Raw genomic sequence first — 72,089 nt, 5'->3', positions numbered from 1 at the left:
TTGTTTGTTTATTGCCTAGATCACCGTATTGAGAAGTCATATGGTTATAGGGGGTGATATTGCAAGGTAATTTAAGCACCTGCGCACCTTGCATGGTGGTAGTGGAGAGAGAGGGGAGCGATGTATTTTTGTTGACCGCATTATACGCATATTCTATACGCATAGTTTGTTATTTTTCTGGTTTTGATCGCTTATGGATTATTTTTGTACGTCGCCAAGTTTGATTGTTCTATTCAATAAATGCTCTAAAACGTACTTTTCATCTCAGCGGATTGTTTGCCGCATCAAGGACCCCAATTGAAATAAGCCAGTGGCTTTCTTGGGTTTTTATCCTGTTAGTTGACCTTGTATGTAATATGTACTTTCATGTACCTACTTCTGCAAATCTTCTAATAAAGTTTTCAATCAATCAATCAATCATACAATTACCAGCCAGACCCTGGTTGCGTCTCTCAGCGACTTTTTACTTTTGGCTCTATCTATCTATCTCGCTACAGGTGTCATATAACCCTAACCCATATCCAGCCATATAAAAGCACCTTATTGAATCTCCAGGTAATGTATTTCTGACATCCATCACTTTTGCTGTCGTTAAGATACTTTATTTTTCTGTTTTGGTAGTCTGTCCAATGTGACACTTGCCCTCCTCCACCGGCCCTAGTTTTGGATCTAGCTTGCTGTTCATTATTTTCATGATAAAACGTCATAACATCTTCATATACATATACATATACACCATACACTGTGTCAAAGACACTGAACAGTAGACATAAGACATGTTCATAAATGTTTATCTTATATGTGTATATGTTTGTGAATATGTGAATATGTTTTCTGTTTTTTTGCACCTTCGGAAGAGCCACTACAATTTCATTGTATAGGCAACTGTACAACGACAATAAAGTATATTCTATTCTATTCTATTCTATTCTATACAGGATAAATACTGATTAACAGTAGGCTACTTTGGCAAATGCCCATTGAACAGATTTATTTATTATCCTATCTTAAGAAAACTAATGTAACACTCCCATCTGGAAAAAAAAAATGTGAAAAAAAAATGTAGTGAAAAAATTTTTTGAGGCCCTTTTTGTTTGGTGGCCCCAAGCAATTGCCTTGGTTGCCTCTATGGACGGGGCGCCTCTGCCAGTAATGAAACAGCATAGGACGCCTCCAGTGCTTTGCTTGACACACTTACCTGCCGCTTCCTTCAGTGTAGCCTGACTTGACTTGAACTCTGACAGTTTTCGCTTGAAAAAGTCGTCAGTTTTACCAACAGTTGCTAGGTGTTTGGTGCTCTGGTGTCGCTGTAAATGGGATGGCTTCATTGAATTATTAGCCAGGACTTCGCCGCAGAAAAAGCACTGTGGCTGTGATGGATCAGCCGGTGTACATGTAAATCCCCACAAAACATATGTTTCCAGATAATAGCGGGGTCCTTTTTTCTTTTTTGCCTCAGTTTTCTTGACCGTGACTGTAGCTGGTCGTTTTAACCATCTGTCCATCTTTGCGGTATACTGACAGGCCGAGCTGACTTGTGCGCGAAAATTATCGTGAACATGATTTACATGTGACGTGACTACCACTTGTGTTACAGTCCTCACCTGTCGGGGAGGAACTTAAGTTGCAGCGTACCATTTTAACAACAGGTTTATGAAACGACTTAATAAAAAGAATTGGTTGAAAGAAGTTTGCCTGTTTGACCATCGTTACATATATTTATTTATTTTTTTGGAAGGGGAAATAAATTATAATTCCAAATCTTTCCACGTACCCCCTGCAATCCCCTCACGTACCCCCGGTTAGGAACCACTGGGTTAGAGTACAGTTCCACGCAATTTCAGCCCTAAAAGATGAACGGAAATGTTGTGATCATTTTTTCATTTCCCAGTGCAGATAATAACATGCCTCAGCTACTAGCCTATAAGAGGCTTAGTCATGCTGTGAGAGATAGACGTCTGATGAGAGAGCAGATTAAACACCACAATGCAGAGAAAGTCCAATCTGAACTGCAGCCCTGGGAGAATATCACCATGTAATAATTTCCTTCGACCATCAGAGCGATAAAACAAGGACAGACTTAGGGCTTAAATTTGCATGTGAAAAGAAAGTGCTCCAAAAAAAGTGAGAAAAGTCAGCCATGTTAACCGTAATGTATCTAACAGATCCAATGAGGCATCATCCAATGGGACTTTTGAATACTCTAACTAGCATTTTCTCAAAAGATGAGGTACAATAAAAAGTTGTTAGCCTAAGTATTTTTGGTTCTGCTCAGCACTATTTGCTCTAACAAATTGCCACTGGGCCCCAGAGTGTGTATGTGATTGAATAGATATATGCCTACAGTTCAACTAAGAGGTACATTTACTGTAAGCATGTACGGTTTCATGAGGCTTCACACTAGGGTCTAATAAAATACCTATGAGACCAGTGTTACTTTCTTCTCAGGGATGAGTTTACTTTGATCAGCATCCCCATAGAATTCTCACTGAATAATGTATCACCAGCCTACATGGCACTGCAGTTAAAAGTATTTAATTTCATTTAGGCTTAAATCTCTGCAGCATATGGTGCCCTGCGTAAGTAATGGGACAATGACAGCTTTTTCTTCTTTGTTTGGCTCTACACATGAACAGTTTGGATTTTAAATCAAATTACTATGAAGTTAAAGTGGGGATTCTCAGGCTGTATTTAATGGTACTTGTGTACATATTGGTTTCACCATTCAGAAACACATTTTAGGGGTACCCAAAAGCAATGGAACAATTGGCTTGACATGGTGGTATGCTGTAGCCCAAATGAAACATGGCGCAGGGGGCGTTTTAGTTTGAGCATGTATATCCTAGCTGTCACTAGAACTTGCCAACTTGTCATAATTCATGATTGTAACTGCTGAGGCAGCAGCCGAATGTATGAAGCGTTCGGAAACATTGTGTCTACTCAAGTGCAAGCAAATGCCAATTGGATTGTGCTTCATCATGCACTAAGACAATGATCCAAAACATACTGCCATAGCTACTAGGGAGGTTTTTTCAGGGCCAAAAAGTCGAAAGTTATTGACTGGCCAAGTAAATGTTCAAATTTAAATCCAATTTCCATTTAATTTCCTGATTATAAGATTAGGAAGGAGGTAGCCAGCGGCCTGGAGAACATCGACAGAACCCTGCTTCCTGGCAAGCTGAAGCTCTGGTGCATGCAATATGGACTACTTCCACGTCTCCTGTGGCCACTAACCCTCTATGAAGTTCCTCTCTCAAAGGTGGAAAAGCTGGAGAGACTGGTCAACTCATATGCAAGGAAGTGGCTTGGCCTTCCCAGGTGCCTCAGCAGCATTGGGCTCTACGGCAAAGGGATGTTACACCTGCCCATTTCCAGTCTGACAGAGGAGTACAAGTGTGCCAAAGTCAGACTGGAGATGATGCTTCTGGATTCGAATGTGGACCCCATTGGCTGCAACTGAGCAGGCAAAGGCAGCACTCAGACACAGGGACATTGTGGGCCGAGTGCAGGAGGGGAGGAGTGGTCTTGGCCTCGGGATTAGTACACCGGCCTGGAGCAAGGCCAATCCATCTCAGAGACGCAAGCTGGTGGTCCAGGAGGTACGTCGGGAAGAGGAAGCAGGAAGGCGCGCACAAGCTGTGGCGCAGGCAAAGCAAGGGCAGTGGATGGCATGGGAAGGAGTGGAAAAGAGGAAGATCTCCTGGAAAGATCTGTGGGAGATGGAGGCATTCAGAGCGAGCTTCACCATCAGGGCTGCCTACGATGTCCTGCCTTCTCCTGCAAACCTAAGCCAGTGGTATGGCGAAGACCCCACGTGCCCTCTATGTCAAAGTCCAGCAACACTGAAGCACATCTTAGTGGGATGCAAGACCAGCCTCACCCAAGGCCGTTACACCTGGCGGCACGACCAGGTGCTAAGGTGTCTTGCAGCAGTGCTGGAAAGTCAACGGACAAGTGTGAACGCCCTTCCTCCCCCATCATCCCGGTGGCAGCCAGCACCATTTGTTCGGGAGGGCGAGGGTCAAGCCAGCCTCACCACCATAAGACCAGACACTGGGCAGCTGGGCAGAGCACGGGACTGGAAGCTGCTGGCAGACTTGGACAAGAAACTCTGCTTCCCAGCTGAGATCGCAGCCACCAACCTGCGACCAGACCTTGTGCTGTGGTCAGCCTCGCTCAAGCTCGTTTACATCATCGAGCTCACTGTGCCCTGGGAGGGTGCAGTGGAGGAGGCCTACGAGCGGAAGAGGCTGAGGTACACTGAACTCGCAGCAGATGCCCAACAACAAGGCTGGACAGCGAAGGTACGCCCAGTGGAAGTAGGCTGCAGAGGGTTCGTAGCCACCTCAACATCCAGGCTACTCAGGGAGATGGGAGTGCGAGGGAAGACCCACCGGCAGGCAATCAAGGACCTCTCCAGGGCTGCTGAAAAGGGGAGCCAGTGGCTGTGGATGAAGAGAAAGGACTCGACCCGGGCGCTCAAATGAGCTGATCGCATCTAGGGAGTGAACCTGGGACGCTGGGATTCACTGCTGAACCCTCTGGAGGTGTCGTGGGCTTATCAGCGAAACATTCATGAAGGAGGGCGCCCACTTGACAACCCAAAGGATGCCATCGCTCATTTGAACACCACAGAGTCTCATCGGTGCCTTATGTATGTATCGAGGGATATCAACATCTAGTCCTACATAACAGATCTGATCATCTGGTGAACCAGTGACTGCTGTGAAAGTGCAGCTGGCAACAAGGGAAAGACCTTGCGACAGCATGGAAAGACAGCTGACAGGAGGGAATAGACCCCAACGGGGCCGCCATGGGCTAGCTACCCGTGGCGGCGGGATCCAGCACGAACAGTGTATGGGTCCCACCCAAACTTGGCTACGAAAAATTCTAAGAAGAAAATACCCCCTGAGCCTGCGAGAGCGGGGGCGGAAGATGGCTCATCGGCAGACAACCCGGTAACGAACACAGGAACGGAACAGACTACGAGATTGATGATCAGCATACCTGAGGCTCCGACAGCTACAGCAGGACACACACTCCAGAACTGCGTATGTGGTTGGACAAAGGTTACTTCCACCCATGGCCTGAAGATACACCAGGGAAAGAAAGGGTGCCTAAAGAAGGGTCAACAGGGAAGTCGCATCGACAGCTACTTTTTGAGAAGCAGGCCGAGTCAGTCGACTGAAGTTCAGCAGCAGGACACACACCACAGTCTGCAGGACATCAACACCCCTGTCCCAGAGGAGGAAGAACAAGGCACAGGAGAGCAACCTGAATCCAACACATCACGACCACCAGCAGAGAAGAAGATCCAGGGGCGAAGGCCATTAGTCAAGTGGCCAAAGTCCTGCAACAAGACGCTGTGGAAGGAGGTCAACACTGATCTCTGCAACATCCTAGAAGGGATCAGAGGCACCACCATGAAGAAGTTGGAGAGAATGGGCAACCTCATCTATGCCTATGGAGTGGAACAGTTCGGAGTGGTCGAAGGCAAACGATCTACTCAGTCAATTCCCACCAAGTCCAGAAGGCAGACAGAAATAGACCGACTAGTCAAGGAGAGGAGGCAGCTGAAGAAGCAATGGAGGAAGGCCACAGAGGAGGAGAAGGAGGGAATAAACCTGCTGCAGGAAGAGATTAAGAGCAGGCTTGCAACACTGAGGAGAGCTGAAAACCTCCTGAAGAGGCGCAGAAGGAAGGAGCAAACAAGATCACGCTTCTACAAAGATCCTTTCAAATTTGTGAAGACTCTCTTCACAAAGGAGAAGAGCGGAAGTCTCTCTGTGGCAAAGGCCCACCTGGAAGAACATCTGAAAAAGGGCTGCACAGATGACCGACACCAGGAAGAGGTCACGCTCCCACCTGACATGCCACCAGTCAATCCACCAGAGCACGAACTAGATATCAGTCCACCCAGGTGGAGTGAAGTAGACAACACTGTGCGTAGAGCAAGGGCCGCGTCAGCTCCAGGTCCCAACGGAGTTCCATACAGGCTCTACAAAAACGCACCAGATGTCCTGAGATTCCTCTGGAAGCTGATGAAAGTTGTGTGGCAAAAGAAGGCGATACCAACGTCCTGGCGGAGAGCCGGAGGGATCCTTATCCCCAAGGAAAAGGACTCAACAGAAATCGGACAGTTCCGGCAGATCAGCCTTCTAAATGTCGAGGGAAAAATCTTCTTCAGCGTGGTCGCTCATAGGCTGGCAGGATACCTGCAAAGAAACAACCTGATTGACACTTCAATCCAGAAAGCAGGCATCTCAGGCTTCTCAGGGTGTGTCGAACATGCTAGTGTCATCTGGCATCAGATCCAGGTCGCCAAGAAGGAGGGAACGGACCTCCACGTGGTGTTCCTGGATCTCGCGAATGCCTTTGGCTCAGTCCCTCACAACCTCCTGTGGACAGCCTTCGACTACTTCAGGATCCCACCAGCTCTCACAACCCTTGTCAAGGCCTACTTCAAGGACGTCCAGCTCTGCGTGACCACAGCAGAGTACACCACAGCATGGCAACATCTGGAAGTGGGAATCATGGCCGGCTGCACCATCTCCCCGCTGGCCTTCACCATGGCCATGGAGGTCATTATTCGGGCCTCTCGATGGGTGGTTGGCGGACAGCGAATAAAACCTGGGCAGAGGCTGCCGCCGATCAGAGCCTACATGGATGACCTCACAACACTCACCACGACCAAGGCTTGCACAGTACGGCTACTAAGAAAGCTCCAGGAAAACATTGAGTTGGCTCGCATGAAGATCAAGCCGAGCAAGTCCAGAAGCATCTCCATTGTCAAGGGGAAGCTGTCAGACCACCGCTTCCACATTGGCAAAGAACCCATTCCAACGGTCTCCGAGAAGCCTGTGAAGAGCCTAGTTCGTTGGTATGATGCCTCCCTCAAAGATAAAGAGCAAGTAGAGCAGCTCAGGAAGGAGGTAGCCAGCGGCCTGGAGAACATCGACAGAACCCTGCTTCCTGGCAAGCTGAAGCTCTGGTGCATGCAATATGGACTACTTCCACGTCTCCTGTGGCCACTAACCCTCTATGAAGTTCCTCTCTCAAAGGTGGAAAAGCTGGAGAGACTGGTCAACTCATATGCAAGGAAGTGGCTTGGCCTTCCCAGGTGCCTCAGCAGCATTGGGCTCTACGGCAAAGGGATGTTACACCTGCCCATTTCCAGTCTGACAGAGGAGTACAAGTGTGCCAAAGTCAGACTGGAGATGATGCTTCTGGATTCGAATGATCCATTTGTAGCCCAAGCTGCCCCCATCCTGGCCACTGGGAGGAAGTGGACCCCATTGGCTGCAACTGAGCAGGCAAAGGCAGCACTCAGACACAGGGACATTGTGGGCCGAGTGCAGGAGGGGAGGAGTGGTCTTGGCCTCGGGATTAGTACACCGGCCTGGAGCAAGGCCAATCCATCTCAGAGACGCAAGCTGGTGGTCCAGGAGGTACGTCGGGAAGAGGAAGCAGGAAGGCGCGCACAAGCTGTGGCGCAGGCAAAGCAAGGGCAGTCACCATCAGGGCTGCCTACGATGTCCTGCCTTCTCCTGCAAACCTAAGCCAGTGGTATGGCGAAGACCCCACGTGCCCTCAATGTCAAAGTCCAGCAACACTGAAGCACATCTTAGTGGGATGCAAGACCAGCCTCACCCAAGGCCGTTACACCTGGCGGCACGACCAGGTGCTAAGGTGTCTTGCAGCAGTGCTGGAAAGTCAACGGACAAGTATGAACGCCCTTCCTCCCCCATCATCCCGGTGGCAGCCAGCACCATTTGTTCGGGAGGGCGAGGGTCAAGCCAGCCTCACCACCATAAGACCAGACACTGGGCAGCTGGGCAGAGCACGGGACTGGAAGCTGCTGGCAGACTTGGACAAGAAACTCTGCTTCCCAGCTGAGATCGCAGCCACCAACCTGCGACCAGACCTTGTGCTGTGGTCAGCCTCGCTCAAGCTCGTTTACATCATCGAGCTCACTGTGCCCTGGGAGGGTGCAGTGGAGGAGGCCTACGAGCGGAAGAGGCTGAGGTACACTGAACTCGCAGCAGATGCCCAACAACAAGGCTGGACAGCGAAGGTACGCCCAGTGGAAGTAGGCTGCAGAGGGTTCGTAGCCACCTCAACATCCAGGCTACTCAGGGAGATGGGAGTGCGAGGGAAGACCCACCGGCAGGCAATCAAGGACCTCTCCAGGGCTGCTGAAAAGGGGAGCCAGTGGCTGTGGATGAAGAGAAAGGACTCGACCCGGGCGTTCAAATGAGCTGATCGCATCTAGGGAGTGAACCTGGGACGCTGGGATTCACTGCTGAACCCTCTGGAGGTGTCGTGGGCTTATCAGCGAAACATTCATGAAGGAGGGCGCCCACTTGACAACCCAAAGGATGCCATCGCTCATTTGAACACCACAGAGTCTCATCGGTGCCTTATGTATGTATCGAGGGATATCAACATCTAGTCCTACATAACATATCTAGGCAAAAAGACCTCAAAACAAACAACGACTGAAGACAGCCGAGGTACAGGCCTGGCAGAGCATCAGAAGATACATAGCGTCTGGTGGGATCAATGTTTAGCAGACTTCAGGCAGTTATTGCATGCAAGGTATTGCTGACCAAATACTAAACATGACTGCTTAATTTGGACATTTGATAAATGTCCCATTACTTTTGGCAACCCTGAAATAGGGGGAATATGCATAAAAAGTGCTAGAATTTCGGAATTTTCCGAAACCAATATGTACACCATAAAATACAAGCTGTCCCATTACTTACACAGGGCACGACACCACCAATTCCAAGATACATTGGAGAGCCAGTCTTTGCACTAACTTACATTGATAACATGGTATAGCCTATTCACATGTTGTTTTATTGATGGAAAGGGCAGACTGAGATATACAGTATATAGGTCAGACCAGCCCTGTCACAACACCATAAATCATGTAGCAGCTGTCTCAGACACATTTGATTTGTTGTCTCCCTAAGCAGATTTTCCTTTCCCATTGGCAGCATGGCATCACTTTCAGCATTGGTTCTGAGCCCTGGCCTGTGCAGTTAACCAGGACAAAACCTTCACCGCATGGCTGTGCCTGAAACAACAGGAAGGGCCGCTGCTCAGCGGCTGACATGCACACAATCTCTGTTGGTCTCTTGTAGAAGAAATCTTCCCATGGCTCACAATGGCTGGATTATTTTATTACGGACTGTTGTTGGTGATCATTGCTTTTTCAGCTCCTGTGGGTGTACGGAGCGAAGTGACCCTGTCATACGAAGTGACACCACCGTACGAACGAGGAAAGCAGCGAGCTGACTGACCGAGCAGTACACCCTAAACCTTGCCCTGAACTAGATTCCTGACGCAAGTCAAAAGCCCCTTTCACACATAGTTCCCTGTAAATTGCATGGTATCCCGACCCGTGTCAGCCAGGCATTTTCACTGTTCACACATGACCGAATTAGCCAGAAATTACGGTACCTGGTTGCTCCCTTTCACACATGGTTACGACCCGGGTCTTGAATCATGCATTCAACTGGATTCAGAACTGGAACGAGACAGGCGCATGAGACCGCCATATACCATACCTCCGTTTTATATAAAAAAATATGATGAATACTTGTATTTATATGTATATAAAACGGAGGTATGATATATATGGCACATCAGGGTTCGACAGTAACACTTGCCCGCTTGCCCGGAGCAAGTAAAAACTTTGCCGGGTTTGTTTGCGCGAGCCCGACAACGCAGCTGGATCCTGGATATTTTTACCTGTGTGCAGGAAGAACAACAGACCACGCAGGCGCCAGACCAGACTAGATGATCGTCGTCGGGCTTGCGCAAACAAACTCGGCTAATTTTTTACTTGCTCCGGGCAAGCGTTACTGTCGAACCCTGCACATAGTATAAGGCAGTCTCACGCGCCTGTCACGTCTCCAGTACATTCGAACTTTGCATCCTTTGAAACATATGGTGGGATGTAAGGATCTTGTAACTTAACAACAATAGCAGCATTGAAATAGTTTACTTTATGTTCAACTGGAAAAGGTAGTGAGGGCAGAGTTTTGACTTTGTGTGAAGTAGTGTCCAGTTGTGGAATTATATTTAGTCGAAGCGATATTCGGAGTCTGGGGCAGTTCTTATGCGCTCTGCCCTGCTGACTGCGCGATGCAGGACAGCTGTGAAAGGAGACGGACCAGGCAATGTTCAGGCTTCTGTTCACACCTAAGCCTTCCCTGTATAATTCCATGGAATTTACATGGTCGGATTTCCCTGGTTAGTCGCGTGAACACATAAGCCGTCCCTGGAAATTCCATGGAATCTGGAATCTATGTGTGAAAGGGGTGTAAGAGAGCCATCACCCCCTTTGTACCGAGGAGCATACACCGCCTCAATAAAAACAGACTGATCAATGGACAGCCACACACACTTTATGCAGTAGCACAATGCAGTTCATGTAGTCATCAGTTTTTGATGATGATGGTCTACTATGGGATACATGTTTGTTTAATGTTGTGCTCTTGTGTGCAACTTTGGGGCAATAAAGGTTTCATTCATTCATTCAAAACAACAATGCCAAAAGCAATATTGCTGTGGCTAAAATTAACCTGGAGAGCACTGGCAAGAAAAACATCACTTCATGAACAGGAATAGTGAAGACAAGCTGGACCTAGCTAGGATGTGAAACAGTGGAGGGGGATTGGAATCATTTGGACTTCATCAGGGAGTGTATTCATTTTCAGTCAAATGTAATTGAACACTAATCCTTACCAGGAAAACATCAGTTGCATATGGATGCATTGCCTTGGGGAAATGGGCTTTTAAGATGATCAGGCTGCCACGTGAGCCCAACAAATGCCCACCATCACCATGTGTTTTCAGAAAAGAACACCGATCAGCATCCCCTATGTGGACCACTTAACCTTTGCCTTTCAGAGTATCCTCTGTCCCAACATTTTTGAAGTAATACTCGTTTACATAATAGTGTAATAATATTGCTGATTTAGCCAGCACTGGACAGGCAAGACCATACTAAACAAAAATGCTAAAATAAAGAATAATCTTACGGTGTGAGGCTACATGACATGAACTACAGCTTGCTACTCTCACTATCAGGGAGCCTGTGGTAGTCTGTGATCCAGTAACAGACATGTGTAAGTGTAGGCTAACCCTAACTAGGGATGGGAATTGATAAGATTTTATTGATACCGATTTCATTATCAATTCTGCTTATCGGTTTGCTTCTTTATCGATTCCTGATACATTTTCTGTGTGGAAAAAAAGTAGGCCTACACAGGTTCAGTGTCAACGCAGATTTTATTATCTTAAGTCTCTGAACACAGTGTATAATATCTGAACATAACATTTGAACATAAACAATATAATATAACTAGGCTATAACTTATAAGTAACTTACAACTTATAAGGATACTAGGAAAACAAATGTGTAAACAAATACCTATAAAACTGAAAAATGAGCATGTCTGCTTTCTCTGGGAGGGTCCTAGATCAGCGATTCCCAACCTATGGGCTGCGAGGGTACTGCAAGTGGGCCGCCAAATCATGGCAGAAAAATGTTTTATTGAAGTGTTTTACTGTACTCTATGGTACTGTATTTTTTTCTTTAAAACCTTCAAAAATGCATCATTAGTGTGATACCGATAGATAGGAACTTATGGTAGGAGCTACATCCGTTGATCGCCCCAGCGGGAACGTGCCAACCGGAACGTTTATTCATTTTCAGTTGAACTTGAGGCTAATCAAAATGGATAGTTGGCTAGCATCTGGCACACTAAAAAGAAAAATAGATGGTACAGCTGTCCCGTCCACAAGTGATGTCCCGCCTGTCAAGCAAAAAATAAGAGTTCATAGAAAGTACAGTGCTGAATATTTAGCCGTGGGATTTTTTTTGGACAGGCACAGAAGACCAACCGTTACCGCTGTGCGTGGTGTGCTCTGAGGTGTTATCGAATGAAGCTCTAAAGCCAAGTAAACTACGTCGTCACCTTGAGACAAAACATCAACAGTATATGTCCAAAGCACTAGATTTTTTCAACAACAAACTCAAGGATTATCAGGCCAAGAAGAAAGTCATTGAAACATTGTGTATGGGCACTGAGAACGCAAACGCAGTGGAAGCATCTTGTCGGGTTGCGCGACTGATAGCCAAAGCTGGTAAACCACACACAATCGGTGAGAATTAAATTCTCCCCGCCACAAAAGAGATAGTGGAGGTGATGTTGGGAGAGAAGGCACGTAAGTCAATCGACCTCATCTCATTGTCTGATAACTCAGTCGCCCGCAGGATTTACGACATGGCCGAGAATGTGTCGGAACAGCTGATAACGGGCATACGAGAAAGTCTTTTTTATGCCAACTGGATGAATCGACAGATATCGCAAATATGTCACAACTGCTTGCCTATGTAAGGTATGAAAACAATGGAGAAATAAAAGAAGAGTTCCTGTTTTGCAAACCTTCGCCAATGCGTTCTACTGCTGAGGCCATTTTTGACATTCTGACCGCGTTCATAGTTTCAAACGCGATTGATTGGTCCAAATGTGTGGGAGTGAGCACTGATGGGGCCCGTGCGATGCTAGGCCGACACAGTGGAGTCAAGCAGTGGCTTCACTCGTAGCATCTGTCCACTGCAGCATACACAGAGAAGCGCTGGCTACGAAGAAAAAAATGCCTGCAGATCTCAAGACTGTTCTAGACGAGGCAGTCAGAGCAGTCAACTTTATCAAAAGCCGCCCACTGCAATCACGTTTATTTTCAGTTTTATGTGACGAGATGGGCAGTGACCATAACCAGCTTCTGTTACATACTGAAGTCCGGTGGCTCTCAAGAGGGAAGGTACTGACGCGACTTTTTGAATTGCGTGATGAGGTCAGGGTGTTTTTCCTCTACACAAAGTTTGAACTCGCACATAGTTTCAGGGATTTTGAATGGTTGGCTAAATTGGGATATCTGGCCGATATTTTCAACCACTTAAATGGACTCAACCTCAGGCTCCAAGGAAAAGCAGTGACCATTTTCAATGTTCAGAATAAAATAGAAGCGACTATAAAAATGTTTTAGGTGTGGGCCAGACAAGTTGAGCAGTCAAACTTAGACTCTTTTGAGAATCTGTCTGATATTTTGACAAAGGAAGAAATGCAGGTTCCCGTCACCATGATCAATCACATGAAAGAACACCTGCATGGTTTGAGGACCAAGCTGCGCGAATACTTCCCCATCCCAGACGTGCAGTGCAACTGGATTGAAAACCCCTTCGCCAGCCACAGTGACGAGGCCCTCGCAGGCCTGAGCGCAAAAGAGCAGGACAATCTTATTGATCTCTCCTGCGACAGCGCGTTGAAACTGACTTTCTCACAAAAGCACCTGACAAACTTCTGGCTTCACGTTGCCTCGGAGTATCCTGAGCTGTCCAACAGAGCTGTGCGCTTTCTGATGCCTTTCCCGACGACATATCTCTGTGAGACTGGCTTTTCGGCGCTTGTGGCATTAAAGACAAAATACAGGAATGAACTGAATGTTGAGCCAGATCTTCGACTGAGGCTGTCATCCCTTAAGCCAGACATCAAGCATTTGGTGTCTGCCATGCAACACCAGCCTTCTCATTAGGTGAGTCAACATTAATGTGCGCCTATTGTTGGTTTTATTTTTACTACTAGGCCTACTGCACTGTATGTATGATGATTGTATGATGATGAAATGAATTGAAATGCCAAACTCTCAAAAATGCCAAAAGCTCAGCAAGGTTTTGGCTGTTAATGTTCACACTAAGGCTGCCACGATTAGTCGACTAGTCACGACGACGTCGACTACCAAAATCGTCGCCGACATATTTGGTAATCGCCGTAGTCGCATGTTTTTTTGGAGCTGAAATAAGCGTTTTTTGTTTTTGTTTTTGTTTTTTTTGCCTAGCACCAGGGGAGCCCCCCTCCCAAATTTCGTTGTTTGGTACCTGTACTATATCAATGACAATAAAGACCATTCATTTCATTCGATAAGCATTCGTTTTTCTTCCCTGAAGCTGCCACTGGCTAGCATCTCCCAGTGTCTTTGATGTACATGCGCAGTGTCGGTCATCCGGGGCACACGTGACTTCCCCGGAAAAACAAACAGAGAAATGTCTTCCTGTCCTCGTACCTCTAAAGTGTGGGAGCATTTCAACCACAACGTTGAAAAAAAGAATGTAAAATGTAAAATTTGCAAAGCTGAACTCGCTTATCATGGCAGCACGTCTATGATGCGCGAGCATCTAAAAAGGAAGCACGTTGTGGCAGATGACGAGGAAGACGATGGCTCGTCTCGGTAAGCTAGTTAGCTTGTTATTGGCTAACGATATCGTTACGTTAAAAGCCTTCTTACATTATTTTACGTTGTCATCAAAGCGATACTTATCAAATAGCTAAAAATGTTGTCTTAACGTTACAGTGCTAAGAAGGCGCGTTCTACAATGAGATGAGTGAAGCAAAGCAAAACTTTTGTACTCTGTACAAGTATTTATTTTGGTTTTTGTATTATTTTGGTTGCCTAGTGCCTAGCCTACCTCATTTTACTCAGCAGTTTGCACCCTCTACTACTCTTTACATTACATTACATGCAAGTGATGCCAGAAATAAATCTGCAAAGTTCATTAAAATATCTATTTTTGATTGAACAATCATTTTAATTGTCTTTATTTTTAGTTAGCACATGCCTACAACAACAACTAACAACTTCAAGCTAAATTTAGAAGCTGATTTAGAAGATGATAGCTAAATAAGAGCGATTGAGTAATTGTGCGATAAGCTGTAATTTATGATCCGATTAGTCGACTAATCCTTAAAATAATCGGTGACTAGTCGACTATGAAAATAATCGTTTGTGGCAGCCCTAGTTCACACCAATACCGAAGAAACGTTCAGTGTCAGCTAGTGAAAGAGGAGGCGGCCATATTATCTCTGAGATCTCCTGCTCACAGCCATTATCACTGAGATCAGGTCCTCCTCTCGATCAATACAGCTGTCTGGGCCATGTTGTAGCACAAACAGTTTGTTGTTGTGCACCACATGATGGCTTTCTTTTATCCATGTGACCTGCTGTCATAGAGGGAACAGAAATCAGAGGTAAAACATAGAATTCCCAATCAAGAGACCAGATCATGCATATTGATAGGTCAACAAGAGAGTGTGGTAAACAGCGGGATGATGAGCATAGGGACAATTAGCTAAAAAATGGCTACAAACTACAGCTAGTCCCAAAATCTACTAAGCAATTTATATCTGAAGACTGACTAGATACTAGAGACAGTGAGATGCATTTTCACAGGAAGCCAAATTAGGCTAAAATCTTTATGATGTTAGGCTATATTCAATGTGGTCATTTCATTATGAATGCATTGCCCCTGGTAAGAAGTGCATAGGATAAAGTGCCAAGAAAAATTATCCTTAATTCTTTACCACTCAATAACCATCCTACAATAATAATGTGCTCAAGCCAAATGGAGATATGCACAGAGATCAGGGGATTCTGAATGTGTGCATGGATGTGTGACCAGGGCATTCAGGGCCATATGAACAGGCAGCAGCACACGTTGGCCTGAAATTGGAAGTGGATGATGTGACGTGACATGAATAAGGTGTAATGGTTAGCTCAGAAGAGGTATTTTCTGTCATTCGCATGTTTGCCATTGCATTTATTCATTGACACTAACCTAAAGGAGTCATATAGCCTAACTCTCATTAGAAATGTTGGAAACGTTGTAGCCTAACAAGAGTTAGCTAGTCACATTAAACCCTACATTTAAAATTAGACCAAAGTACTGACTATTTGCCTATGCTGTGACTATTAGCCCCAGTGACTAAATCTGTGGTCCTCACAACTTCTCATCTTGGGGTGGCAACAGTAGCAGAGAGAAACATTGTTTCAGTAGTAGAGCCCAGTAGTGTGTGGTCTCACCAGTCTGGCAACCCTCACCAGATCATTTATCAAAGTGCTGTCTAATTAACACAAAGGCTAGCCTCCTGGGAAAAGATTAATAGAGAAACATAAAGGGAGTACAATCCTGCGCAGCCCAGGGTTTCCGTTAACCGGTAATTACCGGTCTTTGTCCGGTAAAATGTGTTGAAGTCCGACAAATTGAAATCTCTTCGGTCATAATGTCCGGTGAAAATAATTCCCTCTAAGCACAATTTGAATACAATTCGCTAAAGTTCACATTCTGATTCCTTCTATATTTAAAAAAGACGAATATATAGGGTATATTTTTTTTTTATTATGATATGATTTGACGCCGGCATGATGATGACTGCTAATGTGTAGGCTAGGCTAGCCTATGAGAAACAGCGGCGGCAGGGTTGCCAGATGGGATTGACAATACAGCCTAACTAACCAGTCTATTACCGCTAAACCCAGTAGCCCATTCGGCGATAACCCGGCCCATCTGGCAACCCTGCGCAGCGGGCCACCATAATAATAACTTGTATTTGTATAGGCTAGTGCTTTTAACCTGCAAACGTTGCAGCTCAAAGTGCACCATAGCGAGCGAGAGGTACACATGGCAAGACAAAGTAAGCTTAACAATTACTTCATGAAACCAAGCTACAATGAGTCTGAGGAGAAGTCTGACTGTAAAGAGATGGAGGCGGCTCGACGGTTCCGAGTTAAATGGAAAGAAAATTTCCCCTGGCTGCGTTTAGATGGGGAAGGAAAATGTTCTACTCACCGTGCAAAAAATCGGGGAGGAATAACGGATTCACGAGAGGAGCAACGAATATGAGAATGTCGGCTCTCACTGATCACAGGCGGTGCAGTGAGTGACCACATATCGGCGGTCAGGCCACTGTGAGCAGGCTAATGAAACGGCTAACAATAAGCTGCACTCTCAGCTACAAGTTGCATTTCACATGGCAAAAAATGGCATCGCATGTCATCAGTATGTGGGACTGACTGAGCTACTGAAAGCAGTTAAGGCTCCAGATTGTGTCTTGAGTGAGGGCACCGCCACAGCGACTCCGTTGACATTGTGGCGCGCGTTCAGCGCTGGACATGGCATAGCGCGCATGCGAATCATGAAATATATTATATTTATTATATAGCTCGCATCTAATCGTATCGGATGAGAAATAGACATTAAACGGCATATATAGGCTACACAACAGCTAATCACCGCGACAAACAGCGATATTATATTTGAATATGATGACCGGAATATCTCACGTTTGTCCGGTAAATTGAAATCTTCCCGGACACGTTGACCGGCACGAATTTTTTCTAACGGAAACCCTGGCGCAGCCGTATAAATCAAATGCTGAGAGATCTCCATTCATCATCCAGCTAACCAATGACATTATGGATAGGCTGACAATCATAAACGTGCACAAACTTACTCCTGTGGAAGATAGTTAAACAGGGAGTGGACACCTGCATGTTGAAGGGCTTGATCAAAACAAAACCAACTAAATGACCAACATATGTGGATGTCGCCATTGATTGTAAATCCCCAATCAGATGGCAGAGGGTAGAGAAGATGATCAAAAGAATCCCTCCAGGAAATGCAGCATTATCGTGAAATGGCATAGGGTAAACGTCCCTATTAAGCCCACGTACCATAAAAGCCCACTTGTAACTTCAAATTTTTAAAAAAACTGCATGATCATTTTGTGCTGTGTAATGTTTCTTCAAATGAAGCTGATTCTTACCTACATGCCAGTTTTTTTGTAAGTCAATCAGATTTTCTGATCTTGAGTTAGGGTGAGTTATGTGTGACATGTGCCAGGTGAGTTGAGAAGAAGTTTAAAAAAAACGTTGGTCCTTTGGGTACCCTCAGAAGAACACTTTTTAAACATATTTCTACTCCTGTTTTTGATAAGTACTCATTTGTAACAGGTTTTGGTGGGCTTAATAGGGACGTTTACCCTACATACAGCTTCCCTCATAACCAGTATAAAAGTATACGTCCCTATCATAGGACCCCCTCGAAAACAAGATAGCTTCAAGGGGTTATTCCTAATAAAGCAATTTCTTATCTATAGGCCTACTTGAATTGGTTGTCAATCCTTTTGAGTTTTGTTTTTCCTTTTGACTTTGCCAACAGCTAAATGGGTAGAGAAGCAATCAATAATAGACTCTCCTGGTGGCACATGAATCAATCACTATACCGTACAGAGCAACTCTATTATTTTAGGCTAAACATACTGTCGTTGTGAAGTTGTGAGTAGCAAGTTAAAGTGAAGGCTATGGCTTGTTTTGAATATGAAATACAAAAGCATCTAAAAATCCATCAAGGAATACTTTGCACCATGAAAATAGAGGGTATTTCATTGTTAATTTCCATCATGACAATAGCTCAGCGTTGTGATAAGGCTAAGCAGAGAATCAGGCTAAAAGGAAGGAACAGGGCTATTGCTGTGAGAGTCTTCTGTCAGTCAGTCAATCACTCACCACCACCACCACCCCCCCTCGATTGTCATTCATCGGTCAGAGAGTAAACCGCAGTGCTCATTGATCAGCCCTGAGAAAAATCCAATAAAACAGCCTACGCCTTATTAGCCTACATCTTATTAGGTTTACAATTTCTAGCGCATTCATAATCCAACAGAGCCAGAGTGTGACTATAAGGCTGAACATGGAGTAAAACATCATGTTCTTGTTTTGTTCACTATTCCTTTTAGGGGTAGGCCTAAAACAAATCCCTCACTCTGGTTGGTTGGCAATCTTCAAAACCCAAAAGTAAAATATATTGGTGTAACTTGCTGTGAGGAAATTTGCAAGGCCAGTGAGTCCACCATAATTAGAGTCTCCCTTGGACGATAGTAGATAGTCCTGGAATTTTGGAGAAAAGGGTCTTCTCAGTCCTAGCCCTAGCCCTATGCCCCTGTGGAGAGCTGAGATGCCCCTGTGGAGAGCTGAGATGCCCCTGTGGAGAGCCCTATGCCCCTGTGGAGAGCTGAGATGCCCCTGTGGAGAGACCTATGCCCCTGTGGAGAGCCCCATGCCCCTGTGGAGAGCTGAGATGCCTTGATAGGTGTGTTGATTAGCTCCATCTTGCCCTCTACATCGAGGCTTGGTGGAACTTTCACCATTGCTTGTACACCTAACCAATCCTCCCTGATCCACCATAACTCAAAGTCATAGGGATGTAGGGGCTCTGTCTGGGCCAATTACCATTAGACAAACCTGACACCTGTGCATTGAGAGAATTCAAGAGAGTCAGTGGGACAGTGGATGCTTTGGGAGAGTAGCAGCAATGCATCCACTGTCAAATGATCAGCAATGTCTTGTCTAGAGACTTCTCATGGGCTCGTGTTGTCACTTCTATGTCTGATAACTCCTAGAAATACTAAAACAGCATGATGCATAGCTGCAGCTCATTCTGATCAAGGGGGGGGAAACATATATAGCTATCTGTCAACCGATTATAGTTACTATGACATTACGTGCGCTTAGAATTATAAGGTTCTATCTCCATTTTTGTCAAAATTTAGTTTTTTACATAATCTGATCCATTAGGTGTTTATTAATGCCTGTGTGGTGTTATTTTTAAAATATTGAAATTTTTGAGTTAGTAATTCATAAAATACAAAGGTTCCATCACACAAAACATAATGGAATGTAAAAACGTTGACGCTCAATATCTCTGAACTACCCTAAACGGAGATAGAACCTTATAATTCTAACGTCACGATTAGCTACCGAAATATACATCATAGATTATGCATGACAGTTTTGCTAGTGCACATTATCATTCCAGCTGCCATCTAAGCTGGTCCCACTTACACAGTTCCTTCGAGAAAACCTCTAGGACAGACACTGTCTATATAGCCTGATCCTTTGGCTGTGTCATTTTGTATAATTATGTCCACGAAAACAATGTGGCAAGTACGGAAGAGTATTAGGGCCACCAACACGAGTTATTTATTTTTTTTCCGAGAGAGGGGGGGGTTATATTCTGAGTTTAAAGTCAGAATTTCTGAGATTAAAGTCAGAATTTCTGAGAAAAAAGTCAGAATTTCTGAGATAAAAAGTCCGAATTTCTGAGATAAAAAGTCAGAATTTCTGAGATTAAAGTCAGAATTTCTGAGATAAAAAGTCAGAATTTCTGAGATAAAAAGTCAGAATTTCTGAGATTAAAGTCAGAATTTCTGAGAAAAAAGTCAGAATTTCTGAGATAAAAAGTCAGAATTTCTGAGATTAAAGTCAGAATTTAGCGTGATGAACACGGTAGACAGTAGACAGTCAGCACTCAGCAAAATGATGGCAGCAGGTAGGTTCATTACAGTCAGCAATTAAGCACATAATGAGTTAGTTTGCAGACTCACAACTGTAGACGTAGAGTAGCCTAACATTTAGCCAAGTCAACATAACTACATGCTGCTGCCTTTGTGCAAGGTTCTAAATCAGGGGTGCCCAATACGTCGATCGCGATCGACCGGTCGATCGCAAAGGTAGTATGGGTAGATCGCATGGCATTGAACAAAAACAAAAAAAAAGTTCAAAAAAATAATAATAAAAAAAGTTCAAAAAAATAAAAAAAAGGTTCAAAAAAAAATCCATCCTAACTATGGCTTTTGCCACTTGATTGACGTACAGGTAAGCCAGTCTGCGATCTGATCTTATCACCTAACACACGGTTCACCACGCATGCACAGTCAACAGCGCCAACTACAAAATACAAAATACCGGCGAGGCTAATTAACTAGTTAGCCTTCCAATTTCTACTATTTACTACTAAAGAAAGGGTATACAAATGAGTGGGGAAGCTGGACCAAGTAAGAAACCAATAAATTATAACTTCCATCCAGAATGGGAGGAGGACTTTTACACGATGTGATATTGGAAGTGCGTCTGTCTGATCTGCAGATCTACGATGGCTGTTAGAAGGGAAATGTGGCAAAAGAGCGAAAACGTACAGCTGTAACGATAGCTTCTTATCGCGTCAGTCACGTTCTTGTTAAACACAAGAAGTCATTCAAATGGCGAAATTGTGAAAAAAGCGTTTCTCGAGGCTGCAGATTGCCTTTTCGATGACAGATCCACAGTGGCTGATGACACCTTGCAGCCTGCCTACACCTTGCAACCAGCTCCTACAGCCCTGACTACTAGAAACTAGCTGCCTCCTCCCAGTGCCAGGTCTCCCACTAAGGTAGAGAAATGCATTTATTTCCTCCTTTCAAACTAGGGAATTACCTGTTTTGTATCTGGTTTACTTTTCTGTTTGTTGGATCAGTAGTTGGCTATGGTACTGCAGACTGGCTGTCAGTGTGTGAGTGAGAGAAAGTGTGTGTGTGTGTGTGTGTGTGTGTGTGTGTGTGTGTGTGTGTGTGTGTGTGTGTGTGTGTGTGTGTGTGTGTGTGTGTGTGTAAGAGAGTGAGAGAGAGAGAGGGAGAGAGAGGGGGAGAGAGAGGGAGGGTTTGTGCTATGGCTCCCTATGCAGACTGGCAAATGTGTGTGTGTGTGTGTGTGTGTGTGTGTGTGTGTGTGTGTGTGTGTGTGTGTGTGTGTGTGTGTGTGTGTGTGTGTGTGTGTGTGAATGTGTGTGAGCGAGAATAGCAAAGAGGGAGGGTTTGTGATGGTCTTCTCCTGTGGCTGTGTGACAGAGAGAGGGAAAGTGTATTGTGAGTTTACTATGCAGGCTGGGAACTGTGTGTGTGTGTGTGTGTGTGTGTGTGTGTGTGTTTGTAGTACGTGCATGTACGTTTGCGATGTTGAAACTAGACTGGTAGATCTTGGCAGACTGGCTACTTGAAAAGTAGATCTTGGTTCCAAAAAGTGTGAGCACCCCTGTTCTAAATAGTGTATGTAGCTAGCTGGCTACAACGTTACAGCTAAATGAGCCAGTTGGATTAGCTATCAACATGGGTTCATTAGTGTTTGCTAGACTGGTGTTGTGTAGTACTCAGTGTTTACCACAATGAGGCCACGCAAGTGTGCTAACGAAGGTTAATAGCTAGTTAGTTATCTAATTGCAGCCAATTTTGTATCAGCAACCTAACGAAATTGATGAGAGGATCCTGTTTTACTGCTCTTTACAGCATCACACATTGATGTGGCAAGTTTTCTTCGTGACCGTGGCGTCACTGAAGAATCCATCTCTCGCCTGGAGGAGGAAAAGGTATGGTATTTCTTCAGGATTTTAACCATAATCATGAAAGATGAAACGTTTAAACAAAAATATGCAATGTACAGTATGTGCAGAGGTAGTATTGTAAACATCAGTGGTAATTAGTTATAAGTGGTATTGTAAACAGTAGTATGCAGTTAGGCTATATCTAGTTATAAGATATACAGTTAGGTAGCTTGTGCAATGTGGTAGTTTATGTACCGTATCTAATGTGCAGGGTATAAGGAAGCTGTATTAAGTGACATGTGCAATATACAGTATGTGTAATATAAAGTATGTGCAATATACAGTATGTGCAATATACAGTATGTGCAAGGTAGTATTGTAAACAATAGTAATGCAGAGGTGATCAGGGATGAGGCCTATAAATAGAGTTCATGTAACAACAACCTGCGTTATCATGACATCACCAGTGCTAGAATGGGCAATGTATGTGTTACGGTCCTGACGGTCCCGGGAAATGCCGACATAAACCGTTTTCCCACATGTGCCGTAACATACGTACCGTATATCGCCCACGGCCTCCTGTCTTGTGTGTATGTATAGACATGGCACCTTATATTTGCTACTACTGGTCTGAAATTGCCACCGAACAGTCACCTAACCAAGCTAATCTGTAAAATAGATTATAGAAAAAAGAAGATACATCATGAAGCATTTATGATATAGAATTGTTAGATTACCTTTAGGCTATGAAGAAATTCACTGAACTTATGTTGTGCTCACTCCACAGATAGACAGAGATGTTATATTGCTCATGGAGGATGGAGACCTGGCCAACTACATTCCCTCGTATGGTGGCAGACTAGCACTGTTCAACTTCTGCAAGAACCAGCAGCCTATATCTAAAAGGAAATTGGGACTTTTTGAGAGGTTGCGTGAGAGGCTTAAATTGAGAAAGGGGGCAAACCAGGATGAAGGTGATCTCAATCCCCCCATTGGTCCCAACAGTGCATCTCCTACCAGAATCCAGAGATCAAGAGCAACTTCTACCAGAAGCCAGAGATCAAGAGCAACTCCTACCAGAAGCCAGAGATCAAGAGCAAGTACTCGAAAAATAGAAATCGGTTGGCTACACATAGAAAATGATGAAATGAAGCAAATTCGAACAAAGCAAGGTGGGGGCACAAGGAGTGTAGTAATGGATGTAAACAGTGGGATGGATGATATCCTACAAAAAGGAAAGAGTCTGTTCTTCCCACAAGGCATGTCAACCAAAGGACCTGATATAGACTTTGACTTTGAAGTTTGTGATCACAAACTAAATCCAGTTGTTGACGTCACCATTGGTTTTATCTACAATACCCTCTGCATGACTAGACTACGGTTTTATCTTTCCTCTCGTCCCAAGCAAGAGTTACACGGCAACTGTGAAGATGATCACGAGGAGGATGATGATACTGATGAGCATGAGGCTGACAGTGCTCAAGAGGATCACAACACTCTGGAAATGTATGATGATATGAGTTCTCTAGATGGCCCATCTGCCATTTCTGACGCTAATGCCATCACAGATGGACACTTCATAACTTATCAATACCACTCTGTAGCAGAATTACTTCAGAGGGGTTTTGTTGTTGAAGGTGCAGCACAGACCATTGAGGTTGATTTGTCTGACTCAGAGGTTACATTTGGTCCAAGGAAGGAGAAAACCCGTAGCAGTGACTTTAATGACACACTGCCGTATAACCCCACTCTAACCCTAACCCAGGAGCAGACACCTCCAGTCACACTGCCATTAAACCCCACTCCTGGGTCCCAGGAGCAGACACCTCCAATCACAGAAACAAAATGTATAACCATACACCATGGAAATTGCCTGAAAGACATGATCAAAGCTTTCACAGATCCAGACATTCTCACTAAACCACTCATGATAAGCAGGCTACTCCCAGATAATTCAGTGGAACTAGGCTGTGGATCAGGAGTTGAGAGAGATGTGTATAGTTGCTTTTGGGAAGAGTTTTATGACCGCTGTACTCTGGGAACGACAATAAAAGTCCCTTTTATCCGGCATGACTTCAGCGGAGACACTTGGAAGGCCATTGGCAGAATTCTCCTCAAAGGTTATCAAGACTGTCAGTACTTCCCTATCAAGCTTGCTTGCCCTTTCATGGAGGAGATGCTGTAAGGCGTAGTGCAGACTCACCTGACAGAATCATTTCTGCAGTTTATGAGTGGCCACGAAGGTGAGATTAGGGTTACACAATCAATTGCTTCATCTTGAATTCTGTTCACAAATGCTCACTCATAGACTATTATGTTCACAGGGAAACTATGAATGATTATTTCTTCTTTATTATTATTATTATTATTATTATTTTTGCATGGTTGTAATATGAAATCATGGATGACCCGCAATTGCTGAGAAAAAGGCATGATTATTATATTAGTGGGGTTACATGTGAAATTGTCAGACATTTATAGCTGTATACTATGAGGCGATTCTTTGATCTGACCACTTTTTGTGCTGTGTCTTTATAATGTTTTATAACCACAGGTGAGGTCATCCGACGAGCCCTTGGCGATTTCACCTCCATTGACTCAGAAGATCTTGGGGAAGTCCTTGACAACTACGACTGTAGAAGGAGAGTCACCGCAGATAATCTCCCAGAGATCCTAATGGAGATTGCCCACAAGGAGCTTGTGCAAAAGCCCAAGTATGTGATAGACTGTTGGAAAGATGTTACTCAGAGCCAGTTTGTCTTGAACCATGAGGAACTTTTGGAGATGTATGCAAACCTCAAACCAGCACCTAAAAAAGTACTGGCACTACTGCATCTCCCAGCAGATATGAGTACCAAACAACAGGAAGTAGGGCATCATCTGAAACGTTACATCAGAGAGATGGACGAGGAGAAACTAGGCAGGTTTCTTAGGTTCACCACAGGATCAAATCTGATCACGTGACAGTATAGCCGTGATGTTTTCACAGATGTCTGAATTTACAAGACGGCCAATAGGACGCACATGTGGTAGGGTTTTAGAATTAGCTGAATGCTATGAAAATTTCCCAGACTTCCGAGCTGAATTCAATGGAGTCCTTGACAGCAACATTTGGGTCATGGACATTGTATAGGACATTGTGGACCTTAGGTATTTTTCATTTAGCACTTTATCTCTGTGACAGTCTCAGCGAAAGGGTTGTACCTTGTTTTTTGTAGTATGCCTAATTCCTGGAAGTATAACAGCTGAAGCCATTGATCTTTGAGTAATGTTGTTTATTATAATTGTGTATTAGGTAGACTATTGAAGTGAAACCAATGGTAAGATAGAATGTTTGTATTGAAGCAGTTGATACTAGGTCACATTTAGTACATCTGGAAAGTATTCAGACCCCTTACTTTTTTTCACATTTACTCAATTTAATTTCATGGAAATTGATTCAACAATGCACAACAATTGCCAACAATCCACACACAATACCCCAGAATGACAATGTGAAACCACTTTTTGGAATCTCAGTAAATGTATTAAAATTGAAATACAGAAATACTTAATGTACATAAGTATTCAGACCCCTTGCAATGACACTATTAAAAATAGCTAAAATGCCAAAATGTTGCATTGTTCAAGGGCTTGCCAATTTGAGGTGCTGATATTCAACGTTCTCAGAATAATTGTTGTTATTGTTTGCATAAGAAAGTTAATACTCTACTTTTTACTGTACATCTTGTGGCACATCTTTGGATGGCACAGATTGATGTAAACGTTCCATCAGTGGTTGTATAATATATATATATATATATATATATATATAATATATAATATAATAATACACTATGTACAAAAGTATTGGGACACCCGAACATCACACCCATATGTGCTTGCTGAACATCTCATTCCAAAACCATGGGCATTCATATGGAGTTGGTGCCCTCTTTGCTACTATAACAGCTTCCCAGAAGAATGGAGGCTGTTATAGTAGCAAAGAGGGCACCAACTCCCTATTAATGGCCATGGTTTTGGAATGAGATGTTCAGCAAGCACATCTGGGTGTGATGTTCCAGTGTCCCAATACTTTTGTCCATATTGTGTATATATAATATAATATAATATAATATATACATATAATATGATATACATACATATACATATTATGATAAGTTTACAATCCATATTGATGTGTTACCTGTACTGTATGTAGCAGGGTGTTACTGAATGTTCAACATATGGGATGTTATTTGTACTTTAAAAACAATATAACTGTAATGTAAATATTCAAAATGAAACCTGCATTTTACTAGGACATTTTGGAGACCTTGTTATCTTACAGTTTTTATTGCTGTAGTTGTTGCTACAATTAAACTTTATTACGTGTGCATATTGTTCTACCCATTTACTTTTACATGTGTCTTATTTCAATTTCTGAGGACATTGGCCCTCCGTCCTGCCAGAGGATTGGATCCCTTATAATATGGCTGGTTTTACAGACAAAGTTGAATGCATAACTCTGAAGACTAGAACAGAGAGACGAACTAGAACAGTTACAGCGTTACCAGTGGATTAATAAAGGGTGGGTATAATTATCTAAATGTTTGGTTCATTGAATAAAGAAATAAATAGGCTACTTGAAAGTGGTACTCCACTCTCCTTAACCCTTATGTTGTGTTCGGGTCTGCCGTGGCCCGTTTCAAGTTACAATTATATAATAACTACCATCTACCGGTAGTTTTTTTTTTTATTGGAACAAGGTTCATGATATCCTCCACAACAGCTATATAAACACTACAAAACTGATTTTGACAATTTTAGCCAATTCTGCCAATATCATTTGATGTTCGGGTCTGGGAAGACCCAGCAGTGCATTGAAATATTGTGGGGCCATACAATAAAATGACAACAGGATTGGTTATGAATGCATAATAAGTTAGTTATGATGTAGTAATAACAATATTGGATGATAGTCATTGTTTTTGAGTGTTTTGGACTGAGTTATATCATAGGTCAAAATTGACCCATGAACACACAGGACAGAAACAGCTTTCGAACACAACACAAGGGTTAAAAAAAAGTGGGGACAAGTGAACTCCATCTCTAAAGGTTTAGCAGTATCTCTGTTCTTAGCAATGTGTACAGTTCAGCAGCATCATATGCATCTTTTGGAGAGTCCCATCCATTTTCCTGCATCAGTAAAAGAGATAGCTCAAACACAGTTTCATCACAAGGCAATTGACCCTTGGGTGTACACTCCTCCTTACAGAGATCCACCTCTTCTTGGTCAATCGATTTCAGTCTGTCCTCTGCACCAAACATCTGTGGGACTGTATACAACAAGACTGGACGACCTCCTGGCACATTCCGGGCTGGCATTGGTCTGATCTTGTGTGAATTCCATGTCCTCACAACTTCATCAAGTTCTTGCTGCAGGATCATGAAGAAAATAATCTCATTACCAACATAAATCAATACATTCCACAATAGTAAACATCTGATCATAATTTGCATATAATTATGATAATCATAATATCTTATCTTCCTAGAGAGATGGCTGACTAAAATGTATGATTACAGTTTTTCCCAATTGCTAAAACACAAAAGCCAATTCTCTAAACCAAATGACCAGTTCTCTAAACACATTTAATAAAACTAGCTCCCAATTGCCAGAACCATAAACACATTTCACATGAAGACACAATTCACAAAACACAATCCTCCTTTTCTCATAAGTCTAAACACATTTTGTCTTGCTAAAACACAAGTTGCAAAAAACTCAAATTCTCAAATTAAAGCTCATGTGATGCAAAATGCTTGCCACAGTCAGCAAAATGTGAACACAATGAACACACCTAGCTTCATTCATTAAACAACGACTCAACATTTAAGACACTTGTTGCAAATTATTGTGGTGTGTGTGTGTGTGTGTGTGTGTGTGTGTGTGTGTGTGTGGTATAGTTCCATAAATAAATAAATAAAACATCACACCCTGAACATTGTTTTCAGTGAGTATTGTTGTGTGTAATGGATCCTCTGTAGTGTTTGCATTGAGTTGTGATACAGTAGTGTACATGTTACGGTACATGTGGGAATACAGTACATGTGGGAAAACTAGGGTTAGGGTTAGGTGCTAGGGTGCTAGGGTTAAGGTTAGGGCAGGATTAGGGGTAGAGTTAGGGTTAGGGTTAGGGTTAAGGTTAGGGTTAGACATGCCAGCATGTACCAAGTCACCCTAGCACCTAACCCTAACCCTAGTTTTCCCACATGTACCGTATTCCCACATGTACCGTAACATACATACTGTATTTTCTGTAGATTTACATATTGTTCATATGAAACACACAAATCTATGAATGCCCAATACTCTACAGTGATACAGTATATTCTGAGAACAGATACTGTAAGGTTTCTAAAAATGTGCTTTGGCAGTTGTGGAAAAAAAAGAACATTCTCACACACTGAACATTGTGTTTTCAGTTGTTTTGTTGTAGTCTGTAATGAAATATAAATGATGCATATAGTGTTTACATTTTTGCAGGCTTTGAGCAGCTGTTTTGGTGTGAAAGTTTGAGTTTTGAAGAGAGAAGGTGTGGTTTTGCTTATGTAGCTTTAGAAAAGTGTGTTGTGTTTAGAGTTTTGTGAAAATGGAGGGAAGTTTTGTGAAATGTGTTTCAGCAATTGAGAAAAACTGTATAATAAGAGAGGCCCATCATCCAACCCAACCCACCCCCCTTTTAATAAACCTGATGTTGCTCAATACCTACCTGCACATCAGTGCTGACTGTGTACACTTGTATGCTATCATACACACAGAATACATATTTGTCTGTTGATATGAATGTATGTAAAAGTGGAATCTATCCAGTTCCTAAAACGCCTTACTTTATGAAAACAGAGTGGCAGATGCAATCTAATATATGCTTTTCTTGATAAACTGTGTGTGTGTGTGTGTGTGTGTGTGTGTGTGTGTGTGTGTGTGTGTGTGTGTGTGTGTGTGTGTGTGTGTGTGTGTGTGCATGCATGCTTTATATTAGGGACAGACTTGGACTGTAATAGTGTTACTGTACCTGCACAAGGTTGAGGAAGCAGAACTGGATGATACTTTTATCCAAGAAATCTCCAGAGAAATTACCATTGTCTTGAAGGGTTTTGAAAAGATTCATCCAGAACTGTGCACTTTGTTTTCTAATTATTCCCCACCAGGACTCAATTCGCTGATTTGCAGTGCTGCGACCATATACAAAACTTTTCTCTCTGGCAAAAACATCTTGGTGGTTTCTTCTAAAAAATACCTGCATGTTCTTCACATGTCCGTTTTCTGTGCCCCTATCAGCTCGCAGCCTCTCTGGACATCCTCCAACACCTTCAATGCTTTAAATATAATATCCAGCTATGACTTTTGGATCGTTGTTTGTTGTGTACGCTTCCATCCATACCACATAACGACATAGCTTTCATGTGACGTCACAGCATAGTGGAAACGCCCACCTGACAGGCAAAAGGCACTTTTTGCGGGCAAAACCCACGGGCAAAACCCACTTTTTGCGGGTTAATAACTTTGGGTTAGGAAAATAATTCCAACGTGTCCGGAAAGAGGAGAAGCCAGGGAATCCAAAAGTTTTTGAATGGAGTCGATCCTCCACTCCTATCACCGTGGACACAGCAAGGAGCGAATTCCCGGATATAAATATTCCCTTGTCCCCCGCTAACAGCGGGAGTTGGGAGTTTCGTCCAGCAGCGGTAGAACTCCCGGTTGATCGAGTTTCGTATTAAAAGTATATCTTCTCGGGGTGTCAGCGCGGTGGTTAAGGGCTCAAAATGACCGTATACTGATGGTAGTAGTGTGTGCATGTGATGAACAGCATCATCTGTTCAGGAAACCAGAGCATTTTTCCCTGGTGCTCTGGACACACCAGACCTGTAGTGGACTTGGCTTTCAGTGGAATAACATCCTACGGGTACTTTCTCATAAGTGCTTGTAAAGGTGAGTTTTCCCTTAGCAACCTACCTTCACATAATAACAGTTTAAGTTCTATCAATCACATACACGTGTGTGCTGCCTTTGTGTGTCTTTGAATTAATGCTGACTGACACTTGTTATGTATGGTTGTCTTTCAATGCATGATCCATGAGGGACTAACAACCTGGCTGAAGTTTTCCAGCTAAAATGTAACACAGGATGGTCTGAGTCCTTTAAAAAAAAGTTGTGCTCTGTATTAAGTCGTTATTCTTTGGTCAACAAAACAAAGTATTCAGGGTGAACCCACTAAAATACAGTAATACAGTAAATACAATATGTTGTACCTTGTCATAGTGTTTATTTGTCCTTTTACCCGTTATCTTTGTTATTCGCAGTGGCAAGAAGCCCAGTGGTATTACAAACGATTTGACTATTTATTTATGAAGGCCATGCCATTTCCTTTCAAATGATATCATACTTCAAGGTTTATAATAATTGTAAAGTTCACCAAGCAGATGTGTGTATGTGTGTCACCTCTTCCTCTGTGCCTTGAGCATTTCTATAATGTTGGAGACCAACATTCTACAAACCAACTGTAATAATAACCGGTGTTATTCACGGACAAAGCCGGTCAAGGAGGCACCTTTTGCGGGTTAATAACTTTGATTCTCCGGGGGTTAGGAAAATAATTCCAACGTGTCCGGATAGAGGAGAAGACATGGAATCGAAAACTTTTTGAATGGTGTCAATCCTCCACTCCTATCACCGTCGTGTATCTTGCTAGTTCTTCATGGGTGAGGTGGTCTAAATAGTAGGCAGCCGGTAAATTGCGTCCACTCGCCATGTTGCGCGATGTTGCTATGATCCTTTTTGCCCGTCAGGTTGGTGGTTGCTAGGGAAGAAACCACGTGACTGAAAGCTATCCCTATTCCGTATGGCTTCAGTTTGTCGTAAGAGTCCATATGCCAGAGAGCATTAGGACCTCGGGTAGAGTACTGCCGACGCCGCAGACGATGTGCCCGTCGCAGTTCCACACCTTGAGGGTCAATTAATTTGATAATCTGTCGTATGACATCTTGTTGGACCACGAATCCCATTCGAATGGCACGGAGATGCATCCAACGATAGCCTTGCATTTGGCCACTTCGCGATAGTTCCTCCTGCACAAAGGCTATTACCTCATTTAAATCTGAGTGATTTCTCCTTCTGTAAAGACCCAGTTCACGACAACGTCGCTTCAAAGTACGAATACTTGTTATGATACGGTGATTTTGTGCCAATAGACAAAGAATTTCCTTATTACTAAAGCCAATTCCAAAGTATAACTCGATAAGAGAATTCATGTCATCCATTTTAACCAGTAGGAACATTCCATTCTGACTTTAATCTCAGAAATTCAGACTTTTTATCTCAGAAATTCTGACTTTAATCTCAGAAATTCTGACTTTTTATCTCAGAAATTCTGACTTTAAATCTCAGAAATTCTGACTTTTTATCTCAGAAATTCTGACTTTAATCTCAGAAATTCTGACTTTTTAACTCAGAAATTCTGACTTTTTATCTCAGAAATTCTGACTTTTTTCTCAGAAATTCTGACTTTTTTCTCAGAAATTCTGACTTTAAACTCAGAATATAACCCCCCCCCCTCTTTCGGAAAAAAAATAAATAACTCGTGTTGGTGGCCCTAATACTCTTCCGTAGGCAAGTTATTTGAACACAAAACACACTGATCCAATTTCGCAGACACACAGCCGAGGTATTAAATGTGCCTTTGAAAAAAAAAAAAAAAAAACGCTAATACTTACACAATAGCTCTGGACTCCTCCAACACCTGGATCTGGTTCTCAATGAAGAGCATCGCCACTCCAAAAGCCAAAACAGCCAAAAGCTGAAACTTGGGTGGCATCATAATCCTTAAGAGCCCCATCAAACTAGGAGACGATCACACAACACAAGTCATACCGCTGAATGATCAATAACGATGCAGAAGTCAAGAAGACAGTGAAACCCAAGTGGTCTTGTGGAGTTGATCGATTAGCAATCTAGCCGGCTACGCTACTTCTTTGCATTTGGATGCACACACTGGCTACTTGTTACAAACGAACGACAGAGATCTGGTGCGTCAAAGCGTTTGGATGTGATCATTCAATGTTGGCATGAAGGATCGGCTGTTGGCTTTTCAGAGTCATGAATCATTGCAGCATTGGAGCTTTTCCTAGATTCCACGCACCACCTCCACTTCCAGACTCCAGTAATAGTAGTGTGGATCGGGACCACAGCTCTGTCTGTCCCCCAGTTGCTGGCAACGATTATTTTCTTCTTCATTCAAGTTATCGACAAAGACACCTTATGTTACCGCCATCTACTGTGCTGGAGTATGTCAACCTCAGTGCACAAGACTGGATAAAGGCATCAATACTATGAGACAGGAGGTTGCACAATGCAGGCAGGTAAGTGAACTAACGTTTGGTAAATAACGACCAGATAGGCTACCTCTTTTGTAAGGATGTTTTTGAAGAACCTTCTATGAAGATGCATGTTTTTTTTCGACCAGTGCATCCCAAAAATAATGGTTCATATTTTGGTTGCGTATCATCTTGAGTTCCTGACGTTTGTATACATTGTATTTATTGTATGCAATGCACCAACAGTCCAGAATAAATTCCTAGTATGTGTGGAAAACCTACCTGGCTAAAAATGAGTAGTGGATAGTGTACATAGCCTTTATTTATTTAAACCAGCTCTTTTCCCTTCTTGTTTTTAGTTTTTTTCCTAGCACCAGGGGAGCCCCCCCTCCCAAATTTCGTTGTTTGGTACCTGTACTATATCAATGACAATAAAGACCATTCATTCATTCATTCATTCATTCATTCTCTGTCGGTCTCTATTCCGTCATTGTCTGTAAAAATGTTTTTCTCTGTTTGTTCTAGGGTGCTGCGGATACTAAACATGCAACAAATTGGACGCCATTACTACGACCCAAATGAACCACTCAATATCCCACAGCACAGGTCTGTGCCTTACCTGTCTCGGCAGTGGTTTTACCCATAAAGACAAAAGAGACAGAATAAAGATGTTGTGTCCTTCATTGTGTGGCATGTTGTATGCATGTGCTTTTCAGACTGACCATCTGGCCTGGCTTCACCACCACCATCCTGCAGTATGAGTCGGGCATCATGCTGAGTATGGATGTGAGCCACAAGGTGCTGCGCAGTGAAACAGTGCTCGCTTTCATGGGCAATCTCAAGCAGCAGTGTGGGGACCAGCGCTTCATGGAGGCCTGCACCAAGGAGCTGGTGGGCCAAATTGTCCTCACCAAGTAAGACCCACCACTAGATGAACGCAGAGATACAACTGTTGTTTCTCTACGGTAACGCTTTACAGTAATGCAGAGTAGGTACTAAGCACTAAGCTCTACTTAGATTTGTGCATATTCATATTTATTTAAAAAAAAATAACAATGTTTATTCAACCTTATAATAACCACTTTTACATTGTTGCAAAGAAACATTCACATTTATAACAACCAACTGTCTATGGGATTTTTTTCTCTCAGGTACAATAACAAGACCTACAGGATTGATGATATCGCATGGGACCACACTCCTACTAACACATTCAAGAGAGGGAACTCTGACATCTCCTTCAAAGAATACTACAAAACTGTAGGTGTTGTCTCATAAACTTAAACTATCAGACCATATCACTGACCATGTGTCACAGTAACCACTGAACTCATTATGATTTAACACTTTCATTCAGCAATATAGTCTGGACATCACCGACAACCGGCAGGCCCTTCTGGTAAGCCATGTGAAGAAGATGGGCCCTTCTGTGGGGCCGCCCCCTGGCCCAGCCATGCTCATCCCTGAGTTCTGCTACCTTACAGGTACCACTGACTTGACACTAGAGAAACCTCACAAACACTACTTATGGACAGTATTTATTTTAGTATTATATACACTGCTACTTTTTTTTATTTTTTTAATAGGCCTGACGGACAAGATGCGCAGTGACTTCAACATCATGAAGGACCTGGCCACCCACACCAGACTGAACCCAGAGCAGAGGGAGCAGCGTCTCAATCGCTTTGTCAATAACATCCACAAGTACGTCACACTCTATATGGTTTGACTATGAGCAGCCTTGCACTGATGTAATGTTGACTCTACACCCCAGCTTTAAGTGGTTACAATATTGATATCACAACGTTGATTGCAAAACTGACCACCTTGCAGGAACCCTGAGGCTGAGGCTGAAATTAATACCTGGGGGCTCAACTTTGACAACAAACTCCTGAACCTCACAGGCAGAGTCCTCCCTACTGAGAGGATTATCCAAGGATCCAGATCGGTATTGAATACATCAGAAATGATGTCCCCAGTGTGGCTTATTACAGTACTTGTTACCTGCAGTTTGAAGCTCTTGCTAAACATTTCTGTTTTACTGCAACATGTACTGATCTAGCTCCAAACAAGAATGTTTGCTGGTCATGTATTTGCATGTATATGCCTGTCATAATCTGTGATTGCAACAAACTCAAAAACCTTTTTTTTTCTTTTTCTTTTGTCTCCCAGTACGACTACAACGCTTGGGCAGCAGACTGGTCCAAAGAAATGAGGGGGATCCCCCTGATCAGCAGCCGGCCACTGGACAACTGGATCATGTTCTTTACCCACCGCAACGCTGACGTAGCCCACGCCCTCCTGGACGGCTTAAATAAGGTGTCCCCACCCATGGGCATCCGCATGCAGAGGCCTGTTATGTGAGTTCTCACTCTGGGTTGGAGGAGACTGGAAGGAGGCACACACACACACACACACACACACACACACACACACACACACACACAGTGCTATAGCACCACCTAGTGGCAGGGAGCAACATATGATACCTAAGTTAATTACAACGGTGAGTCCAGCTGTGAATGGGCACAGCTAGAATTAAGGTTACAAGCTTGAGTTAATGAGCACTTTAAGCTGCAGTATTGTACCACAGGTGTTTTACAAAGCCTTGAGTATTCTTTGCCAATCATACTTGGGTGTTATCTCAAAATGAACATGGTATCATCAGTGGAAGTCCCATTGGTTAGATGTCTCAGTGCTTTGACAGTTTTGGTCTGTGTACAGGGTGGAGTACGAGGACCGCCAGGAGTCTCTGCTCAGGGCTCTGCAGCACAACGTTACAGAGACCACCCAGATGGTTAGTCTCTGAGCATAACATGTCTAGCAATCGTCTTAATCTGTGTCCAGGTAACCACCTCTAGGTGTTGAATGAGGACTAAAGCATGTGTGTTACCTCCTCAGGTGGTGGTGATCCTCCCCAGCAACAGGAAGGATAAGTATGACAGTGTGAAGAAGTACCTGTGTGTGGACTGTCCCACCCCCAGCCAGTGTGTGTTGGCTCGCACCCTTTCCCGCCAACAGGTCGTCATGACTGTGGCCACCAAGATTGCCCTGCAGATGAACTGCAAGATGGGAGGAGAGCTCTGGAGTGTGGAGATCCCAGTAAGTCGCACAGTGAATTGAAATAAACCCAAAGTCACAAATGTTGTTGGGGCCCAATATATAAAAAAATGGCTGTGCACATACAGACCAATGCTCATGATAAGTTTAAAGTGGAATTTTATTATTTGTTGTTTTCATTATTCAATAGACACATTAAAAACGATGAAGATATACAGTATATATATAAACGGTCAAGATATCTCGCTTTGAATGCCGTCATCAGTCCTGATGTTCCAAATTGCTCAAGATTCCCGATTCCAGATTATATTAACTCTGGGGCTTTTTTAGGAAGTAAACATAGACTTTGAGTTTTGATAGCTATGATACGTTTTGAAATGATGATAGTTTGAGACGGTATGCATTATGGATTGACCAGAAATACACATGAACATGAATTTTGGATAAACTTTCCCTTTTTAATGTGGATAACATTTATCTGACTGACTACCTCACATGGGTGCAGGTACAATTTCTACAGCGTGTTCTATTTCTACAACCACACATTTCACACCTATGTGATCTCCATCCACAATCTTATGTTCCACCCCATGTATCTCAATAGAAGCATGTGCTAAACCAAACTTTGTAAGGTGTAACTTCACCTGCCTCTGTTTCACAGCTCCAGCAGCTGATGATCGTGGGCATTGACTGCTACCACGACATAGCTGCAGGGAAGAGGTCCATTGGAGCTCTGGTGGCCAGTCTCAACAAGGGCATGTCCAGGTATGTGGATGAGCATGGAGAAGCATGGCCTTGGGTTATGAATGTGCTCTTTACCACCAATGTTGGTAGCCAGTACCAACTGATTCCTCTTGTTTTCCAGGTGGTTCTCCAAGTGTGTGGTTCAGAACCGTGGTCAGGAGATCATGGATGGCTTGAAAGTGGCTCTGCAAGGCAAGTTCAATGAAACAACAAAGCATTTCAAATAAGATACCATATCAAAATTGACCACTGACTGCCACATTGTAACAATGTCTTCCAAGTCTTCTTTTCAACATAATCCCTCAGAGAAGCATGAGAATGATCCCTAGTATCCTAAGTGCAGGCTCTCTTTCCCAGGTGCACTGAAGGCCTGGCTGAAGCACAACCAGTGCCTGCCCTCACGCATCATTGTCTACAGAGACGGAGTGGGGGACGGGATGCTGCAGAGTGTGGTCAACTACGAAGTGCCACAGATCCTGGACTCAATCAGCACCATGGGAAAGGACTACACGTAAGAGGACCTTAAGGACCTACACCTTAATTGAGGATTTCTAACATAATCAACATTTTTCATGTCTTTCTACCAACATATTTTAGTACGAGATGGCAATTAGAGCGTATTAAGGCCTACATGTCTTCAGTGTTTCCTCTAGGATTTTTCACATTAGTGGCGGAGTGGTAAAAAAAAAAAATGTGCACGCGCATGAAACGCGCACTGGCGCTCAAAACAAAGACGTAATTTCACCAAAAACTAAAGGGTGGCAACATTTAAAAAAAACGAACCGGTGATTTTTATATAGAAGGTGATCAAATACCAAGATATCCTACAGCTGCACCAGAACATGCGGAACGCGCATACAGCACTGAACATATACATGTGACTGACAGATACGCCCAAGACACACACACACACACACAGAGAAAGTTCATCAGCTCATCGAATATGAAGTCTGACAGTCACAATGAAAGATCAGCTCATCAATACAAAGTATTGCAAGCCTACATGAGAGTACACGCACAAAACCGTCTAACGTTACTCATTAACTGTTTACACAAGTAAAATCACAGTGTGACAGTCAGATGGAGCATTCGGTAAACAACCAACAGCAAGGTAATGCTATCAGCTGAGTTAAAGAAAACCAACTTTTACCTTTGATGACACCGACATGAGCCCTGCTTACCCGTACCTCTGCCGTTCTGTTCGTGGTGATTTTAGAGGCTATAGATAATTTTTGCCCCGCGCATATTGCCCTGTAATTAGACCATGCGACCACACCTTGTGTCTCTTATTGTCCAAATGTTCCCTGAATTTTAGCTGCATGTTTTTCCAGCATCCGTTGTCAATAAAAATTCGACTCCCCTTCTTTTCCCCTGCCAATACTGTGTCGTTTATGACATTTACCAACGTTTATGCTATGGATAGTTCGATGCTAGCGTTAGGTGCGAGGCTGCTCGGTTAACCCATTTGCGGGAACATTATTTGTTTCACAAAATAGCCTGATTTAGTTGACCATGAACATCAGAGACTACATTACGAATGTTCATTTAAAATACTTGTATACTGAGCACTGGTATAAGCACATGAACCAGAGAACAGCAGTAAATGCAATAACCCACAGTTGTCGCTGATGTTGCATTTTCGATTAGGATACGGGATTAAAGGGACCGGCGACGGGCGAAGGGAGAGGAGAGGGATTTCCTGAAATCCGCTAAATTCTGACCAATCACAAAATTGCTTTGCAAGCGCGTTGCCGACGAGGTTAATTGCAACATCGGAACGAAATCGGAACGAAATGTAGGTCTGAAAGCGGCCTAAATCTAGCTTAAATCTGCTTTTTCTTTTTCTATTCTCCGATCATAATTCCTCGCTGCCTTTCTCGTTGCGCAGCCTGAATCAATTAGTGGCGGAGAAAATGTATTTGTGGCGGCCCGCCACGAATCAATGCATATAGAGGAAACACTGTGTCTTAATAACCAGGGTTCCCTTTAACACATTCAATCACCAATCATTCTGATCGTATTTTCTCTCTTCCCCTCCTAGACCCAAACTCACAGTGGTGGTTGTGAAGAAGCGGATCAGTTCCAGGTTCTTTGCCCAAGTTGGCGGCAAGATGGCCAACCCACCCCCTGGAACAGTCATCGACACTGAGGTCACCCGCCCAGAATGGTATCGATTCAATACGCAATTCAGAAAATATGTTGTTTTTTCAGAGATGTGCTATGTCTGCTTTATCCAGTCTTAAAACGGTGGCTACAGTTGCAATTTCCCATTTTCAGGTACGACTTCTTCATTGTCAGCCAAGCTGTTAGACAGGGAAGCGTCTCCCCAACCCACTACAATGTGGTGTATGACAGCAGTGGACTGAAGCCTGACCACATGCAGAAACTGACCTACAAACTCTGCCACATGTACTTCAACTGGCAGGTATGCTGGGTTGTCTTTCCAGTAGTAGTTTTAAAGGGGAGGTTTACCCGAACTTTCATTATTTCGTGTGCAGCTGCATCATAGCTATCAAAACGTGTGAGGTCTGTTGTGACGGGGAGAGAGGGGGGGATCTTGGGAGTTTGGAACATCAGGGCATTCAAAGCGAGATATATTTACTCCGAGATTGTTTTATAACATGATTCTTTGTGTGTGGATATGTCTACTTTAGAGTAATGAAAACAACGAATGCACAAAATTACAGGGTAAAAGTCTGCTTAAACTATTCTCTTGGTCAGTAATTCAAATGCAGGCATGAACAGGGTGTAGTTCACATTGAAACACATCTTAAACCTACTGATACGTATCCATATTGGTTATGAAATCAAACATACTGTATTTACATATGGTTTTCCCATTTCAGGCATGCAAGTTGTTTTTTGATGCATAAATTGTCGTTGATTTTGTCTCCCCCGATTATTTCAGGGGATCATCCGAGTGCCTGCACCCTGCCAGTATGCCCACAAGCTTGCTTTCCTGGTGGGACAGAGCATCCACAGAGAGCCCAACATGAAGCTGGATTACTTCCTCTACTACCTGTGAGAGGGGAGCAGCTACTACATTGGGTAGAGCGGACATTTGTTATTCATAGCAGAGTTCTAGATCCTAGAGTATGGAGATGAGGACTCGTCGTATGTGTGGCTGAGGTTTGGAGTGTTTGACTGGTTGTTGCTTTAGTTAACAATGTTATGACTCAAGAATCCAATGGGTTTTATTTGTTAGACTATGTTTCATGTTGATGTTGGTGGGTCCATGTTTAAAAACTATGTGGAATTTAGAACCATGTCTGTTCTTCCCTTTCAATTTCTATGTTCTTACGTGTGTGTGTGTGTGTGTGTGTGTGTGTGTGTGTGTGTGTGTGTGTGTGTGTGTACGTGCACGCAGCAGGGCTTACTGATGTGCATCTCTACTGCAGGCTGCTCTATACTTTACCAGAGAGACTGTTATTAACTATGAAGTGTTGATGCTTAAGCAGAATAATGCCAAGCCTGATTGGTTTCTCTGTCCCCCTGTCCCCCTCTGCATCTGTGCATTCAGGTGACCTAACACTAGCCTGTGATTGGCTCTCCCCCATTTGGCCATGCCCCATCCTGTACCTCCTAAATTCCTGATTGGTTTCTGGACAATTGCAAACACAAATTTGTTCCCAGAGGCCCTCTGCCCTCTCTCTTTTCGCCCAAATAAGGACATGCAATAGCTCCACACACGTTTTGACACATGGGACGGCATCGAAGATGGCAATCTAATTTAATTTCTTACAGTCTAATGTTTTTGTTCTTTTACAATTTTTTATATTATTATGGTTACCACCTTGTTGTTTTTATCGTTACAGTTTATTTGAGGACTACAATAAAAAGGGTAACAGTTTGTGAAGATTGCGTCCTTGTTTATTTTTCGTTTGTTGTTGAATGAGAGAGTGAAAAGACTCGGGAGGCAAATGAGGTTGGTTTGAAGGAGGTGGAGAGAAAAATAATGTAATACTTGTCACATTTCTGCTAAATTAGCAGTTTTTACTTCAAAATAGGTCATCCACGTGAATCGTGTAGATTTGCAAAAAATATATTTGGTGGGGGGGTGGGTCTACGTCTCATCCAAGTCACATGATGACTATTCTTCTAACTAATCTTCCTGTCTGCTAAACTCCGCTGCTGTTGAAATAACTTTTAGCTTCATGCAGCTAGGTACAATTCTAGACAGTGTGGAGGACACAGTCACAGTAAACAACCTGTTTTCAACATAATTATGTGGGTGTTAAGGTTAGGACCGCCGGTGAGACCACCATCAGTGCTAGCGCTATCCATCTACCACCGCTAGTGCTCAAAAAGTGTCACCTTTTTGGGCCATCACCAGTTTGCACCCCTGAATGAATCTGATTCTGATAAACAACATGATATTGACCCCACCCATGGCTGTTCTAGTGTTAATCAGGAGGAGATGAAGCTGGAGAGGACCCAGGCGTAGGAGCAACTGTTAGAGCCCCCCGCCAGACAGAGGGACATGGACCCTTTATCACACAGGCCCCCGGTGTTAGCAGCCTGGCGCTGCACCCAAGGAGTTGGTAAACAGACTGACTTATATAGCTATGCCTTCTTCCAAAGCGCTTTACAATGGCCTCTCATTCACCTGTTCACACACACATTCACACACCAATGGCGGAAAGCTACCATGCAAGGTGCCGGCTCGTTCATTAGGAGCAATTTGGGGTTCAGTGTCTTGCCCAAGGACACTTCGACATGTGGCCAGCCGGGGATCGAACCACCGATCTGCCGACTTTGCGGTCATTAGACGCCTGCTCTACCTCCTGCGCCGCAGCCGCCCCTAAAATGTCTACCCCCCCCTTGTACTGTTTCCCCAGTGTAATAAAAAAATAAAAATAATAATAATAATATTTCTTCTTCTTTCACGATGACTGCTAAATGGCCCCTGGCCTGAGCTAGATTAGTCTTTGTGCTACGATTTTTCAGATGGATGGACCAGGACTGTAGCTCCCTTTGAGACACACAGAGGACATGACCTTGGTGGTTTTGAGCCATAATTCAACCAGTCCGATTGCTGTGAAATGACTTGTGATGAATATAATAATCATAATAATCATAATAACTTTTTATTTGCATAGTGCTTTTCCTGCAAACGTTGCAGCTATGTGTAATATGGTCAACTCTCTCTCTCTGGGAAAGACATGCTTAAGGGCCTCTAAATGGACCCTGGCTATGGTCTGTGATGTAACAATGACTGAAGTTAGAATTCTTCTAAAACATTACACACATCACATCCAGTCATTAAGAATCTCACAGTGTGATGACATAACAATGTAGAACATGCAGCTGGGCTTCTAGAATCCATCTGCAGTACACATGCTGTTCATTTACCTGCAAATCCTCTGTGAAGAGCTAGATAGATAGACAGTTATTTGTTTCACAAACTTTTCCAAACTTTTTCCAATCTTACAGTCAGCAGACATGAATCCTAGTGCGTCTATTCAATCGATGGCCTCCTTGTATGTAGGAGATCTCCACAGGGACACCACTGAGGGAATGCTGCATGAGAAATTCAGCCCTTCTGGTCCAATCATCTCTATAAGAGTGTGCAGGGATTTGCTAACACGCCAATCTCTTGGGTATGCCTATGTCAACTTTCAACAGCAAGCTGACGCAGAGCGTGCCCTGGACACCATGAACTTTGATGACATCAATGGAAGACCTATGCGCATCATGTGGTCTCAGCGTGACCCTTCTCTGAGGAAAGGTGGGTCGGTAACATCTTCATCAAGAATTTAGTGGAGACTTTTGACAGCAAGCACCTCTACGACATGTTCTCTGAGTTTGGGGACATCCTTTCCTGCAAGGTAGCATCTGATGAGAATGGCTCTAAAGGCTTTGGCTTTGTGCAGTATAATACCCAGGATGCCGCTGAGAGAACTATTAAGAGACTCAATGGCATGGTATTGAATGGCAGAAAAGTGTTTATTGAAAAATTCAAATCTCTCAAAGAACGAGAGGCTGAACTTGGATTCACTAACATTTACATCAAAAACTTTGGAGAGGATATGGATGACCAACGCCTTAAGGAAAGGTTTGAAAGATTTGGACCAGCCCTGAGCGTCCGTGTCAAGACTGATGGCGCTGGTAAATCCATGGGTTTTGGATTTGTCAACTTCGAAAGGCATGAAGATGCCAAGAGAGCCATTGATGAGATGAATGGCCAGGAGATAAATGAGAGATGGATCTACGTGGGCCGTGCCCTGAAGAGAGGAGAGCGCCAGACTGTGCTGAAGCGCCAGTTTGAGCAGATAAAGCAGGGCTGCAGGACCAGATACCAGGTGTGTGTTTATGAAAAAAATATACATATACTATATAAGTAAAATAAGTTGATAGTCAGGTAACCATTGTTGATGTATTTGAGGGATGAAAAACATCTCACTAAACAGGGTTTCTCTCTACCAGGGTGTCAACCTGTATGTGAAGAACTTGCATGACCGCTTGGATGATGAGCAGCTGCACAAAGAGTTCTCCCACTTTGGAACGATCACCAGTGCAAAGGTGATGATGGAGGGTGGACGCAGCAAGGGATTTGGCTTTGTGTGCTTCTCCTCCCCTGAGGCGGCCACCAAGGCTGTGACTGAGATGAACAGCCGCATCGTGGCCACCAAGCCCCTGTATGTGGCCCTGGCCCAGAGCAAGGAGGAGCGCCAGACTCACACAACCAACCAGCACATGCAGAGGATGGCCAGCGTCTGCACCGTTCCCAACCCAGACATCAACCTCTACCAGGTTGCTCCCCCACCTGGATTCTTCATGGCTGCCATTCCACAGGCCCAGCAGCCTGCTGTCCATGTCCAGGACCAGGAGCCTCTCCCTGCCTCCATTCTGGCTGTCGCTGCCCATGAGGACCAGAAGCAGATAATACGTGAGTCTGTGTGTCTATTTCTATGGATCCCCATTAGCTGTTACAGTTACTGTTACTGATATTTATTCTCCCTCCCTCCAGGTGAACGTCCCATCTCATCCATCCACAACATGCTACATGTCACTGTGCTGGAGGCCCAGTGGGCTGAGGAGGCTGCACAGAAATCTGGCCACATCCCATCTTGAGTTCCAAGCGGCTAAGATCCAGACTTTTTAAACCGACTTCACCGATAAAGCATATTTAAGCATTGAAAAGATATTGCAATATTAATAAATTATTTCATTACAAAATTAAATTGATTGACTCAGCTATGTCTAGAAAAGGGTAAGCTGGACCTCGATGATACAAGTTAAAGACCTGGTTGGACCAGATAGACCAGGCCAAGACAAGGCCTCCTTGACCAGCAATGCACCTCCCAGCTCAGCATCGCTGTCTTTCTCTCTCCAATGTGTCGTTGATTCTCAACAACGTTGATATTTATTTACCTTTTTCAGAGTAAAAGTCTGAACTTTTGATCGGCTGCCGACTTGTTCCCGGGTTTCAATGGGAAAGTGTGTCCAAACTTGTGACTGGTACTGTACACACTACAGTAATGCCATCCTGTCTGTTCCGGCTGGGGAGAGGCTGGTGGAAGTAGAAATCGGAGGATGGGCTCATCGTAATACATGGAACTGAACGAGGAATGGTATCAAGCACACGATTCCTCATTCCCTTCCATGCATTACAGAGTCACAGACGGATGGTGGGAGTGAGTTCCAGAGCCTTCGTGGCAGCCACCAAAACTGCAGAGGTTGGATTTGGGAATGGTGAGGTAAAGCAGTAGAAGACCTTAGTGATGTGTTAAAGCACAGTGTAAAGGGGGCCTAACATATTATAAGGCTGTGGGTTATCCAAAGGTCCCCAAGATGATGTACAAACAGCAGTGTGTTGAGACTCCAAACTTTAATGGTGTGCCTACTACATGGGATAACATTTTAAAAAAAAGGGAGAGGGAATGGAGACAGCTTCCCACACCTACACACACTATCTCCTTTGAGCCCAGACCTAATCTTCTACCCACTAATCCCTCTGTTTAAGCACCAGAGACAGTTCAATCACTACCCACAATACTACAAATAAAAGTCCCATACTTACATCACATCATAAACAGGTCTCACGATTAAAAAACTAGCTTATTGACACTGGCTTCACACTGCTTCTTCGAGTTCTATTCACAGTGCTGCTTTTTTGACGGAAATAGAGGCACCCAAAACCCTTTCAAGGGGGTATGATGGGTGGGAGAAAAGAGTGAGGCTCTGTTTATCATATGACAGATGACAGTTGGATGACATTTATGCTATTACCTACTGCCATTTCTATAGCAACAGCGAAGTTGCTTCTGTTTGTTCAGTAAGGCCAAGGCAAGCTATGGGAACAATGCATTCTTATGAGTTTGCTGTTTATAAACTCCAAGGAGACAGGTAAACTGTTGGCACGTCTAGTCTGCCAGTATTCTTGTCAAGGTGTAGGCTAGTGAAATAAGATGAGCTATTACCAGGTAATGTTTCAGCAAATTCACATTCAAGGTATTTCTCAAAGTTAAATATTAAATGATTTGTGGTCTTTCATAACAGTATTGTAACATGAGTTAACATACTGAAGATCTTATCTAGGCTAATGTTTAGTTGCCTTTTATAAAAGAGATGGGGAGCTAAGTACAAACCAAAACTGGTTCACACTTTACATTATTATATACATGTGTAGCTTTATTACTATTGTAATAATACTGTTAATAATACTATTGTCAGTGTGTACTTACATTGCAGTGGCATATGCTAGATGACAGAAATAAATCATTTATTCATGTATTTATTTCCATTGTACGTAGGAGTTAATTAGGGTTAATTTTGGGGCTAGAGCTAAGGTCATTGCTTTATCTAACGTATTATGAGTAATTACAATGCTTGTTACACTGTACTTAGAATGGTACGTACATAATAGCCTACTTCATGTCCTCCAGTTAGGTGGTTGGAATTAAAATAAAAGGGATTAGAAATAATGTATGCGCTGCTATTTGATCAAACTTTGATCTATTTGATCTCCCAATATTCAAAAATAAAATAAAATAATATAATAATAAATGGTTATCCTTCAAAATAATTAAAATAAAACTGCTGACCGGCAAACTTCTGGGCTGTAACTTTAAGGCTAAACCTACTTGGTGCTGATCCTATGCCAGCCAGGCAGATCTTAAGTTATTAAGTAATTAACCTGTTCATCAATGGATTGTATGGAAGCATATGTATGTTATCCATACTAAATAAACCAAACAATTTCACAAACTCATTGACATTATACCTTATTAGATTTGTATTAATGGCTTTCTCTTTCACATCTTGTCCACAGCATTTCCTCAGAAGACAACCAGACCCCAACTCTGCTCCTCTTCCTCCCAGATCCTACAGCTCACACATCACACCAGGGCCGTTCTCCACCAGAGATTCTCCTTCTTCTGCCCTCATATCCCCCCCCTCCTATTGGGGTCTTGCCTCTGTGCAACCCCTACGCTTCCGGACCCGGACAGAAGTCATGGACTGGCGCCGCTTTTCTTCTCTAGACGTGGACCGTGTGGCTCGAGAGGCGGACGTGAGTGTATTGCAGGAGTTCATCTCAGAGGTCACCTTCTGTGACGTTACTGGTGAGAGGTGTCCACACTGCCGCAGATCTGCCGATCCTGCCTTGATAAAGGTCTTGCGCATGTCCCAATTCAGTACAGAGTACCTGTTGCACTGCCAGGACTACCTGAGTGCCCAGGTATGTGAACTGGAAGATCACCTACAGAGGGCACTCTCTCGTGCAGACAGGGAAGGGAAGGAGCGGACTCACCTAGATGCTGAGTTGCAGGCCGCTCGACAAGAGAGCAAACGGAGGGAGAAGATGATTGCTTCTCAGCAGCTTCTTCTACAGGCTAGTTCCAACAACTACCACAAGGTGAACATCTTTGGGCTTCACAGTGCTCTCCTCCCAACCCAACATTGTGTCATCTAAATGTTGTGTTCTCTTGACTATTCTATCAAATTAGATTTTCTAGCAGTCAGATCTGGTATAAAGAGTTGATATTTATAGTGTATTTTTTCGATGACACCACAATGTTGGTAAACCTATTCGTCTGTCTTGGCCCAGAATTGAATTACTGTTTCAAAAAGAGTGGCATTGTTCTTATGAAGTAGGCGTCTGATGATTTACACCATTGCCGCACAGACTGATAGAATGACAGAAACCACTGGACCAGCACGAAAGACAACTCCATTTTGAAAATCTGTATTGTACATCAAGTCTTGTTTAGCCATACTTCTTTTTTTAGTCATACTTCTTTGAAGGTCTGGAGAATTGTAGATGATTGCTGGTTGCTATGTGTGTCATCTTGACTCTTTTCTGAACAGGTAGGACTACTTTGCAGAGAGCTGTTGCTAGATGCTAGCAAGAAAATTGAAGAAAACTTGAAGGAGAAACTGAATTCTCCTTTGCCAGAAGTGTGCTTTATACACAAAATCTAGTCGATAAACGCCCTAGGTGAATTAGGTATTGATTGGTTCTATTTATTTTTTTACAGTGCCAATTCTGTGAAAAATCATTCATCAATTATTCCTACTTACAAGCACACCTTCAGCGCAGGCATCCAGAGATTACAGATGCAGGTTAGTTCATAATGTATGATCTTTTTTAAATTCTAAGATATGTCATATTAAAGCTGTCACACAACCACACATGGCTTACAAACATGTCTTTCGGATTATGAGTGTGAACCAGCACTGTGATTGTTTGATTACACTGTTGTGTTTTCTTTGTGTTTTCTTTTCCTCAGAGAGGCAGAAGAAGAGGCAGGTGGAGCAGGTAGATGGGGTTGAGGAGCTGAGGGAGAGGCTGAAACTGGCGCAGACCAAACTAGAGACAGAGAGGGAAGCTGAGGCCGTTAGGAAGCAACAGGTGACAACAGCAGAGTCATGACTCTAGACATCTCTATGTTACGGTACATGTGGGAATACGGTACATGTGGGAATACGGTACATGTGGGAATATGGTACATGTGGGAAAACTAGGGTTAGGGTTAGGTACTACGTCTACTTGGTACATGCTGGCATGTCTAACCCTAACCCTAACCTTAACCCTAGCACCCTAGCACCTAACCCTAACCCTAGTTTTCCCACTTGTACCGTATTCTCACATGTACCGTAACATCTACATGCCATTTCGCAGATGATTTTATCCAGTGTATTGTAGGATCCATCCCAGTCACATTACAAGACCACAATACAATATTGTAATTTTATAAACATAATATAGCCTTCTGAACTACTGTTTATGTACTTTTATTGGTTTAAACCACAAGGAGCTGGAACTGCAACAAAGGAAAGAAGCCGCAGAGCAAATGCAGTTGGAGAACTGGAAGAAGGAGGAGAGATTTAAGTTCCAGGAGGAGATGAGAGACCTGAAGGAGCTTTTCTTACAGGAGTTCAAATATATGTCCAGCAAAAACTCCATCGAGGCTGTGAGTCCTATCCCTATGCATGTTGAATTACTGGCCTGTTGGTGTGGTGGAGTGATTGCGTTATTCAGCCAGTAGATGGCGCCAGAGTGTAAGGTATGAACAACCTGCTTTACATACGCAACAGTAGATTAGTCTGAGTCTAAGGCCTTCAAAGAGCAGTTTTGTTCCTACCTTGCTTTACTTTGTAGGTTTACCTATACATGTATTCTTCTATCATTTAGTTTCACCTGTTTTGGTGAGCTGAGCTTTAAGTAGTAGTTTCACATGTTTTTTTTAGCCCAATGTTTTCTGTGCAAGATAAAAATAGGCTTCAAAACCCACTAACAGAAACTCCAGCAGCTCCAGACCAGAGAAGTGGCTGTTTCAAATCAAGGTTCGTTTCAAGATGAGGATCAACGTCAGCAAAGAGAACGGGAACTGAAAGAGAGGATGGCTCAGCAGGTAATAATAATAATAATAATAATAATAATAATAATAATAATAATAATAATAATAATAATAATAATTCATTACATGTATATAGCGCTTTTCCGAGGCTCAGAGACGCTGACAATATGGGAGAAACGGAAGACACAGAAACAACAAGCAACAGATAACATGGGCACATGGAACACAGAGTTAGCGAAAGGGGAGGGGGGGGGGGGGTGGTGGGGTCAGGGGGGGAGTAGGGGTGGCAGGGTTAGGGGGGGTGGTAGGGACAGGGGAGATGGTTAGGGGTAGGGGAGGCTAAATGCGTGTCAGGGGGGGGGGGGGGGGGGGGGTTGCAGGGTTAGGGGGGGTGGCAGGGTTAGGGGAGATGGTAAGGTACTGTAGCAATTCACAACCTAGTCCTTTGATCCCTGTACTCTTCTTCTTCGGCGTATGGGCGTATGGGTTGTTGTTTACTCCACTCCACCAGGGCTACCCTTTTACCACCCCGAGACCTGGTTGAGGGGCTCACCCGGGCTATATTTCTGGACACCCCTCCAGAAGCCAGGTCATCATCTCGTCATCTAATACCAACAGACCATGCATCCCGTTGGGTGGGTGGTACACCGGGCAATCCAGGATAACATGGTACTCTTGAAAGCATGTCTTGTCTTCTGCAGAAAAGTGAATGGAGGAAAAGGTTTAAGGAGATCCAGAATAGGCATCTACTGGAAACAGAGGAGGTAAGATGCTCTTGTGACGAACGGGGCATGACATAGTGACATTGCTCTAGTGTGGATACTTAAATTCTTAGTGATCAGAGGAAAAAGTGTTTTGGAAAAAGCTACAAATCCACATACACCACAGCATCTCAGACTCACGAATGGAGGACCATTTTGATGGGGGGCCATCACGTAATACTCAGTAGAAGCATACTTCATACAATGCCTGCTAAGAGACAACAGGGTCCCCTGCTGATGACCTGTGCTTCTCAGCTGCAGAGTGAGAACGGGAGACTGAAGCATGCCCTATCTGCAGACCGCAGCTTAGGCCTGCAGCGGCTGCAGCAGCGCGTCTCCTCCCTCTCCACCCAGATGAGTCAGAGAGAGAAGCTCATCAGGTCTCAGGAGAAAAAGGTTATCAGAGCACTTTAGATGCTGAGCTGGCGTGTGTACTGCATCGTGACGTTAGAATTATAAGGTTCTATCTACATTTTTGTCAAAATTGAGTTTTTTTACATAATCTGATCCATTAGGTGTTTATTAATGCCTGTGTGGTGTTATTTTTAAAATGTTGACATTTTTTAGTTAGTAATTAATAAAAATACAAAGGTTCCATCTCACAAAACATAATGGAATGTAAAAACGTTGACGCTCAATATCTCTGAACTACCCTAAACGGAGAACCTTATCATTCTAAGCTCACGGCATGTTAATCAGTTATGTAGAAACATCAAAACATCACATGTCCCTGTCTACCTATTCAGAATGCAATTTGAGGTTATAGTGATTTTGTATTCTGATTACTTCTTTCTATGTTAAATACAATTTAAAAAGGTTGACTACTACAGTACTTGTATTTTCATCAGTGTTGAATTAGTCTATGCATTTCAGATCAAGAAGTTGTCTGTGAGACCAGTACCAGGTAATATCAATATATTCATTGTCATAAGCTTATAAAGATTTGTTTTACGTTGAATAATATCTTACTTTATGTGCAATTACCATTGACTCTGTTTGAATGGTATGTTCTGTTTTGTAGTATCAGACACTCCCATCATCCAAGCTGTCAAACACACCACAGTGGAGGATGAGGAAGTAGAGGACATAGAGGAAGAAAGTGTGTATTAGCTTAGTAATAGTAATAACAATTGAAACAATTGAAATTATTATCAGTTTGGAATAGTCATGACGCAGGCTAAGAAAACAATTGAATCAGTTTCTCTCTCGTTGTGATCCTGGTTCCGTAATGTCCTGTTTATTTACAGTGGAGGAAATAAGTATTCAACACATTAAAAAAATAAACATATTATTTCCATTGCAGCTATTGAAATCACATGACATTTAGACCAGACATTGATATTAACTCAATAAAACTACACAGCTGAAGAAATTGTAACATTCCCATCCATAAAGAAAGTTATGTGCAATAAAGAGAAATTACACAGGAAAAATTAAACAAGTAAGAAAAAGCATTAAATCAGCTTATACCACTAATGAGTTCTCCCACCTGTGCTAATTAGAATCAGCCGGGTTAGTGCATGTTGGTGGGTAAGTACATCCACTCTTTGAAAAATGGTTCTCCACCTCTGAATGCAAGTAAACAAATCATTTGTCATCAAGCTTTCCTGCAAGAAACATCTCCTGATGGGGAGAGGCAAAGAGCTCTCCTAAGACCTTCGCAACACAATTGTTGACCAGCATAGTAATGGCACTGGTTACCGACATATTTCTCAACTTCTAAATGTTCTAAAATAAGCACCATTGGGGCCATTATCCGCAAGTGGAAGGAAGATCACTCGACTATCAACCAGCCACGCACAGGAGATCCTCATGTCTGACCGGGCATTCAGAAAGTTGGTCAGAAGAGTAGTTTAAGAGCCAAGGACCACTAAAGAAGAGCTCAAGAAAGACCTGGAAGCAGCGGGTACAGTTGTCATAAAGAAAACAATAGGCAATGCACTCCACCGGCACGGTTTCCATTCGCAATCACCCCGGAAGAACCCCTGGGAGAATGTAGTCCGGTCAGACAAGACAAAAATCAACCTTTTCTGCAACAATACGCCATGTTTGGTGGAGAAATGGTTCTGCATATGATCCTAAAAATACCATACCTACAGTGAAGTTCAGAGGTGGAAGCATCATGGTATGGGGCTGTTTCTCTTCATAATGGTACTGGTGGAATCTAAATGATCTAAAGGAGGATGAATGGAGCCATGTATCAGGAAATTCTTGTGAAGAATCTGTTGCCATCCACCAGGATGATGAGGATGAGAAGCGGGTGGATCTTTCCAGCAGGACAATGTTCCAGAACATACCACAAAGGAGCCTCTCATTTGGTTCAAGAGGAAGAAAATAAAGGTGTTGGACTGGCCTAGTCAATCGCCAGACTTCAATCCAATAGAACATTTAAATGTCCACACATTTTGTGGAAGGAACTGAAGATCAAGATTCACCATCGGGTCCCCCGGAATAAATGAATGGGTCAAAATCCCACCTGATCACTGTGAGAGATTCAGGGGGTTTCATACAGGAAGAGTCTTAAACTGTCTTCGGACACACCACCAAGTATTAAATACATTTCAGTTAGCATGTTCAATACTCCTTTTCCTGTGTCATTCCCTTTTATTGCACTTTTGTTTTTGTTTTCCTTTTTTAATGGATTTTTATGGTGTTACAATTCCTTTAGCTATCTGGTTTTATAGAGTTATTTTATAGGGTTTTCATGTGAATAGCTGCAATGGAAATAAGTTGAATAAAAACATTGTTGAATACTTATGTCCTGCACTGTAAAAATCTTAACTAGTTTAGATTTTACTATGTATATTGTGCTAGTATTTAAGCATTAGATGGTAAGTCAATGTTAGCCTCTTTAGTATAATCCATCTGCCATCCTCTCTTCTAGGCCTTGAGGACTCATGTGAAACCAGGCAGAAGCAGTTGGAGTCTTTCCTTAGGAACCCAAGCCTGGTGAAGGAGTCTTTCCTTAGGAACCCAAGCCTGGTGAAGGAGTCTTTCCTTAGGAACCCAAGCCTGGTGAAGGAGTCTTTCCTTAGGAACCCAAGCCTGGTGAAGGAGTCTTTCCTTAGGAACCCAAGCCTGGTGAAGGAGTCTTTCCTTAGGAACCCAAGCCTGGTGAAGGAGTCTTTCCTTAGGAACCCAAGCCTGGTGAAGGAGTCTTTCCTTAGGAACCCAAGCCTGGTGAAGGAGCTCAGACCCATTCTGGAGGAAACCCTGGAGGAGAGGCTAGAGAAAATCGGGCTACGGAAGGTAAATACTGAATGTTTATAGACAATTATCCAGATGCAGAAGATTGCCCGACTATGCAAAATGTCCGACTCCTTATCTATTCACAAAGCAATTATGAGATGACATCATGGTCATAAAATGCTTTTACCAAAGTGACTACCGTGTTACTACACAGGTTTCAGGTAACTGAACATAGAAGTAAAAACCAGTTAAATTTAGGAGAAATGGCCAATGGTCGTGGAGATTTAGGACCCATGTCTAAAAATGCATTTTCTATATTCCAGGGAGTCCAAGGCATCTCCCAAATGACCTATAAGAGCCTGAGCTCCTTGGTATCTGGTCAACGACAACAGAAATCCAGACAGGTTTTGAACCTCCTAGAGCTCAGAGAGCGCCTGTCCAGAGAACTGTCTTTAAGAGTGTGCCGTCTGCAGAAGAGCCAGAGCGCTTCAGTACCTGCTCCTCAGACCCAAAGTAAGGTCCGACACCAGCTCCACAGGGCTGTGTTTCTCAATGTTCAACACCTCACACCTGTTCACCTGCCCTGAGCACTCTCATATTTTGCATTCAGAGAAAGTGAGTTATTCCAGTGTTACCCGGGAAAGAAGTCCAAAGTGCAGGCGCACACCTTTGAAGCCCTCCCCAGTGAGGAGAAGAAAAGGTTCAGCCAACACAATCTCAGCAAACATCAAGTGCCCACCGACCGAAGAACTGGTAACTTATGTTGACATAATGCTCCTGTAAACCCTTAATCATACAGTATCAGTATTGCTGCTAAGATATTAAGCTGCAATGTACAAGAGAGTACAGTCAGATTCATAAATGATGTCACAATCAGTCAAAAGCATCTTTTGTCCATCAAAGATTTTACAATTCTGTCCCTCGCAGTGAAATAGTACCTTTATATTATATTATACTGTATATAATCATGTATGCCATACACTGTAAGGAGGAGTGATTAAGGTGACAAAAATGGGTGTGTGTCTTTCTCTCAGCACCCCTCTCTTCAGGTTCTGAGGGGGAATCTGTGGGGGACGGACAGCGCCTATGTGACCAGCCCTGGTAGCAGATCTGCCCCCTCAGTAAGGATAGTCCACACTGGGCCTCAACAGTATCCCAACCAGTGGACAAGACCAGAGTGATGCCACCTGTAAGCCAGTGTGTTATCTAAACCCAAACCCAGAACAGCTGTAAAACCCCTTTCAGGTCCACACATTCTTTTTTTGTAATAATTGTCTCACCAGAATACTTAACTTAGTATTACTGTATCAAAGGTCGCAGTTCCTGTGTCTTGATTCTGAATTAATCATGCACTTGCCACTTGCCATTTGTCCTAGTTATCGCATGAGGAGAGCGACCTAGAACTGTCTTCCATCGAGGAGATTCTGCCTCTACCAGTAGGCCGTCTGTCTCTAGGGGGGCGTGGGAGCATAGACATAGGAGAGACATCAGGTACCAGCATATGGAGCTCCTCAACAAGCAGAGTAGGGGGGCTTTAAGGCACCAGAACCTCTTTTCATATGTGTGTGTGTGTGTGTGTGTGTACTCTATTTCAATCATAAACCAGTACCGGATATATGTTACATTATAATTAGAACAGGTAGTACAGCAAGAAAGAATAATGTATTGTACTGTATGTATTTAAGGGTAATTGGTCAAAATATCTAAAACATATTCTACACTAAATAAACTACACTTTTTCTATAGATATTGTAATGATATTGTTCAATTAACTTTGTTGATAATAAACTCAGTTCATTTGGGGATTTTCAATCATCTTGATAATACATATTGCTAGGTATATTCCATAATTGGTTTTGTGTCTGAAGACATTTGGATGAAGAATTGGAATAGAAACACTGAATGATAGAGTAGAGAAAACACAGAATGAAGACTGGACGGGTTAAGAATAAAGACACATTTATTCCCCAGTACAACTTCAGACAGTTATGGACATGATGAAGCGGACTCTACACACAAGTGGTCACATGGCCATCTAACTATAAGTTACATTACATTATATCTGACTCCAAAATATACTTTAGGATGAATAATGATTGATAATGATTTGCTCATCCCTGTAATGACACTCAGTCATATCGGACCCTCCTTCATGTCTATGTGATGAACATGGTCACGACAGAGTATCAACAAATTAACAAATTTAACAGTTTCAAAGGAATATATAAAATGAATGTCTCATTACATATGCAGGTAACTGTATGTAGGTTGCATGTCTGTGTAAAGGGTTGGGGTCAGGTTTATTTTAGGCAGTGAATTTAAATCCCAATTGAAAACTCACACCTTACTGTGTTCCATTGTGGCTATGTGGTAATCCACACCTTACACTTTATTTTAATTGTGATAATTACAACACAATGATGACCTGAACAAAATGTCTTAAATAACTATATTCTATGATGCAGAACATGAGTTAACACAGCAGCATTTGAAAACTTGTTAAGTTATGGTTTAGTTTACTTAAAATACAGTTCAATAGAAAATGTAAATTGCCCTCACCAAAGCAGAAAAACATTATACACAACAATAATACAAATAATAAACCTTATGGATACAAGAAAGATCTGTAGAAAAAATTTATGTAATTGTCATTGATTCATCAATAGCTTTGCTTTGTTTCAGAGAACCTTCAGAGCTTTACTGCTACAGGTACAGTGGGGTGCAAAAAAGTTGGGCACCCCTGGTTTAAATGTCTGTTACAATTAATCTCCAAGTTATTGAAAGCAAACCTGAACACGAAATGCAACAAAGTTAAACATGACACCTTTCTGATAATTCTTCAAAATGTTAAAGCAAGGTTTCTTTTTATTTTAATTATTTTAAAGTTTTTAAATGATAAAAAAGGAAAAGGGCCCTGTGAAAACATTTGGGAACCCTTTTGGATTATTCTTTGTTGCCTTTTGAGAAGATGATTACTAAGGTCCTGACCAAGGTGATTTACTCGTTAGGGCTTCAATGAATCAGGTGAATATAATTCCAGGGTTGAACTATATTCTGAAGTAACTCCATGCCTTATAGAGTATCTGACTGCGGTGGCTGTTGTGTCTGGTGTTAAAAACCATGGGTTGCTCTAAACAGTTGTCCAAGGATGCCAGAATCAAGATAGTTTCAAACTACCCTAACCCTAAACATAACCCTAACCCTAAATAAATGGAACAAGTCAAGGCAAGATCTGGAAGACCAAGAAAAATGTCAGATAGAATGTCCCGAGATCTGGTGAGGAATGCTCAGAAGAACGCACACATCACTGCAAAAGAGCTGCAGGGGTCTAGGGGTGCCCAAATGTTTGCACCCCACTGTACATGCTATTCAGGGACTTTACACATAGTCAAATCTCTGGTTGGATCGTCTTCCATCTGCACTCTGGGCCTTGTACGAGTCATTATAGGTATTCCTGGTTTGTGGCTTGTTGTCAGCTTTGTACATTTGTGTGTTGTGGGAGGCAGCTCTGTAGGCCATCCCATCATATCTGAAGAATATTTAAAAAAACAATACAATCATTCAACGTGTTCAAGAATAACACACATAACATAAATAACACCATCTATCGTAAGCCAAATCTCACGTATGTAGTGTATATGAAATAACTTTCCAGAGAATGTCATTTTGTTGAGGTAAGCATGGTCGAAGCAAAATTGCTTATTTTGGTGATTAAGTGGCACTTACTGGTTCTTCTCTGGAACCATTCCCCGGCAGGCTACACACAACAGTATCCCTCCAATAAACATCACAGCCCCGCCTATCCAACCCACGAAGAGGGCAGGGCCAAATGTGTACCTGGAAAATGTAGGAGATGCAGAACATTAACATAAGAAACATTTATTTGCAAATCGGCATCATGACCTTAGAATCGGTAACTCAGCTTATGTACAAAGTGCGTCCATTCTGTTTCACATTATGTTTACCTAGGAGTGAGAGTTCCCCCCATTCCACCGAACCCCCCTCCCCCCAATCCCTCAAGTCCAGATGAGTATGTGGTGAAACGAAAGCTTTGCACAACTAAGTTGGCAAAGACGGACACCCCGGCAATCCCACAGATACCTGAAAGGAAATGTTATGTTTTGTTAGAAATTGATGCAAAAGATTTGGGTTGCCAGATATTACCATTTACAAAAACATCAATGCACCTGCTAGAAGACACATGACCCCAGATGCCAGAGTCATAGTGGCCTTGATATTGTCCTCCATGCTCCCAATTTTCATGCACTTCAGTGCAAAAATGGCAATCAGACAGCCGATTCCTCCCAGAATAATTCCCACGATCATCAAAGCTCGCACAGCTTGAAGCATAGCTAAGGGACAAACAAAATCATGGTTTAAGATGGCAGCTTTTTTTTACTTTGACACTTGCAACATAGATATTCATGCCCTGCGTAAGTAATGGGAGAGTGAAGCATTTCTTTCTTCTTTAGGCTCCACTTGGATCTGAAATTCAAACAATTACTATGAGGTTAATTAAGAAATAACATTTTTTTTATGCATAGTCCCTTTATTTCAGGGTACCCAAAAGAGAGGGGACAATAGGCTTGACATGTGTTACTGGTTTCAGGTGTGTTTCATCACATAATTTGTGCAGTTATAAGAGAGCTTTCGAGTCTGCTACTGGTGTCGGCTACTGGTGTCAACATGAGGACCAAAGAGACGTCAATGCCTTCATTGGAACATTCTTCAGGGAAGCCATTATGGGGCTGAAGTCAGAAACAGCCAAAACCATAAATCTACCAAAATCAACAGTGTGGAACATCATTAAAAGGAATTAAAGCACTGGTGAGCTCCGAAAATGAAACGGCCTGGTAGGGCCAAGGAAGACTTCCACAGTGGATGACCGGAGAATGCTAACCATGATTAAGAGGGGACAGCCCTTCCCTACTTGCAAGGATTGGTCAGCCCACAATCCAGTGCCCCGATCACTCCGCTCTTCCACCTCGACTGTCCGCCCGGCACTGCTGGCTCTACGTGGATGCAGCAGTCGTGCTACCCGGTCACAACTTTTCACTGTCCTGGCGCCCCGCTGTCCTGGCGCCCCGCTGGTGGAACGAGCTGCAGGGACTGCAAGTCACTACCTATCTTCCAGCATCGATTGAAGACCCATCTCTTTATCTTAACTGTCCCTCCAACAGACCTCTTCATCCCCACTACCCCCCTGTACAGTTTCTCTACTGTAAAAAAAAATGAATTCTTCCTTCTTCTTCCTTTTTCTTATGATCTGTTTGATGGATAGATGATTCACTTTGGATAAAGGTGTCTGCTAAATGCCAAAAAATGTAAATGTAAAAGTGCATTTAATTTGCTGGACACTTAAGTTAAACAAACACCGACTGAAGACGGCCTGGCAGAGCATCACCAGAGAAAATACCCAGTGTCTGGTGGGGTCAATGGGTTGCAGATTTCAGGCAGTTATTGCATGCAACTATTGTCGACCAAATACTCACAAATGCTTCATTGTTGCCTTAAAATATGTAAATGGTAAATGGACTGCACTTATATAGCGCCTTTTTTGCTGCTCCAAAGCGCTTTACAACGGCCTCTCATTCACCCATTCACACACACACCAATGGCGGCAAGCTGCCATGCAAGGCGCTGGCCCACTCACTGGGAGAAATTTAGGGGTTCAGTGTTTTGCCCAAGGACACTTCGACATGTGGCCAGCCGGGGCTCGAACCGCCGATCTGCCAACCTTGTGATCATTAGACGGCGACTCTACCTCCTGTGCCACAGCCGCCCCGGCTGTATGTATTAACAGTGTTGTAATTTCTTAATGGTGAAATCAATATGTACACAATCTGAGAACCTCTTCTTTAAGCTCATAGTTGTCTGATTTCAAATCTAAACTTTTGTATTGCAGCCAAAAGAAGAAATATTTTTTACGTTACTTACGCAGGGCACTGTATAACTACTTTTCCATCTCTAATCTCTATGTAGTACAACACATTTAGTAAAACATTTGTGATAGGCCTACAGTAATATGAATGTTACATTACAGAAATAATGTTTAGTTAGTAGACAGCACTGCTGGGTGGGCCGCGCTAGTTTTGGGCCGGTCGGGCCGCCCCCCCCCCCCAAAAAAAAATAAAAATAAAATAAAAAAATCTATATACAGTATATATAAAACTAGCGCGGCCGACCCCAAACTAGCGCGGCCCAAAATAGCGCGGCATCAATTAGCGCTGAATCAAGCGGCGGCCCCCATTTATACTAACACATGGGCTGGCCCAATCACATGCTTAGGCCCTGCTGTCCATCAGCCCCTCCCCCACTCTGATCCCTCGGCTGACAACCCAAGTGCAGTGTCATGTTCGTAGATAAGATAGTGAAAGGGGGTGCCCAGAAAATTAGGGAGAAAAAAAGTAAGAAGCTAGCAGAGGATGCCTCAAAATGTCAGAAACGGACAGATATGTTCTCTGGATCGACTGTGGGGGCTAGGCCTACTACAGATACAGCAGCCATGTCTCATCACCGTGGAGTACGTCAACAGTGAGTGAGTACACTGGTTCACACTTGCATTGGTATACTTGCTGTCCATGTCACTTACTCCGCTCTCAATTTTTTTTTTTACAAATGGTATATTCAACAGACTGCCAGCATGTTGATCGGCGGTGTCGGACCGATTGTGTTGGGCCGGTCTGAGCCACATGGCAGGGCCTAATTTTTGTCCCAGTCCAGCCCTGGTAGACAGTGTGTCATTTTGAATGTTATGACAAAAATATTCTTATCCTAGGGACTATAACTTTTGAATCAGATTTTTCTTACTCCTTAGATGACAGACAAATTGTGTTCGAATGACACTGCTGAAAAATGAATTGGATACATAAAAATTCTCAAAATGGCTTAAAACAAAGGAAAACGTTTTGGGATGAGAAGATAAAGAGCGCTGCTTTGTTTCTATGAAGATAAGAATAAATGTTATCAGAAGGGTACTCATTGAAGACAAGGCCTAAATTGACAGAGAGCTCACCACTGACATGGATGTTGACCTACATGTCTTCATCACCTTTGTTGAGGATAAAAGCCTCAACTGGCCTATATCTTACCTGGCAATCCTAGTATGGTAAAGAATGGTCTGCATTGGGTTGTACCAGATGATGTTCCTACACATGAGTTCCATAGTCCAGAATATGTAAAAACACTTGTTACGACTGTGAAAGACCGGTCTTGTATTTCCCACATATCCATTGCTGTGGCAGCTGATATCAAAAATTCACCCAATGCTGACAGCATGAATGCTATTAACTGTATCATTGAGACAGCCATTTTAGTTCTCCTGCTTGGATACTTCCTTGAGTACCTCCTTGATTTCACGATGTCAATGAAGTGATGAAATGGCAGCTAATTCTCTAGTGCCTATCACTATGTACTCTGAAACAAGGAATCACCCTTATCAAATGTTTGCTGAAAATGATTGACATGAGATGTCAGAGTTTCGGGAAATGGCGCGTTTCGGCTGAGGTGTGGCTCGACTCTTTTTTCTTTTTTTACCACCGTCTTCAGAAAATACAAATTACAAACCATTTAGATTTTTCTTTAACATCACACTATGTGAACATTTTTCTATAAGCAGTATTAGAAAAAAATATTCAGCTACAAAAGCTGAAATGAAATTGTACTACATATATGAATATGAGGTCATAACGATATGCCCCTTGGTTTGAATTTAATTTGCACTTATTTTGTCATCCACAAACTGAAAAGGTTATGGAAGTGAGGCATGTGGTTTTAAGTTGGACATTTGTCTCTGGTTGAGTTAAAAGTGCATTCAAATAATTATGGAAATAGATCACATCACAAAAATCTATAAAGTAGGCCTACAATTACTGTTCATGTTCAGTCAATGAGCTCAACTCACATTGTTTTCACATTTCACATTTGTTACAATGGTAACAATTGTTCTGTATAGATATAAGTGAAATCCTAACTCAATATCCACGTATGTATGTCAAATCATCGCGCGAATGTCCTATTCACATCAATGCAAGATTTACTCAAATGTCAAATACCTGGTAGACCCAGGATGGTGAAGTAAGGCCGGCACTCAGTGAAGCCAGAGCTCTGCTTGACGCAGGACCTCCACAGGCCTGAGTAGGAGAACACAGAAGTCACGGGGGTGTTAAGGCGGTCTTCTGTTCCCCACTGATCCATCCCTGTGGCAGCGATGAGCCCAGCGAGTCCCAGCAAACTCAGGAGAAACCCCAACACCTGGCACAGGGTTACTGCCATGATGCTAACTCTTCTTTGTCGCTAAAGAAAGCAAATGTTCCAACAATCTGAACCTACTGTACTGCGTCTCTTAGCCTCTGTGTTAATGGCAACACTTCTCACACACTGATATCAGAAGCAGGTTTGACCTCAGTGACGACTGTACTCCTACCCTGTTTGCCCAGTGCTCAGTCATCTAAAGTTGGGTGGGGCACAGGGGTAACGGTTACAAAGGATGGTTTGAGTTTTACCGATACCAATGGGAAAAAACTATGGATTTTGTATGAATACATTTATAATGTGAGTTATAACTTTGCTTAGCAAGTACTCTTTGTACTGGTCCACTAAATTGTCTTACATTACATTGTTTAAATGTAAAACAATAACAACATATCCTACTAGCTTATTCAAACTCCTTTGGCGGTCACCACTCTACAGTATGTTAAAGATCATTTTATAGACATATATTGGATATTTCGTGTTGTGCTGTGAGGACTGTAGTTTTGACCCAAATATAGAATATGTATTGTAAGTCTGGGCATTTTTTATTTATTGTTTTACCAATTGTTATATTTATGCTAAATAAGCTGAAGAGTAAATGCACACCTCAAATTCAGGGCTTGGTCATTCTATTATTTCCTTATGTTTCGTGCCTAATGTTTATGCTAGTTTCATAGCGATACCAGATGGCTATTGACAGAGTGTGGTCACAACTGTGCTACCGTCAGCCAACCAAAATAAAGCAAATAAGCCCACTGATATGATTGTTATTAACTGAAACCAATTTGACTGACGCTGATAAAAGTGAGAGAGCTGCATCACGGTCATATTGGTCTTTCCTGGTTGTATGCAACATATGGATACACCCAGCAGAATGTAGGAGTTTCTGTTCAAGAAATGTACAGTAAACATTATTTGTTTAACCACACTGAAATATGGAAATGTTTCTTTGGAGGTTCTTTGGAGGTTCCTTGTTTGTCAAACTACTCATATAAACTGCCAAAACATCAATGTTAGTGAGGGTGTAGAAATGCTGTTCGTCCAAATCATGCAGTCTGAGGACGAATCAGATTGCCAGCTCTACAAATGAGGATTAAAACATACCAGTAAGATGCAGGGCAGAGAGTAATACATGGAAGGTAGTGGCACTTTCACTTTCACACACAAACAGGTAGTTTGTGAAAAATAATAGAGTTAACATGGGTCAAGTTAGACTGGCTGTATTAATTTAATTAAAATTAAGGCCTTTTTAAGTCAGTTTAGGCTAAGGCTAGACATATTTCAATAACATACTGAGAGAAAACAGTAGCCCACCCTAGGAAAAGCACAAATGCTGAGGTAAGAAAAAAATAAAGAATGAAAGAATGAAAGCATGTTATGCTCATGTTTCAAACCACTTTTGACTTTTTTTCAACTAATATTAAGCTGTATTATTTAAGGTTGTTGATTTTGAAATAACACAAGGTGTGTAGGCCTTATGCAAGTCACCTAACCAATAGTATTCTGCCGTATTTACACAATGGCTACTTAGTCTTATCGCTATGTCAACAGTTTCTCTTTTAGCCACTTACATACAGTAGTTGGTATGACTACTGAGTGTTACAGCAGCACTACATTTCTCACCCTGCAAAAAGGATCGAACACGCCTAGCTCTTATATTTTAATATTACATACTGGATTTAACCACAAGTTCCACAGACTTGTATGTACTGTACCCGTAGCAAGGGCCATGAACCTGTAAGGGCATCTTTACACCGAGCTCCATTTTGTTAGCTGCATTCAGTTTAGACTTCCATTAGTCAGGCCGCAGCGAGAAAAGGAACACAAAACAGAGCTCTGCTGAAATGATCAAAGGGCTGCCTTGGAAAATGGTAGGGAAAATGGGCCATTTACTTCCTTCCACCTTTGGATGCCTGCCCACCTTCTCAATGGCTTCTGTTCAGCAATCAATGTGTTGCCACCCAATTTACACTAGAGGGCAGAGTCATTGCAGAGAAACGCTGTCTAGCATCACAGTAGGGGACAAATTTGCAGAGAGCGTGATAAGAACGGCTCCATTCAAGTCGAACCCCTGAGCTGAAATGTGCCATTTGTATTTCTCCATGGGCCTCGGGAACTTTTCTCACAAAATGTGAACAGGTCAGAAGGAGGACAATTAGAATTTCAGCACACCTTTACCTCCTCTGTGAAGTAGAGGGCCAGGAAGATTGCCTATGAAAATCATTATTGCAATTAACATCATTATCTTCATTCGGTATGGTAGAGGTGGTCCTTGATTCACTATTTATTTCACTATTCAGAACTTAACATCTATTGCACAGCTACGTCATGAGATCAGTCCTACAAGCAGAATATACAGTAGGAACCGAGGGGAAGCACAGTTATTATGCATGGGCATGATTTCTTCAGTCCATGGTGTTCTAACATGTGTTTACTTAGCCATATGTGCATATGTTCAATACAGTATCACTGGATCCTAGTTCATAATAGTATCACATTCTCATTAAGAGCTCCTAGTCTATCTCTATGTCTCCTACAGTATACAAGCACATTCTATCTATGTTCATCACATTGCCATGCAATATTCTGTTGCCACTCTTCTCCCAAAACCCAAAACTAACAGTAAGACAATGGATGGAGTACCCAGGAAGGCAGGGGAAGAGGAAGGTGAGGATCTCACAAATGTGTTGTGTTTGAAGAATGAGTGAAAACTTTAAGAATCCCCGAGCAATTAACCAATCGGAGTCTAGCAGGGCGGCGTGACAGAGTGCACACATCATTGGCCGACAGGCTCGCATCCGTTATGCATTCAGTGGGGCAAGATCTAAATTAGAGAGCCAATTAACTCTGCTAATAGCCCTCTCCAATTTAATCTGGGAGACAATGGGGATTGAAGAAGATGCTTTATTAAAGACTCAAGCTTGTACAATATCCTCTTTCTGCCACGATTCTGAGGGCCCGCGCTTGCCTCCTTGTTTTCACTTCAATTAGCCCACTGCTTTCTATGATTAAGTGCCTATAATTATTTTTCAATTAAGGCTTTGATCTGGTGTGTACTGTATACAGCTCCTTGGCGCACCTGAAAGAATGAGGATGAGACAGTGAATTTGTTTCCTTCTGTTTTGCATTGATGGGGGTGCAAGTGAGATGAAGTTTGCTGGACCCCCGGGACAGCCGCTACCTCAACCCCCCGGGACAGCCGCTACCTCAACAAAACTTGATAAAAACCTTGCTCTGGAAAAAGAGCTGGATTTTCGTTAGTTCCTCCTGCCTAGTAGTTTTAATTTGCCAGGTTTTTTGTTCACCATCTATTATCAACTGAAAATCTAAAGAAAAGCATTGCCCTCTGAGAAATATCGGTTGACTATTATGCTGATTATGGGAGACTTCCCCCAGTAACAGAGCTACTCTGATCTTCAAGCTTTTATGACTGATACGCTAATCAAGACCTCACTAGACAATAGTTTACCCTGTTAAATCAACAGTATTTTGTCTCCCCAATATTACATTTCTTTACTGACAGAGAATCCCTTGAAAAGGCTGTAGTAGACTACTACGAGTAGTAGGGCTCTACAAAATACAACAATAACAAAACAAAATGTGTCAGCAAATTGAGCAAAAGGTGCCTGATCTTTTGGTTGCACAACAAGGTACTTAGCAGCAGTCATACCTTAATTCCTCTATTTACTTACCTGAGCTGGGGAGGGTGATCAAAAGAGGGGGGGGGAAGTGTCAGGTTAAATGACAGCCGGGGTTAATTATCTCTATAGCTGGAGGGATTAGAGGCAATCACAGTCAAAAAGCAGGTTCCAGAGGCGGTGTAGAGGTGACAGTCTGCATTGTGTGGGAAGCCGTAACTACTAGGACGCACCATGCCCTTCAGGCCCTATCTGACACACACACACACAAACTCTACCTGCACTCCCCGTTCCTCAAGATCAGGGCGAGTGGGAACTTGGGAATGGTTAGGAGAGGAGGCTTTGAGTTTCTTTCCTGTGTACACTGTGAGTGACAGATGAGGGCAGAGTATCACCTGAGTGGAGGTCTGTTGTGCCAGATAGCAGACACACTGAGAGAACAAATCTAACTGCCGTAGTATGGCTGACAAAAACGGTCTGTGTCCTTCCCAAAATACTGATTGGGGTGCTTTTGCAAGCAAGTTTTCTTTCCTGTGCTTTTTACAGTAGAAACCTCTTTCTAGTTACGGCGATGGTGCTGTTGCATTCTCTGTTAGATTTACTGAAAAGCAGTTAGCGTATAGGTTAGTCTAGAATTTCTATGATTAACCACATACCTTCACTCCAGTCTGTATACCAATAAACATTATAAGTTATTATCCCAGTTATTTAGCAATTTGCACTTCCACATTTTCCAATATAATGGAAGCAGATGGAGTCCATCTAAAAATCCATTCTATTTTTGGTATGACTTTCCTGCAATTAAACATAAGCGTAATCATACAACAATGGTAAGATTAGATAAGGGGAACATCCACTTGCACTTAGATACCCCTGTCACAAAGCAGACGGTTTGCTTTTGCAGAAATGTTGATCAAAAATGAAAAGAGACAAACCATTACAATCATGAAAATCCTCAAAGGGAATGCTATTATAAACATTCGCCATTGATTGATTGATTGAAAACTTTATTAGAAGATTTGCAGAAGTAGGTACATGAAAGTACATATTACATACAAGGTCAACTAACAGGATAAAAACCCAAGAAAGCCACTGGCTTATTTCAATTGGGGTCCTTGATTCTCAATTCATCGTTACATGTAAGACAGACAAAAAAAAAAATCAGGGAAATGGAATGGATTCATTGAAATACAACAGGACACGTATAAAGATGGAGCATAGAAGGTCATGTCAGAGAGGGCAAAAATGCTATTTTACCAATAGAATCCCAACTTGTCATATGATATTGCTTCCAGTGTGTCACAGCCTGTGACATCCTCCAGTAATGTACTGTAGTGAGTCCATCATATTCAGAATGGCAAATGTACTTACTGCCTCTTACTCCGACATACAATATCACTTGATCGTAAATCTGGATCTACTTAGTAAAGATATCAACAACCGAATGTATGCTATTGGATAGAAATGGTCATTTCTATTTGATCTATTAGTATACCAAATGACTATTGTTAGCAGCTGTAATGTGTAAGTATTTGGTTACATTTAAAGTACACTAACTAATACGTCTACTATACAGGTACTGTATGTAAAAGCCTGGGTGCTAAACAAGCCAAAGACAAAGTGTGTCAAATGTAATAAAACCACAGTGCCATGAAAAACAGTTTTATGAAAATCCATGTTATTTAAATTTGTATTACATTTTTTTACATTTAAACAGAATTGGTGCACTTTCTAACACGATTTGTTTGGTATCGCAACTAAATTGCTAGCTTGGTGATAGAGATGGATTATGGGTATGTCACATAGGGGCCCATGGAGAAGGCAGTTATTAACTCTTGTACAGTAATTAAAACTCCCCAAGCACGTAAGAGTACCAGTGTTAATGAGCCATGACATCGCCATGGTCCTATGTACACCAAACTGCATATACTGTACACCTACCTACTCTACCTGAATACAGTATTGTACTGAGGGAAGAGTTGGAGAAGGGAAGAGAAGAATGAAGAAAGAAAGAAAGAAAGAAAGACTGGAAGAAAGAGAGAGAACGGAGGCGCTACCCGAGAAGGGTAAAGAGAGGGAAAAATAATGAAATATCTGGGCTTTGTGGAATATGAAAAAAAACGGAAGAGGAGGTGATGGTAGTGGTGTGGTTGTGGGGCGGGGGTTTGGGGGGGGGGGGGGGGGTTAGGAATTGTGTCTGAAACATTTTGTATGACCTCCTCTCTCGCCCATCCATCAGGCAGGCTGGCTCATTATTCTAACTAGCCGGTTCTTTTCTTCTGTTGCGGGACGCCATCAGCTGCAATCTGCATGCCAATTATCGGCCAGACCCCCTGATACCCCTGCATGGAAAATGATCTGTCAAGAAAAAAAAAGAAAAAACGCAGAAGGCTTGTGCACCGAAGCCCCAATCTCTCCACCCCCCCCCCCCCCCCAACCCCCCCTTACACTATATCCCTCTCTCTCTCTCTCGCTTCCCCTGTACAGAAGTGACAGGGCTTCCTGGAAAATTAATCTATGGAAAGAGAAGGGGAAAAAAATTATAAATGTAGCTATTCTCCCATTCTGGCCGCTCAGTTCTCTGGGCACCGGAGGGCAGGGGAAGTGGAGTTTGTGATAATTGCCAGGGAGAGGGGGGCCGATAACAAAGGGACACTCTTCCTCTGAATGTTACACTAAGGGCAAGGGGAGCGGTCATGAAGAAGCCATCTTACACGCCTTCACCCTTCCAGGTATGCTCCCCTTACCTTTCATTCCCTTCCCCATGTCATCATCAAATTACAGATGAGATGAGCAGCCCAGTTCTGATCACTGTCTTGATCCCGTAAATGTGCTGAACGGGCACAATGGAGAGCACAGGAGTTTGAACTAACTACAGTACTTACTAAAGCCACAAACTGCACTGTACATTCGTTTTGATGAACATAAAAACCAAAACATGTTCACATAAATTCTAACAATTGTACCTGCTTCGATAAACCAATATTTGATGGATCATCCATGTTGTTAGAAGTTCATGAGAACTCATCACGTTAATGTGATGACCCCTAACCCCATAACCACCTAACGTTAATGTGATAACCCTAACCCCATACTACGATATGTAGCTTAGAAAAGCTACATATGCAGGACCTTCTAGAGCAGGGGTCGGCAATAGGCGGCCCGTGGGCCATTGCTGGCCCGTCACCAATAATATTTGGCCCAGCAGATAATTTAGAGAATCCACTTTTTTTTTTTTTTTAACAATATCGGACCGACAGTCCCACACCGCGCCTATAATGTCCGAATAGAGAATCTACCACCACCTGAATAATGCTTATTGTACTTTTATTCATGTTGAGAGTGAATGACACAGGGACAGACAATCAGGCAGCGGGGTGCACCGAAGCGCACTGACGCTGAACCCCTCATAGTGAATCATAAGCAGGTGGACAAGGCGTGGTGCTGAAATAGCCGACATGCGGTGTGGTTTGAAAAAAATAACATCAGCTCAGTAAACCATTCAAACGTAATGTTTACGTATGTGACTGCAACACACATATGAACAGTAACAAAGCAAATTCTGTTTAATTTTCTGAAAAACATTGACAACAAAATCGGTGCCAAAGTGGTGGTAGGCCTATGCTCCTGAAACGACAGAGCAAACGCGCTATTAGGGATAATAAGTACAATGAGCCATAAGCCATTCATTCAAAATATACAAAATACAATTAGGTTATTAAATACAATAACGACAGGCTTGGTACTCACTTAATGTGAAAAGTGGCATCTCCCATCGGTCACTATTTGCTTGATATCTGGTGATATTGACGTCACTTTAATCCACAGGCAGTTTATTTTTATTTTTAATGCATCTATCGATTCCTCTCGTGCGTCTTTATCACATTCATTGAGGAAAAGGACGACTCGCATGTATAGAAAGGGAACATTGTGAGCAGGGAAGATGTGAGTCTCACACAACGGCTTTGCATTGATGAAACCAGGTAGGATGAACGTATAGTTCGCTGTCCATTCCTCTTTAAATGCCCTGTTTTCATCGTCAACTTTCCTCTTTAGACCTTTGGAGAGTGACATTATGTATCTCTTGCTAGTTAGCAGGTTAAATGTTTAGCTAACTTCACCCGACACGCAAACAACCAATCCAATAATAAATAATGTGACCTTGTCTGGAGGAGGGGGGAATCATTCAGAATAAAAGCATGTTAAATAATTATTAGAATAAGTTAGGCTGCGATACGTCGTCAGTCCACACATTTATTATTCAAAACTATGGAAAAGGGTGAAACTACGTTTCAACGTTGTTGAGAATCACAACACAAACTCACTAGTCAAGCCTAATACTGCAACTAAATGGATTGGACTGCTACCTAGTTAATTATAACACTACTTTACATTGTTAGCAGGCTCACAAAACAAGCCGTGTTAGTTGACTAGCGATGTGTACATTTCTCGAAAGAAAAGTCAAAGCATTAGAACGTGTCATATTTTTAAACAATCAATTACTTAAATTATCCTTTGATTATGTTCGGGCCCGCCATCTAGTGGCTAAAATTTTTTGGGGCCCGAGGCCAAACCTAATTGCCGACCCCTGTTCTAGAGGATGAATAAAGAAAGATGTAAACAAAGGCATGGAATGATTGTAAGAAATTCCGGAAACACTATGAGGGAAAAATGACACTTTGTTCACGCATCAGTCTTGAAGTACAATCCCATTGCACCCTTTCTCTATGGATGAGACCATCATCTGTGGGAATGAGAGTTTAGAAAGCAACAAAAAACCCTTCTAAATACTGTGTGTTGCCTCATTTTCCGCATAGGGAGTAGCGTTGTAGCCAAGAAGAAGAAACAGTTTCTCCGGAGAGGCAGCAGCAAATCAGGTTTGCTCTGTCTCCCTTTGTGGTGCATATGTGTGTGCCTTGGTAAAAGAAAGAAGATTCTCTAAGCACGTTAGGGCCATTTTGTCCGATTGTTTCACACCCCACCCCTCCATATCCACCCTCGGAAAACGCTTGATATAGACAGCAGTATATAGCATTGCTCTCTCTCCCTCTCCTTTCTCCCCTATCACCCAGAGCAGGCCCAGTGTAGGCATGAGCAGGGCAAGTACCAGAAGAATTAACAGAAATGTCTGGCATTTCACTAGTGGTAGGAGTAAAAGAAGCCATGGTATGTTTAGTAGCACTAATACTGTAGTAGTCAATACTAAATGGGAAGAAAAAAAACATTGGATAAATGAGTTCAACTGTACTGCATCTCTCAATGCTGGCATCTAAACAACCAACCCAGAACTATTGCCAAAAACAATATAAATGACCTACAATAACGTGCACCTGCATTTTGTTATATTGCATTATTATTACTGTTACTATCTACAGTAAGGGATACAATGCTCTATGTTGCCTGCAAGTTCAGTCATCAAAAATCAGTTCAACATCTAACCATACATACACATATTCTACTGGTTTGGTAAGAAGAACTCCAAGTTTAACTCCAGACTTGGTGGACTAAACTGCATTTCCATAATCACAGTGAGAAGGAAATGACTCTGTTAGCGTACTCAGTAGCAGTGCTGAACCCGGGCCTTACCGGCCGCCGTACCCTGAAGTAATAATTAAGAATCCTGTCGCAGAGTTGTCAGTAGTCAATTACACCTCCCGCTCGCTCGGGCACATGCTCTGACTGCGAGCTATACGAAGACACTGAAGTTGTCATCGTAGAGGGAGACAGAGAGAAAATGACGAGAAATGAAGATTATTGTGGAGTGGGGATTTTCGTGCAAAGTTTAACAGCCCGTGTCAGAAGGTGAGCCTTGAATGCGAGCGGCCAAATGTCCCCAAAAACACGAAACCATTATTGCCGATTACACAGCGCGGGGACTTTGGTGGTGCGTTAATTGGAGCTTTGGCTCGCATCGGTTTCCAATTACTTTTATGCTAGCCTACGGTTAATGCTGTGACAATGGGCTGCAGGGAGACATTCCCACAGATGGGGACTGGGGATGAGCTGAGGGAGGTGCCTGTTGTCATTGATGGGGAAATAGTATATAGACTGTGAACCAACTCATCTGTCCTAAAACAAAACAAAAAACTATGTTCTTAAATATAGTGGAGGCTATACAAACAAGTATACAGTGGATAGATACAATACATCTATCAATAGGGTACCACGAATCTGCATTACTTACTAGATGACATTCTCCTGGTTTATTGATTATTGATCACCAATCGAAATTACCAATAAGCCTACACGACTCTTGCTTGTTTGTGACAATGACGCCAGTGAAAGGGCTTCACTTAAAAGTCAGAAGGTTCCTGCATCTTCTACTCATGGATCATCTCTGGATCTCTCTTCTCTTGTCCAACACAGGGAAATGCTTTAGCAAGTCCAATTACACCAGTAATTAGAAAGGATGGGATGAGAGAGAGAGAGAGAGCCTAAAGGCCCGGAGCTGAAAGCTGAAACTGCTGACTAACTGTATTCTCACTCCTATAGGCCTTACTACCCAGCCTGGTCACAATGACACAGTGGCAATGACACCCTATCAGTCATTACCCTCTGTCATACTTCACTGAGTGTTAGTTGACTTTGTATTAAGAGCCATGGCTGGGCTTTCACTTCAGCTTAAGTAGCCATTAATACTGAATTATGAGTTCTGATGATGCACTCAAGCATATGGTACAATTGCAGCAATTTGTCTGTCAGTTATAAATTAGCACGTTAGCCAAGAAGACAAATAGCATGGTGGGAAGTCGCCTGGTCTGTAATGGCAGTCAAGACAGAGGAGTAGATCATTAGCAACCTCGCTGATAGACAAAACATATGTGTCACGATGCATGCCGTAAAACAAATCAGACCTATTATTTGGACGCTGTTAGTTTGTGCTCATGATTTATTGCTCACGACTGTGTATCTAAGAGAAAATTATATGAACATCATTCATTTACCTTCTCCCCATCAGAAATGATATCCAGTTATTAGAAAGAATACTCTCACGCAGGTATCATATTGAGCCCACATTTTTTTAATTCAGTGAGGTCCTATTGACTAACTACAAAGAATATAATTATTACCTCCATGGAGTGTCTCATTTCATCCTCTATAATCTTTTTTCTCTCCATTATTGTATTATTAGTTGGATTTGCTACAAACAGATTAAACGGGGAGCAAGAAAGGCTGAGGTAATTTGTTAATTGCTTTGGGCACCTTTATTTTGTTCTCTCACCCTCTCAAAGTTAGCAGAGCGGAGAGAATTCCTCTGCCGACTTTAGTAGATTAGTGCATTGCTTTATTGTGGAGAGAAAAGGGGAAGAGAGCTACTAAACATCCCTGCTACTGTAAGAGTCTGAGGAAGGCTATGCACTGACTTCTGCCGAACATTGCCCCTGCTCAGCATGTCTTCGTTTCAGCGACATCCAGATTTTTATCAGAAGATGAATTAAAAAACTTGATTTCCGTCTACTCAGCAAAGAGAGCTCCACGATTGATATTATATCATTTCACACTCTTACAGGCAGACCCGCAAAGGTATGTAAATGTACATGCTTAGAATTTTGTTAGGGTGATGGCCCTGAAATTGCAATAAAAGTGCTTGACACTCGCTTGTATTTATTTATTTAATTAATTCCCTCCCTTTTCTCACCGTTCAGACCCCCTTTCTGTTCGGACCCGGTCTCTGAGGATTCCGCCTATTCTCGGTAGCGACGGAGAAAAAAAAAAGAAGAAAATTAAAATCCATCAGCTAATGTGTCGGCTGGTAATGAAATAAGAATCTGACACTCACTCGCATTGAAATGCAAAAGAGGTGTCCTGGTGTTACCCTGGCAATTTATCATAAAAGCCAGTGAATTTCTACTTAATATACATGAGGTGAAGTGAATTATTATAGGGCTTGCCATTATAACAAACTTCTCAAAGTGCACAGACAAAGGGGTCAAGTATATTATTTTCACTTGCGTCACTCGGATGGATAATCTAAATGGGCTTGCTAGAGTTGTGAAATTTGATACTCTCTTTGAACACGTTATATACCTGAGCCTATTTTGCACTATTCATTTATTTCTCTACCCCAATCTTCCTCTTTTGGTGGAGAGAGAGAGAGAGTTATATCGGAGGGAGGGCTATTCCAGACCTCTAATTCATCTCTGCCAACAGTCTTTGGGCTTTAGGTCCCTTTTTTCCCCCCTCACCTCTCTAAAATATGGCTTAGTGCTTGTTGTATCCCGGTCACCTTGTTTTG

At 42.7% G+C, this 72,089-nt stretch overlaps 3 protein-coding genes and 1 pseudogene across 4 annotated transcripts; 3 read left to right on the top strand and 1 right to left on the bottom strand.

Moving 5' to 3' along the window:
• Nucleotides 1–24,275: 24,275 nt before the first annotated feature.
• Nucleotides 24,276–39,233, top strand: LOC308162404 (piwi-like protein 1; the record flags this gene model as incomplete). Its single annotated transcript, XM_080536560.1, has 17 exons — nt 24,276–24,291; nt 24,603–24,762; nt 32,930–33,010; nt 33,121–33,318; nt 33,556–33,664; nt 33,762–33,888; nt 33,991–34,108; nt 34,238–34,352; nt 34,577–34,764; nt 35,129–35,201; nt 35,306–35,506; nt 36,126–36,229; nt 36,330–36,400; nt 36,566–36,719; nt 38,250–38,375; nt 38,486–38,633; nt 39,117–39,233. 17 exons carry the CDS (start codon nt 24,276–24,278, stop codon nt 39,231–39,233), a joined length of 2,106 nt encoding a protein of 701 aa, XP_080392686.1.
• Nucleotides 39,234–41,650: 2,417 nt separating this feature from the next.
• On the top strand, nt 41,651–43,920 carry LOC308162403 (polyadenylate-binding protein 1A-like; annotated as a pseudogene). Its single transcript has 3 exons — nt 41,651–42,510; nt 42,635–43,063; nt 43,825–43,920. The product of its transcript is annotated as a polyadenylate-binding protein 1A-like (transcript).
• Nucleotides 43,921–44,513: 593 nt separating this feature from the next.
• Nucleotides 44,514–53,143, top strand: dzip1l (DAZ interacting zinc finger protein 1-like; the record flags this gene model as incomplete). Its single annotated transcript, XM_080536559.1, has 12 exons — nt 44,514–44,557; nt 45,533–46,067; nt 46,690–46,774; nt 46,942–47,063; nt 47,467–47,625; nt 47,953–48,066; nt 48,714–48,776; nt 49,029–49,131; nt 49,795–49,872; nt 51,658–52,022; nt 52,286–52,453; nt 52,997–53,143. 12 exons carry the CDS (start codon nt 44,514–44,516, stop codon nt 53,141–53,143), a joined length of 1,983 nt encoding a protein of 660 aa, XP_080392685.1.
• A 2,197-nt stretch (nt 53,144–55,340) lies between these two features.
• Nucleotides 55,341–60,236, bottom strand: LOC308162077 (claudin-18-like; the record flags this gene model as incomplete). Its single annotated transcript, XM_080536174.1, has 5 exons — nt 55,341–55,491; nt 55,689–55,799; nt 55,928–56,063; nt 56,150–56,314; nt 60,017–60,236. 5 exons carry the CDS (start codon nt 60,234–60,236, stop codon nt 55,341–55,343), a joined length of 783 nt encoding a protein of 260 aa, XP_080392300.1.
• Nucleotides 60,237–72,089: the final 11,853 nt, after the last annotated feature.

The sequence above is a fragment of the Nansenia antarctica genome (genome assembly GCF_963989245.1).
Source record: "Nansenia antarctica genome assembly, chromosome: 7".
Classification (NCBI taxonomy): Eukaryota; Metazoa; Chordata; class Actinopteri; order Argentiniformes; family Microstomatidae; genus Nansenia; species Nansenia antarctica.
Note: the sequence above shows the minus strand (reverse complement) of the source record. Positions and strands in the feature narration are given on the sequence as shown.